General features: G+C 39.0%; 3 protein-coding genes across 4 annotated transcripts; 1 reads left to right on the forward strand and 2 right to left on the reverse strand.

Annotated features, from left to right (window-relative positions):
* Positions 1-3,064: 3,064 nt before the first annotated feature.
* LOC148658664 (olfactory receptor class A-like protein 1) lies at positions 3,065-4,027 on the reverse strand. Its single transcript, XM_088641848.1, has one exon. It carries the CDS (start codon positions 4,025-4,027, stop codon positions 3,065-3,067), a length of 963 nt encoding a protein of 320 aa, XP_088497974.1.
* Positions 4,028-15,231: 11,204 nt separating this feature from the next.
* Positions 15,232-16,371, forward strand: ora2 (olfactory receptor class A related 2). The gene has a single exon (XM_088641956.1). It carries the CDS (start codon positions 15,283-15,285, stop codon positions 16,240-16,242), a length of 960 nt encoding a protein of 319 aa, XP_088498082.1. The 5' UTR covers positions 15,232-15,282; the 3' UTR covers positions 16,243-16,371.
* A 2,673-nt stretch (positions 16,372-19,044) lies between these two features.
* LOC148658666 (transmembrane and death domain protein 1-like) lies at positions 19,045-34,729 on the reverse strand. Of its 2 annotated transcripts, XM_088640134.1 has the most exons (5): positions 28,843-34,729; positions 26,393-26,572; positions 25,352-25,471; positions 22,338-22,484; positions 19,045-19,553 (listed from the first exon to the last, which is right to left on the reverse strand). In XM_088640134.1, the coding sequence occupies exons 1-5, from the start codon at positions 28,919-28,921 to the stop codon at positions 19,129-19,131; spliced, it is 951 nt and encodes a 316-aa protein (XP_088496260.1). In that variant the 5' UTR covers positions 28,922-34,729; the 3' UTR covers positions 19,045-19,128. The 2 variants fall into 2 exon arrangements, with proteins under 2 accessions (XP_088496260.1, XP_088496261.1); XM_088640135.1 differs by lacking the exon at positions 22,338-22,484.
* Positions 34,730-72,089: the final 37,360 nt, after the last annotated feature.

Genomic DNA, 72,089 nt, shown 5'->3' on the forward strand with positions numbered 1-72,089 from the left:
GGTTGTGAGGTGGGGAGTAGGGCGATAAAAGTTCAGACAGGTATTGAGGTGCCAAGCCATGTAAAGCCTTGTAGGTGAGCATGAGGATTTTAAAGTCTACGCGGAATTTGACCGGAAGCCAGTGCAAGGACTCCAGGATAGGAGTAATGTGAACACTTGCACTAGACCTGGTCAGGATTCTGGCTGCTGAATTTTGGACATACTGCAGCTTGTTCAGAGTAGATTTAGATACCCCAGGGAGTAGAGCATTGCAGTAGTCAATTCGAGAGAATACAAATATGTTGATCAGCTTTTCAGCCACAGTTAATGGTAGCATAGGGCGTAGTCTTGCGATATTTCTAAGGTGAAAAAAAGATGTTTTGACAGTATGCTGTACATGTGGGTCGAATGTTAAACCAGAATCGAATATAACCCCAAGGCCTTTCAATTTTGATTGAAGCTCAAGTACAGAGCCATCTACAGACAGGGTTACAGGACTGGCTTTACGAAGTTGATGGGGGGTACAGTACCAATAAGCATGACTTCAGTCTTGTCACAGTTAAGACGTTGTACAAGACGTTGCCAGTTTGAGCACGATTTCTGACTTGGGGCAGTATATTCACACAATTTATTCAGATAAGAAACAGGTGAAGGTTAATTCCACGCTGACAGAAGAGAAAAAACTGCTATCTTTCAGCTGTTGAGCATTCTTCAGGTTATTCTTCTGGCTTGGCTATAGGGGCACATTAGTCAAAAGTCTAGCATGTTTTATTTTTTCTTTCTGTCATTCTGTGTGGAACTAACCTCACCTTTGTATGCTGCATGCTGTGTATCCTGTATCCTCCCTACTCAAACATTAAAAATCATTCCAGTTGTAGAACGTATGAGGGAGGGCAGTATGATTTTGGGAATATTACAAGATTTTCTCCTATTATGAAAGCAAAATGTGCTGCAACAGAAGACGCCTGTTTTAAAACATCCACAAGAAAATGGATGAAAGTGCTGTTAATTGCTTTAATATCTCTGATGACATGAGAGATCCAACGAATTGGCCATCCTGCTTTCAGTGAATATTTCCTCAAATGCCTCTGTGAAATGAGGATTGAAGATCAGTCAGCTTGGCACATCCCAAAGGAAATGTTTTTAATTGCTGCCGTATACAGTATTCATACAACAGTAACACTCACTAATTGTGATCTCTGGGAGTTTCATGTGACTCTGAAACAGTACCAGATGCAATCTATGATGTCAGAGGAAGTGGTCAGCCTGTACAATTGCCAAATGCTACCCATTGCTCACAGCTGAGCACCAATCCCAATAACAGAAAATGAAATCTAAATGAAAACACCAAAAACCTAAGGTGACTGTAGTTCTTTAATATGTTGGAAGAATTAGTTTTATCTTAGTAATGGAAAAACAAAGTAATATTTTCATCGTGATTATAATCCTATACCTGATTTTCTTCCCTGTTTGACTGAATGGATTTGAACAACATTGAGGCATATTGTTTTGGCAAATGAAATATTTTATTTCATTTTTTTTTTAGTTTTGAAGTGTTTCTTTTGAGTGGCGGGAGGTGTCAGTAATTCGTTTTTAGTACGGAGGGTGTAAAGCAGGAAGAACAATAGTACAGAATCACCTAGAATTTCCTAAAATTTCCCTTAAAATATCAATCTGAGTCATATCAAGTTATGCTGGTTGCAGGGTCCTTTATATAAATGAGTCCTTGGTGCTGGATATTTTCATGAATGGGCAGATGTATGATCAGCTTTAATGTTATATGTTGATACACAACAAAAAATATAAGTTATGACATTAACAGCTCTTTGGGAACAAACATTTTTTATGTTCATTTTAAATAATGAGCAGCTAGTTTTGCTGATTGAGCAGTATTATTCCTTGTAGAAAACTGAGTCCAAGGTGTGTGATTTAATAAAAATGCCAGGTTCTCGTGATTAATATTTTAGTTAATTTCAAATAATCTCAAACCAAGTTGAAGAATTATCTTTATTAACAGCTATTCAAAAAGACATGATCAAAATAAACACAAGAATGGTCGATGAAGACCATGTCTTGGCTGAGAAAGGAAGACTGCTTTCTTGATACTTACATGATTGCAGATAGCCAGTTGTGAGCAATGTTTCCGGTCACCTGCTCCGTGGCTCACTATGTCTGGAGAGCTGTGTAGGACAGGCTGGGGAGTTTAGAGTTTCCTCTGGTAACCAATAGGAGGTCTGTTAGATAAGGGATGGACTGAGGTGCTCTTAGGTGTGGTGGAGGAAATGTGCAGTGAGATTTAAAAAAAACATCTTATTTACAACCAACCTTACTCTTGCTTCACCTTCGCTATAATCCTCTGGAGTTGAAGAAGTGAGACACAGTGAGTGAGTTCCAATTTCCTATGGATCCAAAACACCAGCAGTCTGGCCTACTCTTTCAGGATTGGAATGGTGCAGTGAATTTTGATCATGGAAGATCAGAAGGCTTGGTCTCGGAGACTCATTCTTGAATAATAAGTGTTCCACTTGGTCTCTTTATTCATTACACGGGGGATGTGTTATCAGGTATTTTAAATTAATGTCAGGATTATTTGTAGTTTTGTCTTTTTTGTGTCTTAAAATCTTGCTATTTTAATGCCTAAGTGAAATTAAAATTTCATCCAGATGTCTCATAAAAGTGTCCATTCTTTGGCCCTCAATCAGCTGTCTGGGAATCTTATTCTAGACACTTACAGCTCTTTGTGTAAAGAAGTGTTTCCTATTATCCATTCTATATGAATCCCCTTCGATTGCCAATTAAGACCCCAAGAACTTGTTTTTCAACTGAGTGAAAGAGTTCCCTGTGTTAGTTAAATTAACGTGATCATGTTTCTGAAAACCTTCTTGCGTCTTGTTATTTGAAAATGTTATATTCTAATTGTAGTTCTGATTTTAATTCCGAAGTTACCACATGTGTAGTGCATTCATTTAGATAACAGGGCAGATTAAAATCACTTCAGCATCTTCAGCAGGCTCTACATCTCCTTTCTCACAAGTCACCCAGAAAGATATGTTCCCATTGAGGGTTTGAGCTGCGTGTGCAGGCATCACTGACCAGGCGACAAGTGTGAGACGGTGGACTCCGCAATGAGAAGTTTCTGGTCCTTCCCTTTGCAGCAGCTCAGACTGGCCACAATCTTTTTGTTGGTGGTGATAATGAAGATGGGGCTCAGGGCAGAGTAGCAGGAGGCAAAGAAGACGCGTGTGTCGGAGACGATGGGGTGGACACGGGACACGCAGAGGGTGTAAATCCACACGACATTGTCCAGGCCAAACAGGATGACGTATATGACGATGAGGGTGAGGACAGCCTTGGACGCTTCTACTGTCTTTCTTTGCATGTGGGCGGCACCCTGCAAGCCCCTCGTTTGCTTCCTGTGGCGGTACAGGATCACGACGATGTAGCTGCCTGCGCTGGCCATCATGCCCACGAAGACGAAGTCCCGCACAATGTGCATCACCCCGTTTCCCATGTATGCCTCGAAGCTGGGGAAGGCCACGACGCAGAACTCCAGGTTCAGAGTGTACTCGGAGAGGGAGGAGTTGGTCGGGGCCGAGGAATAGAGTAGCGAGGCTTGGCAGACCGCGACGTTCAGCCCTAAAAACAGCAGGAGCATGTGGGGGATGCGGCGCGGGAGCCAGCTCTTCAACCTGGTCCAGCTGCGTGAGCCAGGGGGGGCGACGACAACGCACTGGTAGCAGCTGAGCAGGGAGGTGACGCAGATGGACATGGCCCGGCCCATGCGGTAGGCGAAGATGACCACCTTGCAACCGGGGTCCCCGAGGAGGCTCCGCACGCCCAGCGCAGTCAGGGCCTGTGGGATGCCGCGGCACATCACCACCACCAGGTTAACGAAGACCAGGTTCCCAAGCACCAGGTCGCTGGGCGGAAGCCCACCTTGCGAGATGCGCAGGCGGCAGAAGAACAGCAGCAGGCCGAGATTCCCAGGGATCCCTACCGCATCCAGGCAAATGAAGCCCATCGCTTTCAGCATGAGCCGCACCTCCATCGTCTGGGGGAAGAGGTCCTGCAATTCCCAGTGGAAGTCAGAATAAATTTGTAGCATAAACAGCGTAAAAGCAGAAGGAAGCCATGTGGGCAAAATCCACCAGGCTCAATTGCTTTGTTTTTAAGACGTCCTGAGAATAGCAATCCATTTTTGAGCTTGTTTAAGTCTCATTTCTAATTCAAAATAAATCGGAATAATTGATAAGTGGAGAGTTTTGAAAGTAAAACAAGCCCCATTGTCGAAAGTCAGTTTGTGCCATTGGCAAATTTATTTTTTTTAAAGTAATTCAGATTTTTTTGTGGTGAATTGTATCAAATAATTGAATTGAACACTTGTATCACTGTTAAATGAGTTCACTTTTTTAATCCATACCAAATGCTTTAACACCTTTCCGCTACTAAAGGTGATGTTAGCAGCAAATAACTATACTGTAATATTAATTTACTTAAAGCATTAAGATTATTCTTGAAAGGTATACAGTTGTATGCATGTCCATATTTAGTTTCATTTGAAGAAAGTAATAGTTTTAAAAGCATAACTAAAAATGCAACATTACTGAATTAAAATTGAAATAAATTATACAAACAGATAAGGCATAATACATCAAGTTGACATATTCTGTTGCAGAAATGTGTCTTGTTCCAGTAGTAATCACAAGTTAATGTTTTTGAGTTCCAATAGTTTTGTAGAGCTATCTAAATTCAGTGTTGTTTGTGAAATAACAGATTGTATTGATTACATTTTAATTTTAAAGTTGTTTCTTACCTTGCACTGGTGTTTGAAAATGTCTCTTTTGATCTTCCAGAGGCCGGTCCTGTAAATTTATAATTTTTGAGCTCCTTTGTTATAACCCCAAAGGGATAGATCCAATTAGAATGGCTACAGTATCTCTTACAAGAACATGTAAACACATCATTCTTAGTAGAGAGTATACTGGGTTATTAAATTGAAATTTACTGTAGACTTCGGAAGCAATATTTCTTTCTGAATTGCATATTCAATTTCCAGTGAATGCAAGGCTGATATTTCTGATCATGTACACTGTCTTCATCCACGTTCCCATGTCTGACCAAACCAGAGGTCTTCTTTTTACATCTGAAGGTGTCTTATCCCACTATTATAATTACGGTCTGATTAATTTAATTGTTTGCTCCTTTTGCTATGCGTGTTGATGAGCCTGTACTGAAATTCAGTATATGATGAGGCAATTGTGCAATTCTTTAATGGGATTTTGTTTCTAGTTAGCACCTAATTCAGAAGATAAAAGATTTATTCAAGCTGAAGACCAAAATAGTGGTCACTACAGAGCTTTGCCATATTAAAATGGGAATCTACAAAGCTTGCAGAATGATTATTACCTCCTTCTCTGTGTATGAGAACTAAATCAATTCAAGATCAAGTGGAAAGTTGCTGCTGTGCTTTTTTGTGCTCCATTCTTTTCTTTATGAGTGTGTCATTTCTGTTAAATATATCAATTTTGTGTAATTTCTGTTAAATATACTGTATCCATTTTGTCATGATATTGGCCTCTGTGTAATTCTGTACCTAACTAAAAAAAGTAGCACAGGTCTTGTTATACAGTAAGTGCAGTTATATTTTGAAGTTCATCTGAAATTAAATGTAATTATGTATAGTTAATGGGTGGCAAGGTGCTGCAGTGATTGGTTTTGCTGCTTCCCAGCACTGAAACCCTGGGTTCAATTCCAGCCTTGAAGTGCTATCTGTATGGAGTCTGTATGTTCTCCATGAGTTTGTGTGGAATTCTTCTGGGTGTTCTAGTTTCCTGTCACAGTCCAGAAATATTCTGGTAGGTTAACTGGGGTCTGGGAATATTTTCACTAGGAGTGAGTGTGTCTGTGCCCTACGATGGCCTGGTCTTCCATATAGGGTGTACCCTGCCTTGTACCTGTTTCTTGCTGTGATAGGATTCGGCTCCCCTGCGACCCTGAATTGGGGTTAGAGAATTGATGGATGGAGTTTTACCTTTTCTAAAAATGTACTTCAGAAATGCCTTACATTATCCAATAACCTTATTTTGATTGTGACTTCACTCTGAGGAGTGTAATGAAGGGATGGGTTGGTTCCAGCTGGAATGTCCCAACAAGCTGTTACAAAACTCTTCAGATGTTATGGAAACACCATTTGTGCACTACTGAGGATACAGGAATGCAAGTCTCACATAAGACTCCTGTTACAAAACAGTCACATTCAGGATATCCTTATGCAACACGATGGCCAACAACAGATGGGTCAGTGTCACACAGCTCTATAATTGCTCCGCAGCCTATGAGGCTCAGTTGCTTTGCACTCTTCAGTACTCCACGGTGAACTACATTTGACTAATTCTGAGATTTCTTTCTCACATGCACTGATTATTAAAGTTTACACAACGTGTCAGTCGTCAGTGCACTAGCCGTCTTTGATTTATTAATTTTGCTGTAAATTAAATACCTTAACAGTACAAAACATTGCCAATTTGAGCACGATTCCCGTCTTGGGGCAGTATATTCACACAATTTATTCAGATAAGAAACAGGTGAAGGTTAATTCCACTCTGACAGAAAGGAAAAATGCTATCTTTCAGCTATGGAGCATTCTTCAGGTTATTCTTCTGGTTTGGGTATCGGGGCACATCAGTCAAAAGTCTTGTCACGATCATAATCCCTCCCCCTTAAGGGCGCTCCGGCTCTTTCACATTTTAGTTGATTTTGTGCACCTGCTCCCTGTTCCATCCCTTCCCTACAAAAGCTAGACACTCACTCTATTCCGGGCTCTGCATTGGAAGACTGACGCCTGGAGGCTCGCCTACTACCAAGTTGCCCTATGTCTGTGGCTTGAGGGCATAGGCCTCCTATCGGCGTCCTGACTCAGCCGAGTCCGGGACTTGGAGTGCCTGGTCCCGTTATTTATCCCCCTGACCCTTCACCAGATCCCGCTCTGCTTTTTAAGTCGTCGTGTTCTAATTTGGATTTCCTGGTCTTTTGGATTATTGGACTCCGCCCCGGTTTTCTCTATGGACTCCCTCTGGATTGTGGCATGGACCACGATGGAGTCTTCTTTCCCCGTGTTTGTTTCACTCCCTTCTGGATTCTGCTGTCTGTACAGGGTCCTGCAAGACGCATCATAACAAGTCTAGAATGTTTTATTTTTTCTTTCTGTCTTTCTGTGTGGAATTAACCTCACCTTTGTATGCTGCCTGCTGTGTATCCTGTATCCTCCCTACTCAAACAATAAAAATCATAACAGTTGTAGAGCATATGAGGAAGGGCAGCAAGGTTTTGGGAATATTACAAGATTTTCTCCTATTATGAAAGCAAAATGTGCAGCAACAGAAGACGAATCCACAAGAAAATGATGAAAGTGCTTTTAATTGCTTTAATATCTCTGATGACATGAGAGATCCAACGAATTGGCCATCCTCCTTTCAGTGAATACTTCCTCAAATGCCTCTGTGAAATGAAGATTGAAGATCAGTCGGCTTGGCACATCCCAATGGAATTGTTTTTAATTGCTATCGTATACAGTATTCATACAACAATAACACTCACTAATTGTGATCTCTGGGAGTTTCAACTAACTCTGAAACAGTACCAGATGCAATTTATGATGTCAGAGGAAGTGGTCAGCCTGTACAATTGCCAAATGCTACCCATTGCTCACAGCTGAGCACCAATCCCAATAACAGAAAATGAAATCTAAAAGAAAACTCCAAAAACCTAAGGTGACTGTAGTTCTTTAATATGTTGGAAGTATTGATTTTGACAGAGAAATGGAAAAACAAAGTGATATTTTCATCATGATTATAATCCTATACCTGATTTTCTTCCCTGTTTGTATGAATGGATGTGAACAACATTGAGGCATATTGATTTGGCAAGTGAAGTATCTATTTCAGTTTTATTTTAGTTTTGAAGTGTTTCTTTTAATTGGAGGGAGGTGTCAGTAATTCGTTTTTAGTACAGAGAGTGTAAAGTGGAAAGAACAATAGCACAGAATCACCTAGAATTTCTTTAAAATAGTCATCTGAGCCATATCAGGTTATGCTGGCTGCAGGGTCCTTTATATAAATGAGTCCTTGGTGCTGGATATTTTCATGAATGGGCAGATGTATGATCAGCTTTAATGTTATATGTTGATACACAACAAAAAATATAAGTTATGACATTAACAGCTCTTTGAGAAGAAACATTTTGTTATGTCCATTTTAATGAGCAGCTAGTTTTGCTGATTGAGCAGTATTATTCCTTGTAGACAACTGAGTCCAAGCTGTGTGATTTAATAAAAATGCCAGGTTCTAGTGATTAATATTTTAGTTAATTTTAAATATTCTCAAACCAAGTTGAAGAATTATCTTTATTAACAGCTATTCAAAAAGACATGATCAAAATAAACACAAGAATGGTCGAAGAAGACCATGTCTTGGCTGAGAAAGGAAGACTGCTTTCTTGATACTAACATGATTGCAGATAGCCAGTTGTGAGCAATGTTTCCGGTCACCTGCTCCGTGGCTCACTATGTCTGGAGAGCTGTGTAGGACAGGCTGGGGAGTTTAGAGTTTCCTCTGGTAATCAATAGGAGGTCTGTTAGATAAGGGATGGACTGAGGTGCTCTTAGGTGTGGTGGAGGAAATGTGCAGTGACTTTAAAAAAAACATCTTATTTACAGCCAGCCTTACTCCTGCTACACCTTCGCTATCATCCTCCGCAGTGGAAGAAGTGAGACACAGTGAGTGAGTTCCAATTTCCTATGGATCCAAAACACCAGCAGTCTGGCCTACTCTTTCAGGATTGGAATGCTGCAGTGATTTCTGAGGATGGAAGATCAGAAGGCTTGGTCTCAGAGACTTAGTCTAGAATAATAAAATCATGAATAATATGGCATTTGTGTAAAGTTTTCCAAATCTCCATTTGTTTTTTAGGTATGCCCCTTCATTGCTCTGCTGTACCAGAGTGCCACAGAAACAAATAAACCACTCTTTTCATTGATGATACGGGATTATCAGCATTATTTGTAGTTTTGCCTTTTTTGCTTCTTAAGATCTTGCTATTTTAGTGCCTAAGTGAAATTAAAATTTCATCCAGATGTCTCATAAAAGTGTCCAGACTTTGGCCCTTAATCAGATGTCTGGGGAGCTTATTCCAGAAACCTACTGCTCTTTGTAAAGAAGTGTTTCCTTTTCTCTATTTTAAATGAATCCCCTTTGATTGCCAATTAAGACCCCAAGTACTTGTTTTTCTACTGAGTGTGAAATAGTTCCCTGTGTTGACCCTATATATTGTATACTGAAGATCTTATACATGAAGAATATATCCTTTTTTTAGACTGAAGAGGTTTGCTATATTAACTTGGATTTGCTCCATTAACTGCATATGAAATTCCCACGAGACCAAGAATCATTCTTGGTCCTCTTTTTTGAACTCTTTCAAAGGATGCAATATCCTTTTCTTACAATCCTGCAATCTCTGGGTGCAGTTCTCAATGAAAGTGACAGTTGTAACATTCTAACTATGAACAACATCCTATATTTCTTTCAGTTGTTCTAGGGCAATACTGACAAATATATTTCACCTGAGTGCCGTGTTTCATTTCAGTATACTGTATATATTAAATAAATATATAGTGTATATTTTTGCTCTTCTTTTTTATCTTGGCTATATGAAAGGCAATTTTGGCTTCAGCTGGATGCACATAAGATCTGAACTGGATCAGGCTGCTATGCAATATCCGTTCTGTCCCTGTAATGCCTAATGTAACATAGCAAGAGCTCAGCAAACTGCGGAGTTTATGACATTTTATACATTAGCATAATTACTTTTTTCAGTTCTAAAACATTCCTTGATTCGATTAATCAAACGTTCGTCACAGTGAAGTCGACAAATTTTTATTAGACGCTCAGTACCTCCTGTTTCTTTACCTCTGGTCTTATAAAGGAGAGTAGTAGCTGAGATTTGAGAGCTCTTTTTAAATATTAAACTTTAAGTACCCTTTTAATAAGAGGCTGCTATATCTGTTATGCCTTTATATAATTTAATTACAACTGATAGCAGCTAATTAGACCGTGGAAAGGCTTCTCTCTAATTAGTCAGTTAATATCTAAAGCCTAATGCTGATTTCTCTGGCGTTTAATTAGAAATTTCTCCAAAGAAGCCATCACAATTAACTGGCAAGCCCATACTTGTTTTGTTTCCTAGTTCATTGTGGAAAACTAACTACGGAAAGGGATGCTCAGCTCATCAGTAGTTCAATCAGAATCTTGCAAATGAAGATCAAACTGTAACAAGAGACATTCAAAGCTCTGAGCTAGAAGAGAATGGCCTACTGATGCAAACCAATGAAATAATATTCCTTCATTATAACAACATAATAAACGCACTATTTTTCATCAAAGGAGATGCTAACCCCTTATCTGATTGATTATCTGGGTGGTGAAGGCACTTTTGCTCTCAGGTATTGTTTTGTACTGAGGTTTTGTTTTTCAGCAGGTGGAATTATATTTATGAACCTATTAATGTTATATGTTGTGTATTGTTCATCAAGTTTTAAATTATATAAGAAAATTGAAATGCTGGGAGCAATAAAAAACAGCTTGTGGAATTGATGATGGTAAAGTGGGGAGGGGTGTATTCTTTACTAAAGCCCCTTTTGAACTTTGTTTTAGACAAGTGCAAACGGTCTTTCATTTTTTTCTTTCCTCTAGTTTACCCATGTGGGCATTATTATGGTGTTTGCCTTTCTTTCTGTACAAACACACAGAATAGATTCTTTAATTTACACAGATACAGAATGAGACCTCCTCCCCAGCCCTCTCCCTTCAGTTCTGCAAGAATATTGACCTAGGAGCTGTGAATACGTGACAAGTATGAAGAACATTTTGCCAACTCTTTTGTTTTAATACAATGGATCAGTACTGGCATCTTTCTAGACACTTAAGTGATAATAGAATTTCAGCGAGATGTCTCAAAGTGTCCAGACTGAGCCTCAGTCAGCTGGTTGGAGACCTTGTTCCAGACACCCACGTTCTTTTTACTATTTGAATTGACATGTAATACTCCTCAAACACTCTTCAAAAACTTCTGGCGTTGTATGCTGAACTTAACTCAACTATGGGTACCACCTTTCTTCTGTCGTGTTAGTGACGCCCAGCACAGAATACTGTTTGTTCCCTTTGGTGTTCATTAATAATTGCTAATCCACTGAGAGGGGCTTATCACCTGTTTAGGATTAATTGAAGTGCAAAGACAACAAGAAAACAAGTGCAGACTCCATAGTGTGTTTCTTTTTAATGGAGCCCCAAGGAGTTCCTTTCTCAGTAGGTGTCCTGGGGAGGCAGAGGGCATTAGTGAACTCGGAGCCGTGACTAGAGGAGGAAAAAGTGGTAAACATGAAGCAGCGCAGTCTGTTCTGCTATGTTTAATCCAGCAGCCTCAAAAACATCAGAGGTTAGAAAATAGAGGAGACCTTTTGACCCATCCATATAATTTGGTTTGCTAGTAGGTGCTTGATCCCAGAATCTCTAGCAGCCATTTTTTGAAGGAAGCCTTGTGATTTTAGTCTTCAGTGCCCACCCCCCTTAGCTCTGCAGAATTCAACTGGACATCATTCCTTACTGTTTCTAAATCAAACCATCTTTTGTGTGATTCTGTGATAGTACTGTGTCTTTATTTAGGCTGGCCAAGGCCCCTAAGGGGTGTTTGAGATTCAGTTTGTGGAATTTGTTATTTTGGTGTCCTAAATAACCATTTTTTTTGTCATGACATTCCCTATCCTGTCCTATAAGGTTACAAATGATGTACAGCTTTTACAGTTATTGCATAAAAGGGCATTAAGTACTTCAGAATTAAAATGGAAGTTTTGTCACTGCTTGATTCTCCAGAGACCTTTGTTATTTTAAAACCGTGCTGAACGGTGCTGTGACTTCTTACCTACAATTTTACTTGTGTACTTTGGTTTGAATTTTACTGTTAAACTTGGAAAAGCCCATTGGGTTGACTTTGTCTGTGCCTTTGAGAATTTGTAGTGTAGTGTAGGTCCTCTTTTAATCTTCTCTGCTCAGTACTTAAAGGATTCACTTGTTTTAACTAGTCAGCATAGAATGATTCACTCAGCCAGGAATGTACGTGGTTAGTCTTATTTGGCTGTAATTCAGACAGTCAACGTCTGTTTTTCGCTAGGGTGACAAAAATCTGTACACCTTATTCTAAACAAAGACTCACATTCATTCTCATTGCACAATTTTAGCTACAGTATGTAACCTAACATTCTATCTGCCTTTTTATTGTTTTCCCACAGTATATAGGGGAGGAAAGAAAAAGCTTCTGTATCAGGCCATACACAAAGCCAAAGCACCTGTGTATGTGAATGTGCCTCTTTATGCTTTGTGTTTTGCCACAGTAGTATTATCTACTACTAGGTCAAGATTGCTTATCTCAATACACCCTGAATATGGAGAAGCAAGTACCATAGATTTGAGACTGAATGATATAAACCTCTTCTTGTACTTCACCTCCCCTGCAACACACAGCGCCTGTGGTTAGGCAGGACTGGCAAGGTAAATCCTCTGAAGTGCTCTTGCTGTCTCCCTTCCTGGTTCTTCCACATTGAACATGCCCCCTATTAACTCCGTACCTGCTTGTCTTGGTTCTCTTGCTGATGGGACTTCTCCATGGTTACCAGGTCTGCGCGAGGCAGTGTATCGGAGGCGTGAGTTCTAGTTCAGTTTTCTACAGTAATGTGCTGGGCGTTAGCCAAAACAACATAGCTGCCTCCGCTCTGCCGATCAGCGGCCTTTGGAAATTTGTCAAACTCAACAGTACTTAAAGTGATTAAAGTGACATTTGAACTTTAAACTTCAGTACTAAGGTGTAAAACGTACCTTTTGGGTGAGAAAAATAGCAGACCATGTCGATCCCCTAATGAAACCACAGGGTTTTTGCTAGGAATGTACTGTACATGATCATTTTTTCACTGCCCCTAAAATACTGATGTTCTTGTCTAACCTTAATGGATACAAACTTTCTCTTTAAGTAGTTATGTTGGCTCAACTACTTCTAAAATAGGAGAAAAAAGTCAGGAACAGAGACAAAGATCCAGAATTTGTTCAAAGTAAAAAGCAAGTGTACTTTAGTCTTGGAAAGAGTGTACTGTAGCTGAAAGGAGTTTTCACTTCGTGTTGTGCCAAGGTTGTATGTGTACCTACAGGATTTTTTTTTGTGTTCTATCAGTTTACAGAAGTAATTTGTATCCATATCTAGTCTTGTCCTAGATGTACTGTATCTACACCTTCATTATTGCAGTTCTTTCTTTTCAACTCCTTAGCACTGCATATTGTACACACATATCGCCACAAGAGTGCAGTGTCTCTATTTAATACAATCTCTTTTCTATTTATAGAAGCATACAACTAAAATCTTTGACAAAACGGCTCATTTATCCCAAAGGGAAACAGGCAGCATGCAACAAAGCCTGGAATTTTACGTGCTTAAAAAACTAGCACATCTTTATCAAGAAGAAATGTGAACTTTATTTCCAGATCCATACGTATTGATTGGAATAAGACTTGACAAAGGCTAGAACGCCAATATAAGCTGAAGTGCACTCTGCTCAATTGCTACCACAGTAATGAGTGATGTTAGAAATAAAAAGGAAGCAATTAAAAGCATCAAATGATACTAAACACACACTTGAGACCAAACGCACTTATCATTTTTTGGAAACTATCATTTTTAGTATATTCACAGAACAGAATTACTTTACTATTATTGAAACTGACTCATGCAGATGAGCAAAACATCTTTCTGTTGTTAAATGCTGATAGCCAACTCCCTTGTGTCTTGAACTGAATTTATAAGGAATTTCAGAAACTACATTGTCTAGGAATTGTTTAATGCCTGTGTCCACTGAAATGATTAGCAGGCAAGTAGAGGGTCTGTTTGTCACTCCGTAATAGGTTTGTTTTAGAAATTCTTCTGTAATTCCTGAAGCAGGTAAAGAATTCGGTCAGGAATCAAGGCACATCCCTGCAGTGCTACAGAAAATGCATTTGGGTTCTGTGAGCAAAACAGAAGATTGTAATGCATCATCTAGCATTGCCTCACAGTCTGTAGATCAGTGCCACCCACCATTTTCCCATTGGCCATGTGATCCCAAGTCTTATTACCATTTTTCTGTCCTGCACCTCTGGGGATTCTTACTCTCTTAGGAATTTCTGCTTGTACACCCAATGCAGATTTCATGACTGCCCTCAGGTGGGAGGTACGGATCTTAGCTCACTGGACTGTATCTCTTCTACCTCTCATTCTAGGGGTATAGTGGTATAAATACTGTAAATAGTGATTAACCTGGGATGAGAGCAAGACTGCATCCCTCTTACTCTACCTGGGCAGGTGAGGCTTTCAGATCATCTAAATTATTTCTTCTGCTAGGATAAATATCTGGAAGCTGTATACATAGGTGTAACGGCGAATGATGAGAGATAAGCATCTCATGTTTGCTTAGCTGAAATAGTAAATGTTGCATTCATTTACTGTACTAATGGGGCTTAATACCATTTTGCATGAATATGTAGTAATGACTAGAAACCAAAGAAATTCCCTCTGATATCATGGCAGTCTCCTACTTGTTTCAAGCATAAGATTAAATCCAGTTATGATCGCCAGGTTATGGAGCTAATTCTTAGGCACAATAGGTATAATATTGTGAAAGCTACAAGGTCTTCTCCAACAAAAGCAACAGCAAAAATATCTTGCTGCTATAGTATTGCATTCATTTTGTGCATGGAAGTTTGCATAATGTGTGTGTTCTAGGAAAGTGCCTCATGGAAGTATTAATAAAGACAGGATGAAACTGCTGAATATGACCGTTAGCTTTTTTTACAACTGACTTACACTGTTTTATTTCTCATATGTAGCAACTGCAGTTTTGTTCAGTTTAAGGTCAATATTCTCCAACTGTTTAAGAAAGCTATAGTGTAAAACAATGGAAATTGTTACTGTAAAGATACAGTACTCATTACAAACTTTGCAGTTGAAATGGCTTATTTGTAGGAAAATGCTATTGTAAGATATCGAAGTTGTAAATGTTATTTTTCTAAACATTACTCATGGGTCAATTGCAAAACATGTTTCATAAAAACATCAAAATAGTTATCCATGTAAAGATTATGGCAATTATAGAAGGAAGACCTCTTTTATTACATCTCTTTTCTACAGATTCCTCTCCTCGGTTATATTGGTTATATTGCTTTTCTGACCTTATCCATGGATCCCCAGGTGGTCATCAGGGGGATGCTATACCTGTTTTTAGTGGTGGTGGGGGTCCCCGGGAACCTGGCGGTGATCTGGGCCTTCTGCCACATCATGCGCAGTGAACGCAAGCTCATGCCGGCCGACGCCATCGTTCTGCACCTCGCCGCCGTCAACCTGCTGGTGGCTGCGGTTCGCTGCTCCTTTGAGGCGCTGGCAGCTTTCGGCGTCTTGTATGTCTTCAACAACACCGGCTGCAAGACCATCATCTTCATCTACAGGACGTCCCGGTCCCTCTCCATCTGGCTCACTTTCGTGCTGAGCACCTTTCAGTGCATCAGCATTGTCCCCCCCGGATCCCGGGGGTACAGCATCAAGTCGCACGCTCCTCGGTACCTGGGGGGCGTCTTCGTCTTCCTGTGGATACTGAACTCTTGGCTGAGCTCCGCTGCCCTGGCCTTCGCCGTGAGCTCTGGCGACAACTCGACCCGCACGCAGTACGGTATCAACATAGAGTTCTGCATTGTGAATTTCCCCTCCAGCACGTGGAAGAATGCCGTCGGGGCAGTGCAGGTGGCAAGAGACGCGGTGCCCATATTCCTCATGGTGGCGGCCAGCCTCTTCATCCTGCTCTTCCTGTACCGTCACAGCCAGCAGGTGAAGGGCCTCCGCAGTGCCAAACGGACACAGAAGGAGTCGGCAGAGTCCCGGGCGGCCAAGACAGTGGTGACCCTGGTGACATTGTACGTGCTCTTCTATGGCATCGACAATGGCCTGTGGGTATATACACTGACCGTCACTCAGACCTTGAGCACCTCCCTCATCTCTGACCTGCGGATCTTCTTCGCCTCTCTGTATGCGGCCGTCAGCCCCCTCGTCATCATCGCCTCCAACAAGAAGGTCAAGAGCCAGCTGGGGTGCGTGAAGACAGAGAAAGGCCCCGTCAGTATAGACACTGTTCTCTCCACTGTTTGAAAGGCAGCGCCTGACACTTTTCATTAGAACTACCCAGCGATCTCCTTCTCTGCTCTCCTTCCATTTCAGTTGCCCTAGAATGTCTGCTACCTGCACTGACTTAGAATTGATATCATTTACAATTAAGACAGTGAGGTCACAGAAAATGAATTTGCTTTGAATCCCTTCATATTAGATTGTGCTGATTAACAGAAACATCTAATTTGATAGGGTTTGTGTTATACGGTACTTTCTCTGGTTGGTTTTCTCCCCAGTATACAGTAGGTGAGTATTAGAATGGATTGAAAAAGCCTGGATTAATTTGACTGTGAAATGCATTTGTTTAGTAGTTCAATTAGCATCTCTGTCTGTGGTCAGGTGTCGATTAGTCACCTCCACGAGAGTCCGTCAGTTCAAATACAACTCTGCACCTCAGACGCGGTTATTCTGAGACACTCTTTTATTAAAACAGCATCTCAGGGCTGTGTTGAAGCCCCTAACCCCCTGGCCCCCTGCTGTCGCCAGCACAACGCTTGGCTTGCAATGCAATATGATTTGTTTAGTTGTTGATTTATGAACTAATTGTCTCTAATTGCTGCTTAGCACACTATAAATCCAAGCTGTCTGATTTCAGAAGCACATTAGGTAGGATTGGTATAATGAAGCAATTAGTTCAATTAAAGGAGGAATTGAAAGCAAGAATTAAAAATAAAAAATAACTTGTGTGGAGAGAACCCCCAGAGTAGCGATACAGCCAGCTCAAGGATTTGACATCCTTCAGTTCCAGGTCTGTTACTGCGAGAGATATCAAACATGCTGCTAATATTCTTCAATTCCATGCGCTTGGTGGGGAGGGGGTAGGGGGGATCTCATTAAACCAGTTTATCCTAAAGTGTATTCGCAAATTCTTTTAAAGGTGAAAACCACCCCATTTACAACAGCTTAAGAATAACGGGCATCTTGGTACTTGAAAACAATCAGATCATAGCTTTGCTGACAGAACAAACAAAAATCTAGAGGATCAAATTAGATCTCGGCAGAACCTAAGAATGGTTACGAATGAGGGTGGCCTGTTTGGTCGTTTGTAGTTAATTGATCGTAGGATCTCATCCATCCGTTTCTTGAAAGACGCCAGGGTATCAGCTTCAGCAGCATGGCTGGGCAACTTGTTCCAGACTCGCACAGCCCCTTGGGTAAAGAAGCGCCTCCTGTTCGTAGTTTTAAACAGTGTAATTTCTGGCTGTGTCCACTGGTTCCTGAACTAGGGAGCTTGTCATCTTTTTTCATCTTCCATATGGAAAATAAGCATGTTTGACCTTTCTGAAATCGTTGTAACGATACACAGAAGCCTGAAGAAAATCCAAAACCTCAAAATCAGGGCACATCCCTTTGCCTTGGCTTCTTTCTTGGCTTAATGGAGGGATTCCACGTCACAGGCTGTTGTAGCCAGACTTCTCCCGTCATCTTTGCACATTGTCATGGTTATTAGCTCTTTGAATTGCCTGGTGACTGTGGACCAAATGATCACTCTGCAGTCTCCCCCTGCACAGGGAGGACTAGGCCTGCTAATGAGCTGTGGAGGAGAAGCGGGCAGGCGAAGTGCATCTCCTGGCTGCTGCTGGTGGAAATTGAAAGTGGCAACAATTTAGCAGCAGTGCTAACAGGACTCCAGGTGTTTGTGCTTGGCCCTGATGCGTCCCCCGTCACCCTGGATCAGGCTAATGGTCCATAACCACACAGGTTATTCTTCTATTATAATGATTTACTGTACTTTGCTTAATTATTATTATTACCTTTCCATATCCGGAACGACATCGCGCATCATAAAAAGTACAGGTTTAGAAAACTTCTACTTGTACCATACAGTCTACATGGGTTACACTTGGCCGAAAGAGCTGTTGTTAAGATACACAATAAAAAAGGAGATGAAAGGCTTGTGTGGTATCTGAGTGAAAATATTTTTTTGTAAACTCCAATGTTTGTTTCCAATTTGCAGAAGATTTGTGTCAAGTTGTGAACAGTGGGATATGACTGTTTTTTAGTACATTTGAAAGGCTTCAGTTATGATATTAAAATAATATAGAAGTGATTAAGTATATATACTCTATGAAATATACAACGTTTGTCTGCTTCATTATCTACTTTTATGTTAGTGGTCTGTAAATTATAGAATGTGAGAGTAAATGCTTCACTACTTTTTAGTACATAAACATATAAGAAAAATGATGTTGGATAAAGTTCTGACTTTCAAATAAGTCTTATTATCTTCTCTGACAGCCTCCCATTTTAATTATAATTAACACTTTGCAAGCGATCTGCTAAATGTCTCGTTGCAAATGAAGTTTCCTAATGACGTTCCTTAATTTGCTCTTCTGAGAATAAAGCAATAGCTGAAACTCCTGTGGGGAAATGGTGTTCTGTACACAATGGAAATTAAAATAAACATTTGAATATTCTTCATGTCAGTCATATCCTACAGAATTATTTTCTGCTTTCACATGACGTGCTTGACACCGATTGTGTGTCTTAAAGTTGTTGGGATCTTTCTAATGGATCGTGAATAGTGTTTTTGGAAAATTCGCAAAACACTTCTTAATAGCTGTTGTAATGTATAATATCACAAATAACATTAACTGCTCGACTGGACAATGGCACTTACAGTACAGAACAGTGGTACCTTACAGTAGATACAAATTAGACAGATTAGCTATCTTGGAAAAATAGCTCTCCACGAGCCTTGAGGTAAAAGAAGTATTTTAAATGATCTCCCTTGGAATAATAAAATCAGTACAAGACATGACCTTAGACAAGCAGAAAACTGTTAATCAATGTCTTTTATTTCACTGATGTGCCCTATGAAATGGTATTCAGCACATGAGTTTGTTGTTTGATGTTCTGATTTCTTTGTTAACGCTTGAGACGCTGGTTGCCAAGCTTACTGTAACCTGCCTGGCCTGATATCTTTCTTGTGAGAGGTTTGAACCTCTTGAATAACCTGAAAGCTGGGAAGAAGCTGTTGAACCTCCCGGTTGGGTTTCTGCTTTTGAGAGAGAGATCGTCTCGAGGCACGTGTCTGTCAACTGAACAAGACGGACTGCTGCGGTGATGGCATCGCCTGTGGTGCGTGGACCGCTTGAGGAGCTCCTCAAAGTCTCGCTTAGAGATGTGAATGCTGAAGAGGAGGGTCACGCCCCCAATGAGGAAGGCCCCAGTGAAGCCAAGAAACACCCCAGCGATGAGGGGCCACACCCCCTCCAGGAACCGCCTGCTGTAAGGTGGCAGTTGTTCCCTCTGGATGACGAGATCCAGGTCACTCCAGCTCAACTCGGTTACTGCAAACAGGAAGGATCACCTCTGTTACAGGATGGCCTGCAGCTCACCTCCGTTAAAGTGCTTAATATGCACAGAACTACAGCACACATGTTGGAAACAGATGTTTCAGTGTCTTCAGCCTCTGGTGTTTAAAGCAGTTACTAGGGTAATTTTTACACTTACCAAGCTAATTGAGTCCTACATTAATCCCAGAGGACTGTGGTTACTGGTGTTTTATACATAACATTTTATAATTGTAAACCTGTAAACAGATGGTGACAGAGCTTCTTTGTCCATACCAAGAGCTTTCAAAACAGATAGATGTTGTACCTTCAGTTTTAAAGTGTAATAACACAATCTGCAGTCAAGCTGGGGGAGGGGAAGGACAATATTGTTCAATTTTTTTACATACTGTGACTATCAAAGTATTCACCCCTTTTTTGGACTTTTTTACATTTTGCTGTGTTTCAGTATGAAATCATAATGTATTTAACTGGGAGGTTTTGCCATTGATTGACAGAAAACACTTCAAAAAGTGTCACTCCAGAACACTGATGTTTTTCTATTTAAACCACTGTGGCTTTGGCTGTATGTTTTGGGTCATTGTACTATTGGAAGATGAATCTTCTCCCAAGTCCCATGTCTCTTGCAGACTGCAGCAGGTTTTAATCCAGGATCTCTCTGTATATTGCTGCATTCATTTTTCCTTCTATCTTTATGTGTCTTCCAGGTCCTGATGCAGCAAAGCTTCCCCATAGCATGATGCTGCCACCACCATGCTTCACCGTAGGGATGGTGTCCTCAGGATGATGTTCACTGTTACTTTATAATAAACATAGTGCTTATTATTGAGGCCAAAAAGGTCATTTTTGGTCCTATCAGAACATAGAATCTTCTTCAGCTTGGTCTCAAAAGTCTGTCACCTGCCTTCTGCCTTTTGGCAAAGTATAATTGAGATTTGATGTGAGTTTTTGTTACTCTTCCATGAAACCCAAATTTGTGAAGCACCAAGGCAATTGTCATATGCACAGTTTCTCCCATCTCAGCGATGGAAGACTGTTATGCCTTTAGAGTTGTCACAGGCCTCTTCCAGCACTTGTCAGGTGGCCTCCCTGACTTGTGCTCTTCTCACCTGGATACTCAGTTTTTGAGGATGCCCAGTTCTTCGGTTTCACAGTTGTACCATATTTTCTAAATTTTTTAACAATGGACTTTACTGTGTTTTGAGGGATATGTAATGTTTTGGAAATGCTCTTATTCCCTTTCCTTATACAGTAGGTGCTTTGCAATAACCCTATCCCAGATTTACTTTGAAAGTTCCTTCATCTTCATGATATAGTTTTTGTTGGGAACTGTACTAATCAACTATGGGACCTCCCAGAGATAAGTATATGTGAAACACCCTATTTGCACACAGGGGGACTTTATTCAACAAATTACAGTATGTGACTTCTAAATGCATTTTTTAGCACCAGAGCCTGTTTAAGTGTTTCATTGTAAAAGGAGGTAAATCCTTATACAATCACTTAGTTTCTGTTTCATATTTATAATTAATTTAGGGGGATCCTAAGAATGGTATTGTTTTGTGTTGATCAATTGCAAAAAAAAAAACGAATTAAAAATACATAGTGATTCTATATTTTAACAGTAAAACGTTAAAATATCCAAAGGGGGTGTGAAAAGTCACTTTACCTGAACAGGCTTCTTTTTTTGTAGTAGCTCAATCAATATGTAGATTGAGCATTGAACGAAAACCAATTATAAATGTTCCAACACATTCACAAAATTATTGGAAACATTACAGTCTTTTTTGTAGCAGGTGCCCTGATAATTACATTTATTTTTCTGATGAATAATTTGTCATAAACAGGGATGATCAGTAAGGGGTTACAGCTAGGAGCTTGCTTCACATTGTGTTGGAGATTTATGGGATTCTGTCCAATTCTTAATGTAGAGCCTGGACACTAATATGCCTGTTCACTGGTCTCTAAGCTCTCGATGCCACAAATTGTCCCAGCTCAACCCACAATCATTCATTGGTGCTCAAGTCTAGGCTTCCATGACATACTGATCACATTTTTGTACATTGTCCTACTGACATGTTTCAGTAGGTGGCTGCGTCAGCATGCATAGGCTGCAAAGGAACAAGTAAAGGTTTATTCCATGCTGAATAATGTATTTTAGTATGGAACAAACCCTTACTTGTTCCATTGCATCCTACTGACATGTTGTCACATCAGAATGAGCTCACATGAAGGATTTGATCAATCTACCGTTGTGCAGTCAGATTACCATCAATCATTACACATGACCTTCTGTAGTGTCTAGACTCCTGCCCAAAACATTACACTCGGACATCCCCATCCATCTCAACCATGTGTGGTAGATTCAACATTGACAGTCCATGTTTGCCTGTAATGTCTTTCCAGGGTAGAAATTCCTGGCTATTAAGACTCAACAGTGTGCTGATTCAGTCCACCATTTGAGTTTCATTAGAGCCAACATTACACAGTTTAAATCACTTTTTCATTTGTGCTCAATCTGCTCTCAGTAAGGAGGTGATTTTTTGCGTATGCCATAGAGAACGCAACTGACTGGCAAAAAGATTGAATCAATAGTCAAAATCCATATAAACATTTTTTCTAACGGAATGATACACTTCATTTGATGCTCACTATACTGTACCACAGAAATGATGTCTATGGTTTTGTGTGTTACCTGAATTATCAAACTAGAGTACAAGCATATTCGATATGCAGGCTTCTCTAAAGAAGTTCACAGATCCAGTAAATAACCTCTCTTACAGTCCCTGGCTGCACGGTGGCTGTCTGTGGTGTGGTCAGTCGCTGGCTCGATCAGGGATGAGTGCATAGCCTCCACATGCTTATGATAGTCTTCCACATACTTCTTTAAGCTCAGGCTCTTGTCCTGATTAATGTTTTTCCCCATTTCTAGAAACATACAGAGGTTTTCATTTTTGGCATGTCATGCTTACAAAGTATTGCAAATATAGTAAGTATCATTACTAGCATGGGTTTCAGATACCTTTTCTAAAATAATGAAGATTTAATAAATATACACCTAAACTAAATGCTTTGCTCCAATACAGCTTTTTACAGTTTCTAAAATATTTATTCAATACCAATGGAAAATAGTGTTTGTGAAAAGCTATCAAGAGTATAACTACATCTCTTAATATTGCTAATCTTAAATACTACACAAAGAATAGCTATAGGACTCCAATCAGTCTGACCCCAAGACTCAGAAGAATGAACATGATCTTATCTGGGCAGCTGGCAGTTATAATGGCCAGGTAGTTTTAAAAAAATGACTGTACAATTCCTGGAAAGTGTTAGAGTGTTCATCTTTGGGCAGGCCAGATTACAGGTAAGATGAGGACAGAAGAGACCAATTTTAGGATTTAGGAAAGGACCTATTGTCTCAAAGATGTGGAAGAAAATGTTTTTTGTGTCCCACACACACAAACAAAAATTCTCACTTGTATTTTGACAATTTTAACAAAACTCTAGTTTGTTAAAATATCTCACTAAACTGAAATATTCAGAGGGGTTTAGGTATAGAGTAAAAAAGTATTTCTGTAGATATGAATGATGAGGTCAAACAAAGAAAAAAGGTTTTGCATTTCACACCTACAAGTACGATATTGAAAGTTAAATTTTTAAAGGACATCACTATAACACAGTCCAGTCCCCGGTTAGTTATCTGCACTATTAATTACATGGATATAGATGCTTATTTGTGTAGCTTCAGATGAAATAGGAGCACTCTGTTTGCCTGCCATGTGTTGAACTGATTGGAAAATGTGTGCGTGCTGTGGCGCTTGTCTCTTCACTTCTCTGCCTCTCTGTTTAAATTGTGCTGAGCACAGAACAGATGGTTTGTGCAGAATTTGGTGTCAACTGTTCCGAATCCACTGGCAGCTAATTTACACCTCTTGCTGTCTGTGAAGAAAAGCAACCAGGGGGATTCGTCAGTACTGCAGCAGAACCAGATTGTGCTCAGAATAGTGCTGCAGTAACTGAAGGTGGAATCAGCCTAAAATCTGGGATTAAAATTGCTGCTGTTAGCCTGTGCCCCAAAAAATCTCACCAACCAACTACTGGCATGTATCAATTCAGTCTTTTTTAGCTAAATTCTACCAACAGAAGTGTGTTATGAAAAAAATGGATGTCTTTCTAATACATAAAATCATTTCTTTGTAGTTCCATAATAGGGTCTTCACTATTTAGACTAAATGTATTATTAGGACAAACAATCAGGAGGCATGATTATATTTCCATCTTTAAGTTAATGATACGCATATGTATGTGCACACTAATCGTTATAGTGAAGCGGCTGTTTCGTGCTTGCTAAATTATGAAATTGTGGATGCATCTGATGTGTTTTAATTCAGTTGTAATAAGGTAATGCTTATTTTTCCATTCAAAATAGAATACTATCATGAACAGAATGGGAACTTAGTGGTATACAGTTCATACAGGACCATATGTCTTTTCCAGAACGAAAAAATAAATTGAACCAGCACTGAAACATTAAAATACCTTCCAATTGGAAATCATTTACCATATGTCATAGCTTTGATTTAAATTACTTTGGCAGGTTTAGACAATTGATAACATACTTTGTGATTCCCAAATTAAGTCTAAGCTTAGAGGCAAATTATATAAAGTTTCCAAAAATCTTATTATAAATAAAGGTATTCTCTTCTGAAAAGCATAGGGATTCAATGGAATGAAGATCTGGGTAGAAGTAATATAAATCAGCAGAATCATGGAATAAGTGTGTAGATATAACATGATATTGCTACTGTTAATTCAATATAAAAGTAACATGAGTATTACACTAGGATAAAAGTAATACATTGATGTTAAAACTTTGGATATATGTATTAAAGTAAAAGGAAAAGTGATTCATGGATTTATTCCTTTTGGGAGTCCTGAAAAGTTAATACAAATTAGAGAGCTGGCTCTGCACTGCTCTGATATGTAATATTTAACCCCACCACTCTGCCTATTACAAGCTACATTGCATGATCATTCTTTGAGATACCCATTAGGTATGATTGTGGTATACTCCATTACAATTTTAAAGTAACTCCTGTTGAAATATTGGGAATCAACTTTAGTACCTAGTTTGCAAGATTTGAAATATTTTTTATCGTATTAGTTAAGAATTGAGAAAAGCTGGGCAGTGGAAAGATTTAGAACTCTACAGTTTCAAAGAATATGGGAAAGATGGCAAACCTAAGATTAAATTTGATGGGTATAGATTAGAGTAGGATGTAGACTAAGTCAATAACTACACTGTAAGTGTTGTGACTTATTGTACTATGTAAGAAGTCGTCATTTGTATTCTGTTTTTTGTTTATTTAGTGATGTCTTGCTATATTTACATGAATATGTGAATGTTATTTGTTGAATTATTTGAAAATAATAAGGTTCTAAATTGACCCCTGAGAGTCTGGCCATTGATGGTATTTAACCTTAAAACATGGGGCAATGATTTTCCATAACTTAACTTCTGAGTTTCAAGTGTACAATGATATTACTACATAATTTTGTAATCTTAGAAACACTGGTCACTGCAAAACAGTTGCTCCTGTGTACCATACTGTGCTTTTTAACCTCCTTCATTACAGCATCAAGAACAGATTGGTATGCACTGCGCTTATTCTCATACAAAAGGTATTGTGAATACAAATGGCAGAGGAGATGCTTTGACAGTGCAACCTGGATTTCCCTGGCTATCCACTTTGTCAAAATGATGTATTCAAAACAGAACATGGAACAAGTCTGACCTAAAGATATGTCAGTCCTGCCGCTCCGCTGCAGAGCTCTAGATAAGTGGTCATAGTACATCTGGTCTCCATGAGTCACCAGCCATTCTGTCAAGATGGTCTTACACTCCTCCTCTGTCCCTGCACACAGAGTAGTGTCAGACAGCAATCTGAAACACTTGGTGGCTATACAAGGCAATAAAAAAACAAGATTTCTCTTGCATTCCTTGTGATTTGTGTTTTTGTGCATCTTCAAAGACTATGCCCTTAAATATGTGAGGTAATTAAAGAAACAAGACTGTAAAGAATATTGATATGTTGACCTGGTATTTTAGGAAACAACAGAAGATTTAAAAACAATATCAGTGTGTTATAACCAATATTTTTAATTAGTAAGGAGTTTCTAATTACTTTGACTTAAAGAGTTGTTCTAATTATGCTCTATAGAAGTGACTCCTGGGCTTCTGTGATGCACTTATTTGTAGAGATGCTTTGAAAGAGGGACCTGAAGAACCCAAAGGGATTATTTTGAGTTTATCAGTAGTAACTGTAGTTTCTCACAGCTGGGCACTGGCTTGGGGACTTACACCATATAATGTGAGGTGTGATACTTCAACATTTGCAAGCCCAAATTAATTTTTATTAATTTCCGCACATAGATGTATCAGTTAAAAAGAATGTCTCATTGTTCTGAAAGATATAATCACTGTTAACTCTTTCAGGTATCATACAGTATGGTTCTGTAGGTTTGACTACTGATCATGTGCTGAGACTTGTAAAAAGATTATAAGGCTTGTCAGTTTGTCTTTAAACATCTGATAAACTGAATAAGTGCCTCAGGGTTCACTAAAGTGCACCTATACTGAACCTCCAAAGTCCCATGTTTTACTGTATATATGAACCAGATGAAATAGCACAGTGAATGTGTAATATTGTTCTAGCTATAATTTATTACCTGAAAAAATTAACAAATTGATAAACATTAACAGAGAGAACTAGACTTGGAAAATCTCCAACAATAACGAGAATTTGTACTATAAAAAAAACAAGACTGATCCATACTGATGTCTCTCCGGACTCGATCTGGGACACCCAGGTCATTCTTCTCCAGGGAAAGCCTGTCTATTTCCTGGAGGATATTCTCCTCAGGGGTGGTTAGCATAGAGTGGAGGTCCTGGCATTCACGGGGGGTCAGCAGCTCAGCAATCCGCTCCATCTGGTGTACCCCAATATCGTCCGCCACTGAGGGAAGAAGGTTGAAGGTGTTACTACTCCTAGCAGAAAGAAGGTCTTCAATTGTTCAATCAGTCATTAAAAACCTACTGGGGTGATTCTAGAGCTTTCTTTTCCAGATTAAACAATGTTCAGATTTCATAAAGGTAAAAACAATTATAGACCATTTCAAGCTGAATATTAGAAGAATTCAAGACTTTATAAAGCATGCATCAAAGAGGGACACAGATGATTTTCATGATGTTGAAAAAAGGGATTGGAAATTGGAACCACACACAGCAGTAGTTGTCGAGGATGGTGGAGCAGTGTAAAATAAATTGTGCCCATTGTGGAAAGTTTATCATGGGCAAAGGAACTATACTATGATGATGCAAAGAATCTGTAATAAAGATTTTCAAGTTTGTAAGGGATTGACTGGAGCCCTGACTAGCTCTGCTGGTAGAGTATGAGACTCATAATCTCAGGGTAGTGGGTTCATGTCCCATGTTGGGCACCAGGTTCTCTAATAACCCAGACTGGGCAGCAGCTGTATGGGGTGGTTTTGGCGGTGGAGGATCGCATTTCTGTGACAATTGGAACAACACTCACATTGTCCTTGCGGAAGAAAGGCCTGGCAATCTACTTCTGTATCTTGCCATGAAAACTCTATGGTGATGGTGGAACTATCCATAGAGATGCCATGAGTTGACACTGACTCGACGGCACTCATCCCATCCCCCATCGAATGGATTGACTAAAATCATGCTTCATTTTTAGTGATGTTAGTGTTCTTTTGGACTAACTCTCCAACGTTTTCTCCACCAAACACTCTCAGCCAATTGTTCCCCAATATTTCACATGAGTGCACATTTAAACATAATGCAATGCTCCTCCCACTAATTCATGTCCATCCAGTTGGAGCACATTTAAACACAATGCTCCTCCCACTAGTTCATGTCCATCCAGTTACAGCACATTTAAACACAATGCTCCTCCCACTAGCTCACATCCATCCAGTTACAGCACATTTAAGCATACTGCTCCTCCCAGTAGTTCACATCCATCCAGTTACAGCACATTTAAGAACAAAACTCCTCCCACTTATTCATGTCCAGCCAATTACACACTCACACTGTTCATATTTAACATGAAGCATGAGGTCTGTAACTCCAACGCAAAAGACTCTCATTCACTCCTCATAAGGATATTACAGTTAAAACAAAATGTATTAATTAGAATGTTTACATCAGACAGGGACTTATTTTTTATGTAAACACATATGTGTGTCAGTTTTGATAGTCTTATGCTTTTCCATTATCCACACACCTTAAACTGCCAGCAATGAAGTGTGTTATATACAGTACCATTATATTACCATACTGTAACACAATACTGTGCAAAGATTAATATAAACATCACTCTGTACAAGTCTAACTAGAGAAATGTCCACATGAAAGCATTCTTGTTTAGTTTGGGGGAAATATTAGTTGGATTTTATTTGAACACCAAGGAAGTGGAGTAAAAAGGGGATTTGAAGTCATCCTGCCAGTGAAAAAAGGATATGCTTAAAAGATTTAAAATCTGAAATAAGGAAACCATAGTTGATATGAGAACAATGTATCTGTTCCTGCTGTGCCGTGCATTTGTGGTCGGGCTTACATGCAGAGATGTGAGTCTTTACTAACGCCATGCTCAGCATATCAGGACTATTACCTCTCATTTTTGCACAACAGACTTGGAAAGATTAACTACTGCAACAAAAATGTGAGAAAGGAGGTTTCAGGATTGACAATTCTTCCTGTATAACAATATCCTTTTGTGAATGTCTGCTGATACTGTAGAAGGTTGCTAACTAGATATAATTAAGGTACTGTACAGTAATGTTACGCTGAGATGAAAGAATAACCAGACTAAAAACATTTAGAATTTGCTGAGATACCATGTCTCCTTTTTTGGTGTTAATGTTTGGTATAGCATGTTTTTTCAAGTTGCCTTTTGTGTATGTGTGGTGTTCTAATTTTGTACATAGAACCACACTCATATTTTAAAACTTCAGTACTGTAAAACATGTCAGACGTTCACAGATCAAAGGGGATGGAAAATTAGCTAATTACAACAAATAAGAGAAAACAATCTGTTTCCAAGATTCTTCATTTCCTTAAGTGCTAGTTACTGTAGCTATGTCGTTTCAGACACTCATATGACGGATAACTACCCAAGGAGTACACTTAGCTTCAGACTGAACACAGTGAATACACTACTGTCCTCTGTGCCAGTGGCAATTGGATTTAGTTTCTCACCCTTGTCTTCTCCAAGGCAGAGGCTGAACACAAGGACAAGCACGGACAGTTGCTCTACTTTCATACTGCCTGGAAGCATATCAAAAGGTTGTTGAGGAGCATGCTGGCAAATTGTTTAATTTTAAAAATATAAAAAGAGAAATCTAGAACTTTCAGCCATACAACTCCATGCTGACATCACCAAAGTACACAGGTGTATGTGGAGGGGTGTATTAGGAGAGGTGTATTTAATCTAATGGCTGTTATATTCAAATGGTGAGTTACAGTAGGTCACAAAGTTACAATGTCTTGAATGAATGATTTTGCAGTGTATCCTTTTCCTCTTTCATTTTCAGATTCTTTTTCTTTGTACCATTATTTTTTTACACTTTACCCTCAAATTCTGTTAAAATATTTTAGAGTTAAATGTGTTTTGTTTTGTTCTGTTTAAAAATTAACCCACCTATTATAGCTCTGGGATCTTAATTAAGCTGACCAAAGCCCTTGAAAAATGTATGACAGTTGTGAGAAACTTATCAGTGTACAGAGTTTGCATTTTACAGAGTGAATTTAAACTTAAAGACTTAAAGACTAAAAACTTAAAGATACCTTACCACTTTTCACATTTTCACCTAATAAATACCCCCATTATACCAAAACACAATACTTAAAACATACCTCCATCATCACAAAAATGTTTGTTTCATATATTTTCCTTAAATATATAGTTATATGTATAGGAACAAGTAATAGGTTTATTCAGCCGTGGAGCCTTCTTCAGGTGTAAGAAAGACAGGGCAGTATGTTATATGTACAGTATACAGTAGTTACCTTTAAAACACTAGTCATACAAAGGGATGAGGAGACCTGCTTCCCTCCAGTCCAGAAGAGGGCACTGTGAAAATAGACCAGAGGCCATGCGGTAGCTGTTTCCCAGAGTTTAAAATCGGCCCTGACTTTGAATGAGGTTTTGACCATTAAGCAGGTATGTGACCTAACAAAGAGTGACTGCAGTCACCAAACATTTCAAACTTTTAAAATTTACCGATTGTGTTTCTCCTTTTTTCGCCTCCTACCATAATATATCCCTCAAACAAAAAGGTAAGTACTAAATGAGTTTATTTCCTTTGGTTTAGAGGCCTGCAACAGCCTGCAGGCCGTGAGATGGGCCCCATCGAAGATGAGAATGTATTGCTACAGCATCTCTCTACTTAGCTCTCCAAAAGCCTTTGCAAACTTATTTCTGGGCATTGCTGAAAAGTGCATCCCTGCCCAAACAAAATACTGTAGTGCTGGACAGCCTAACCTCAGTAGCATTAGGTGTTCTGTTGAGTCTTGGGATGCCTCATGAGAATGAACTGTGGCGTGGCATACCATGGAGAGAGAGCTTAAAAGTCTAACGGTAAAACCATGAGCAATCTGAACATGTACAATTCTAACCTTTCATAAGGGGTATTGCCAAACTCTGAAGCTGTACTTGAGTTATCAGAGAGAGAGAGAGCCCTGCCACTTTTGTCAGGCATTTTTGTTTTCCTCGCATTGGAACATTTTTTGAAGAGAAAAAATGCCTGCACGCACTTTGGAAGCTTTGGGATGCAGAGCTCCAATATGTAAGTTCTAGGAATTATTATTATTTGTATTAATTAAATTCTTTGTTAGAAGCTGTACTGCAGAATGAGCAGGGACCTAAGGACCTATCATAGGCATGTAAGAGCGATGAACCTACTGTAGATTATACAGTGAGAGTATTAAGGACAGGACACTCTTAGAGGTCAACAGCCTCTCTCTTTTCTAGTGTGTTTCTATCCACTTTGTCTATCAGTCTGTTGATATTTGCTTTATCTATTTTATCTGTCTCACCATCCTTCTATCCACCTGTCTGACAAATTGTTTGTAGACATTTAAAGATTGTCATGTTCTTCTGTATTTTTTACTTTCAGGATTTAGTTTGCTGTGCAGCTGAAAAATGATCACGTGTCATCTGGTCCCTTCATAGCAGCTTGTGTTTCAGGGCCTTAGGGATGTTTGGTGATGGTGTCATGACTTTTTGATTGGATATCAGTCATGTGGTTTTAGTAGGTGTTGAAAAGTGAAGAAAAGCTCCCTGAAGATGATATTACATTCATTTATTAGTGCATTCATTAATATATGAATTGAATAGTGTTTATGGTAAAAGGGGTTTCTTTGTAATTTGATCTTAAAGCATTTTGGAAAACCTAATTAAATATTGTGGTCGGTTGGATACTTATCTTTAACTTATAGTATATAACACCAATCATTGAATGTAGAAAAAAATCAAGCTTGTGTGCTTTACTTATTGAAATGTCCTTGAAACTTTTTAGAGGTCTTTTTCTTTGCATGCAATAGTCTGGGCCTTGATATATAGTAAGCCAAATTAAATAAATAAATCTGTAGTGGTGTTTATTTTATTTTTGCATTGTTATTACATTGGTGTTAATATAGTGTACCACGCATCTCTGCACCTCAGTAAGCAGATTCAGCAGGTGACTAAGATTTCATTGCCTGGGGTAGCAGAAGGATTGATGAGTGTGGCATGCCTCTTTTGATTGAGCGCTGGTGATGTAATGCAAAAGGTGAGACTGCAGAGACTGGAGAAGAAACTGTGGGATGTTGTTTGAATGCCTTAAACAGTCTGGATATCTGCCAGACCTTAAGAATGACTGGTGCCCTGTAACTGTGCTTATGTTCCACTTTGGTTCTGTTTCAAAAGGAGGGGAACCTGGGGGAGAGATCACTGCATGGATCATAGGATTAACTGAACCTAGTTCATTCAGTGGGCAATGGGCACTGGCATAATGAGTTTGAATGAGACATTGGGCTACAGTGAAATTCTTCTGGTGATCTCAACCCAGCTGTTGGTGGAGAAATAATGCATTACACTCCCTCTTTAATCTGAGTTCAGTTCATGTAATTGGAGCAGAAAAGAAATTGAAGAATTGTAGTATTGACTTTTTTCTCTAGCCGCCTCACTGACATCACTCTAATTAATACAAGAAAGGAAAATAGAAAATCTCGACATAAATGGCCTTTTGTAGCTTAATTTAGCTTTTCAAAAAGGAACTGGAATCATAATGGAATTCTTGTCTTTTTGAATAGACCCTCCTCCTCCTATAACATTTACGATACTGTAAATATAAATTACACTTTACAACTTTTCATTTGATTGATATGGAGATTTAAAGCATAGTCAGCTGTGCAGTTAGAATGACAAACAATAAGCATGTTCTCTTTCCTGCTATGATTAAAACTCAGTGTCCATTTTGCATTTTAATCGGCTCCCTACGAGTGAGAAGGCTTGCAACTGTGCTTTTATTAGAAATATCCACTGGCGGAGCAGTTCCAAATAGAATGAGGATCATATCCATCATCTTTGTGTTAATTGCACTAAAAGACTATACACCATATCATTACCCCACGAGTTTATTAACAAAATGTATGGCATCTGGCAGCACAGAATTAGTGCCCTTGTATAACATTACATTGCATATGAAGGGCTGTCATTCCATTGTCATTTAAATGCCTTCTGAAGCCCCCTTTTCATTTTATGCAAATTGAAGCAGGAGTGTGTGATTATGGTGTCAGGGGAAAGTTACCCAACTACAGGCATAACCTGAGGCCAAAATCTGGCGTTTTGCTTTATGCTTTGTGGTTTTTAATTTGTATCCACAAATTTCTGCAGGAGAAACTTGATGGAAACAAAAGACAAAAGATCCAAAGCTGGGCTTTATTGTACAGGTGGTTGCAGAACTTTTTAAACAGATTAACATGTCCATGTAGAAACCTATAGCTTTTGATCTGGCTGTCATACATGTACTGTATGTCTATTCATTTTGGACTCTGGACGTGACTGACAAAGCACGGGCATTTTCTTGACAATTTTCGTTTGTAATATACAGTATGAAGAGAATATATATTTTTTTGTTTAAAAACAACAAAGCAAGTACTGTCTTCAAGGCTGCTGTTTTTTGGTCTGCGTTTCGTAGGTAGTTTCGTTTGCTTCAATACATTAAGAGCGTCTTGATACATTTGAAAGAAATGTGCTTTTTGTGTCAGGAATGATGCTTGAGTTTGTTTCGAATTTTAATAGTCAAAATACTTATGAAATAATGAAATTATTAAAAGTCATTACTTTTAGAGGAGGATTTTGTGGGCTGCATGTTACTGAGCTTTGTCCGGGGGTGTCGGTGTGAAGAGACTGTTGGGAGTTGGCAGGCGTTTCTTCTCTGCTGTGGGTCCCCAGCATTGCTTTTCTGTAGTATCTTCCTGACGAGTGAGCTCCATGTCTCTTACACTTCACACCACTGAAATCTGATTGGTTAAAGACACAGACTCCGGTGGAATGAAGGATAGAATTCATGGACATTTCTGAAGAGAAAGTTCTCTGGCTGTCTTGCTCTGGTTACAGAATCGGAATCAAAAACACACAATCGGAGTTAAAAGTAAAAAAAAAACCAGCACTGACACAAACTCAGGATCATCAATGAAAAGCGGATGTCTTTTTTTTTATTGAGAAGAGCCAGGTTTCCCTCCGTAGAAACTTTTTTTTAAAACATCTCAATAATACACCCTTGCTTGTTCTAGGTTCTACTAAGGAAAAAAAGGCCTATTTTAAGAAGCTACAGATGTCTGTATCAGGAATCTAAAGGAGGAGGGAGCGCCCGGCTGCCTCTCAATGAGCAAGAGCCGACACGCTGCGGCTCATCCCTCGCGGCACCTGTGGGCACGTCCGGAATACCTCCACTTCCAGACAAGTCTGAACGAGCTTCCCTCCTCCATCAACATCTGAGGTTTCCTTGGAAAAATAATCCCCATCCCCCTAACCCTCCTCACACACCTACACATTGCATCGCAAGTTTGCAGACTTGTGCAACCAAGACAAAATGTTGCATAATTTTATTTCAGATTTGACTACATATCTTAGGACGAGATTTCTTTTAAAGATTTGGGATTTTTGTGAGGAAAAGAACTTTAAAACAGCTCCTTTTATTCAATATATGTACTATACTTTATTTCAAAGAGTGTTTCTGGTATATTTACTTTGATGTTACTTTTAAAGTTTTTTTCCCTTAAGATTTGTTTTCTTTTGATTTTTTCCCCTGATGTAATACCTCTATTGTGATGTTTTTAATGAGTTTTCTGCGCACATAACAGTCTGTCAGTGCTAAGCTGCTCTATATTTCAGATTGTGATCTTACATTTTATATAAAAAAACGCCTATAGACTTCTCTGCAGCTTTTTGGATTTGTAATGTTCAAAGAAAGTAAATTAGCTTTAATTAAGTTTGTGAACTTTGGCAAGAAAATTCATGCCTCTGTCTCAGTAATTGCAAGCATTTCTGCATCTGGACTTTTTTTACACAAAAAGCTCAACTAAGGCACCTGAAAATAGAACTGAGAAAAATCTATATAGTTGATTCCCTGTGGTCTTTCTAGTATGGCTACATTGTGCTGTAAATATATGCCTTCTAACACATGTAACAAAAATACCACTGTATGGTTTCACTTAATTCTCTCTCCCATTTTCAAATCTTTACTCACCTTTTAATCTTTTTTCTACTCACCTCGTTTGATCCATGCTCCAAATTGTTGCAGAAACTTCTGACATCATCACAGGGTTTAAAAAAATAGTACAGACACACGTAAAGAAACACTATGGTAAAAATCCTAAACTGCCTCAATATTTATTTTAAAAACGAAAAAAAAAATACTTTTGTCCAGGTGGATACCGATTTCACTCAGCTAAGAGGCAAAGGGCAATGAAATCATGTTTTCCTTTCTAAAAAAGAGGAAAGAAATCGAAATTGTTCATCACGAGAAAGAAGGGCACAAATAAGACCAAAGAAGGAAGGGACAGCAGAGGAGCTGAAGAAACAAAGAGCTATTCTTTAACTTCTCTCTGTCTAGTCTTTATCTACTTACCTTCCCCAGGTAATGTCAGTTTAGCTGCCTGCATGGACCAATGGCATACAGGTCTCAGAATAAGCCCCTCCCCCCTGTGTCAAAAGCAGGGTCCACACCCTTTGGGGCGTGTTATCTAGAGCCGAAATCTCAGCAAGGACACACAATCCCAGGCAGCTCCATCCATGATTATTTTATATTTACTTTATATCCAGACAGCTTTGTGTGTGCTGTTAAACTCGCACCAGTTTCCCTTTTATTTCTGCCCCATACCTTCCCTTTAATTTGTATCTCATCGGTCTTTCTTTTTTACCCTCTGTCTTGGTTCAGTCTTCTTTTTGATTTAGTGAGGACCGATCACTGGCCATTTTCCCAATGGGCCGTAGAAATCGGCAGCCCTCACTGTACGGACGAAGGTAAATCTCTATTAAGGTCCACAAATAATGGAGACAAGAACCTTCCCATGTGCATCTCATTATGGCCAGTTGTACCAAGCTGTGCAGTACAAGTCACTAAGCCCTGTATCAGAAGGAGTAAGAAAGCTTCATGTAATATAAGAAGTTAGTATATATGTCTAGTATTTGAGGCTTCTGTTTATGATGTAGCTGGGAGTGAAAGCTGAACAAATGTCACACTGCAGCAAAAGCTTTGTATCCCTTGGTTTCCTGTTGCAGACAGAAAGACACCACAAACAAAAAAGGAGGCATTAGACAAGAGAGGTGCCCCCAGTCTCTAGTCCACTAAGAGGGAGATATATTTCTGAAAAGAATTCTGTCTGAAGACAAAAGGGGCAGGGAATGGCTGATGAGATGAAGGAATTCCAGGGCTCCTTACATGTTCACTCTCAGGAATGCCTTTTAAAGGACAGATTCGTAGATAAAAGACTCTTAGGTGCTTGGGATACTTTTACACAGGCTGAAACCGATTTGGTAAATGCCTGTGCCCCTCCCCCAAATCCCTAAAATTAAAAGGAATTGGGAATAGGATTGTAAAGGGACTTGAATTTTCCTAATAATGAAATGGCTCAAAGAGAGAGAGTACCTTAACATGGCAGCTAGTTAAGGATCTATATTTCTAAGCTGCACCACAGAGTGCAACAATTAACGGGAAAGCAAAGAAGGAAACAAAACTACAAACAATTAAAAAACACAAGAAGATAAATGGATCTTTGATATTTAAACAAATGGCCTACTACCCTTGAATCTAAATTGTAGCTTTTGTTTGATCAAAATAGATGTATTTAAGATCTTCTGAAAAGCAGGCATTAAAAATGAAGGAAAACCAAATGTGTTGCAATGAAATGCAATAGAACTGTATGAAGCAAAGAGAAAGCTAGCAGAGCTGTATAAGAAGGTAAAGACTTCTTAAAGATCCAGGATTTGACCAAGACGTGAATCAGTACAGGGGTGGTTACACTTCACATTAGAGCCTCACAACCTCATCAGGATTGTATCATGTTCAATTTTCCCCTGTATATTGCTTGATTACATAGTAATTCTGTTCTCAGTTTAAATATGTTTCATGTTATGTATTTTGGAGAAACCGCTTTACATTTTTAGAGCTGGTTCAGGGGGGGTTCTGTTGTCTTTCTCTGTCTTTGTATTGCGAGTTGTTAATTCCAATTCTAAAATTATTCTCTTATTGAGCACATTTCAATAAGGGTAATGTGTAACCAACCAATGATGTACTGATCATACTGAAATGTTTCCATTCTATTAAGATGTGCCAAACACTAAGATAAATAGAGTAGGGTAGTACAGTACATACTGTATATTGAACTCATGATTATGCACAGTGGATTTGTTTCTTAAGGGTGAAACAATTATCACAATACAGACCTTGAGTTAAAGCCTTAAACATCTATGGATTGATCTCTACATAGATTTAGAGGACATGTATGAGCCTTAGCATCTATTTTGCTGTGCTTTTACTCTGCAAACAAGCATTTAACTTCAGTCCACTGTACACATGGCCACTCAGCCATAGGCTTCACTGGCTATTAACAACCAAGCTGCTGATGGCTTAGTCTAAGTGTTCTGATTAAACTATCAAACCCTCTGTCACTAATCCCCAGGCTGACAGTTCTGGACTTGTGTGGAGTTCTAGCATTTCCCATTCATAGACTGAGAAGGTATAAAACAACAGGTAGCTGGAAACAAGACCTTTGTCAGCATAATAAGTAAAAACATCACCTGCTTTCAGAACGTGATCTGTCACTTAAGGTGGAACAGATTAGAATGAGGACTTTGAAAATGCTAAAATACTTTAGACAAATTTCATAAACATTATTTCATGTAGCAGCTAATCACAAATTCTTAAAATGCTGTTATTTTAGTCCCTTTTTTGCACACTATGGAGTGCAGTGTTATAGCCTACCCTACATATTACTTAATGTATTTGGCTGACACTAATTTTTCTTATCCAGACTAACTTACATTTGCTGCACTGTGCAATTTACATGAATTACTTTGCATTGGGATACAGATGCAGTGTGTCGACTGGGATTTGGAACTAGAGCCATACCGTTAGTATTGCTCCACACAGCTACTTTGCTTTGCTGTTAATAATTCATAGGGGGTTCTCAAAAACATATAACAGCTCGGATCTGTCTCTGAAGAAGGAGGTTTTGTATTCTGTTCAAAGAAGGAAGTGCTAATTAACTACGTCCTCCTGTGAAAGTGATCAAGTAGATCAGATTCTGGCAGAGACGTGATAAAAAGTAGAGATCTAATCAGTTTCACACTTAAGTAAGTGCTGAATTATTGTGAGAAAGTACTGAAAAGCTCCCTGAAAGAAATTACTCATTGGCTGGTTTAGTGTAATGTACTGACTCATGGCTGGAGAAGTGGATTTCGACACCACCATCCTCCCAGAAGCAGTACTGGGAGAACAGTCCCTGTCTTGACATGTTGCTTCAGGAATGCATTCAGTACATGGTTTGAATTGCGGAACAACACTGCCTTTTAAAGTTTTTGCTTTTATGTAAGTTTAACACGAAGCCTAAGGTTGTTCATTCTACTGTCCTACTTCTGGGGATTTTAGCAAGTTACTCTGTTAATGCAAGTAGCTATGTCTCGAGCAAAATGTTCCTTCCGTCTTGGTGAAACATTTTTTCTTTATTAAGAACGTTGTACTCCTTGAATGGTTGACAACAACCAAATTTGTTTATACAATTTAGCACGAATCACAGTAGTTCAAAGCAATGTACTCATTGCTTTCTTTGTAATCACTTGCAACGTAGATAAAAAAACATCTCAATTGTAGGAAAAGTCGTACCGTGAAATATTTTTAAACAAACATTTATTGATTTTGATTTTTCAAAGCAAAACATCAAATACAAAACAGAACACACACAAGAAACAAAACCTCATACTTTAAAGAGAAAAGATTGAGATATCTTTGAGTGTTTCTTTACTTTACAGTTGTTTAAGATGATGCAGTTTTGATTCATTTTCAGTTTGGATTATCAATGTCCCCTCTCAGCTTTTCCCACAAAACTGTACCTTGTCCATTGACCAGAATTTAGGATGTCCATTTGCTTCTAAAAAAAGAACAATCCACATTAATAAAAATATGTTCTCCATTTCAGTTCAAATTATATTTAGTTTTATTGTCCACTAAAAGTGGAAATTTGTCTTACGTTTTTAAAAAACAAAACGTACAGTACAGTTCATCAACAAACAAAAGAAGAGCAAGACACTGGACAAGAAAAAGCATACATTCATGGATGAAATCAAACTGATCATAATGCAGATATCTTCTATAAGTGCTAAAAGATAAGAGTAATTAATTTGCACCGATATCACTGCATCCTTGTGGCCTTTTACTTGTATTTTTTCTATAAAAAATGCCTTTGCTAAAGAAGCAGTACCACTTTTAACAGAACCTATTTAATGACATCAGTTGAAAAAATCTCCCTTTGTTTTTGTGATGTCATCTGCCACACCTGGGTTCAACCAGGGAAAGGAGAGGAGGAAAGTACACAAACTTTAAGCATACTTTGTCTCCTGCTACTGTACATCCTAAAATCAATCGTCCCAAAGATTGTACTCCAGACCCCCCAACTGTGGTGTATACTGCATGGTTGGACTGGGTATGAGGGGAGGGTGCTGGGTATTATGAGCTGGGCTGCTGTTGTCAGGTGGTCTCCCCCTCCTTTGCCTCTGCGCTGATGGGAATCCGACGGCCTCATTGCTCGTGTCTGTTCAGACTCGTCTGCCCTGGAATGTACCAAATTGCTAATGCAGTTTTATGTTCAAGTAAATTGACATTGAAGAGTGCCATCATTTTACACAATAAATATTTCATTCCCATTTGAATGCAGACTTGTGATGCCTGCTTTAGCATATAAATTGCCCTTTCCCTCACTTTGAGAATGAGAAGGACATGTCGTGAATATGAGATTTGTGTTTGGATTATATGCCTATTCTTAACTAGCTCTGTGAAGAACACACCCTAGGATTACAAATGTGTCAAAGCTCACCTCACCACATTGAGCAATCTATAAACTTGTTTTCTTGCTGCAAAACTGTAAATAACTACTCTTCAACAATTTGTCTGTGGAAATTGAAGTAACTTTAATTCTTGGGTATACTGCATATTATTATTATACAGTACAAGTATGAATAAAAGTATAGCCAGTCCTGTTTCAGTTATTTTATAGTGCACTACAGCTGTGAATTTGGCTTGAATTATTAAAAGGTATACCCTGCCAGCACTTTAATTTTTAGTGTGCTGTATTTCGTGGCGTGCACTGTTCTCAAAACACTTTACAATTGAGGCTGCCAAAGCAGATGACAGAAGAACACTAGTACGGTTAGACAGTCTTAAATTAAACAGGTGTTTAGTTCAAAATTCATTGAGTTAATGAACATAGATCTGGGATCCAAATCAAAAGGCAGTGTGGTGTGGTGTGATGGGAGAGTCAGTTTTGATTTTGGTGTGCAAAAGGCATATCTCTGAATGTATAAAAGTGTGGTAAAAAAATCCTTAAAACAACAGAACAAGCATGTTCTGCTGAGATAGGGTGATGGGATGGTTAGGTATTGCGTGTTGGAGAAAAGCGGATACTGACCCATAGCATTTTTCTCAGGATTTGATTGAAAAAAAACAACAACTGAATACTATTCATTGTTCTAGCCAAGGACACACCCAGAAATTTGTGGAAACCTGTGTTTTTCCTCATTTTTCATGGAAGGAGCCCTGTAATTAAATTATGTATTACAGCAATGACAAGATGAATCCACCCTTTGCCATGCTAAAAAGTGCTTACATATGCACACTCAGCATCAAAAGAAACGTAGAAATGCAGGAACCTCTTGAAGTGATCAACAAAATGACCATCTTCAGCAGGTGCTGTAACATTTTATTGAATGGATATGATGAATGTAAATTAGCTCTGGCAAGCATTTGTGCTCAACAGTGGCTTTACTTTCAATGTTTACTGTCAATGGCAATACAAGATGTACTTCTGCGACATGCACTTTGCACTAGTTTTCAGAACCGGTCTACTAGTATTCTATCCAATGCTTCCTAAGGAATGCCTTGAAAATCCCGACGGAACATACAGTATGTGATGTGCATAGATCTCTAAGCCCTAGATGCCACACATCATCACAACAGTGTTCAGTGCAGCTCAAGTCTGGTGAGGAGTTTCATTCTCATCTTGTAAAGAAGCTGTTCTTACACGAGCAGCAGTGGATATTTCTGTGCATCATGCTTAGTCATCAATGATCAATCAATCAAAGTGATAGCCTAAACGAGGACATGTTGGCACAGTGGTTAGCATTGTAGCAGTGCTGCGCTGGGGTCCTGGGATCAATTCCTGGGGTGCTATCTGCATGGAGGTTGCATGTTCTCCCTGCGATTGAGTGGTTTTCCTCCAGGTGCTCTGGTTTCCTTTCACAGTCCAAAGATAGACTGATAGGTTAATGGGCTTCTGGGACAACGAACGCTAGTGTGAGTGCGTGCATGTTTGTGTGTGCCCTGCAATGGGCTGGCGTCCCATCCAGGGTGTATCCTGTCTCTCTTCCTGGGATGGGCCCTGGCTCCCCTGGGGCACTCTACTGGATAAAGCATACTGTATTACTCAAATATGCTTTTCAACATTTTTGTTGTTTGCATTTTCACCAGTCCTTCACTAGTAGAAGGTATTTGGAATGTCTGAATCAAGATTTGATTGCAAAAGTCTTTTGTGTGCTTAAGTGGAGCAATAACATAATTTTTCTAGAGTCCTGCCATTTTACAGCCATAACTGTGGAGAGTAAAAACAATTTTTTGAACAAGTTGCCCTTTCCGTGCAAGTCTGGTAGGAAAATACTGGAATATTGACTAGATGAAGATTGATTATTTAAAGAATATAGGTACCTTATGAAAGGTGTGCATACGTGTGAAAGAAGGCCTCAATATCCCCACCCCCAGAAAATGTCTTCCCTCCCTGAATTGGCCTGAGCTTGTTCTTTGCAGTTTCTTGTGTTTTATGGAGCTTTCGTCACAAGTGTCTACAGAAAGGCGTACTGAACCTCGAGCTGCCCAAGGCTTCTTGGAATTCACCCTGCATTTACCTGGACGTGACTGTGCATGTTTCCAGCTGAGCCATTCCTCTTTCTTCACTCATTCTTGCTGAACCTCTCGGTGCACTTTTTTTATTTTTGCTGCCCACTGGCAGTTTCTCCAATTTTATATTCATATTGGAATGTTTTTTTTGTTTTTATGATTCATTCTCTCATTATTGCTTGCCCTCCTTCTCCCCATAATTACTGTATACTGAGTCCAAAACCTGTTTGTATACAGAATGAGGGCTTTACCTCTAGATGTTCATAAAGGAATGGTATTGTTGTGTTGTCTTGATGCAAATAAATTAAATTCAATCAGTAAAAAGATTAGAACTTTCAGACCTTTGGCCTCACACACATACTGACATTAATTCTGAATAAGTAACTCAAGACTGACAGAGCAGAATAAGAGATTGGGTTGGGTGCCTACAGGCATGTTAAAATCTTGATTCCTAAGGTGGGGCCTTCTGTTTGAAGTTTGACACTGTGCTATAAAGACACTAGAATTTTTAAGTAGGATTTAATTTTAAAGAGGTCCTTGAAACTCCTATGCAAAATCAAACAAGCTGAGACAAGCTTGTATGAAATCTAACAGTACTTGGTGTTCCACCCTCACTTATTCTACCAGGTGCCTTTGCTTTGGAGACCAAGCACAACATACTCAATCGCTTTTTCTGTCTTGCAAATTACCGTATCCTAAAAACTGCTTCTTAGTGCTGGATGATTTGGGAATTCAAACTAAGAGCATTTCATGGATTTTTAAATGCACATATATTTTTATCACCCCATGTATATATATATTTTCAATAAACATAAAAAATATATTTTTTACTGCTTTAAGGAATGTGGAATCTAAACCACCAGAACCGAACGAAGGTTTGCCATTTGCTGATCTTCTATGGTTATCTATGGTAAATATATAGGAATGGCGGATGAATTTAAAGTTTACTTTAATTTGTAACATGGTGCTATAAGAAAAAAAAATGATCCTAACAAAGTTAGAACTCACTGTACAGCTTATGTTTGACATAAATAGATGAGTGTCCACTAATGAATAAGAAATCAGTTTTTTGTGACGAAGTTGTATCACTTTCTAATCAAAAACATCCGAATTCTTGCTTTTAAGCTTTCTCTTGTTTTTTAATTATGGTTTATTAAAGCCATGATCTGTTTAACACTCACATCTTCATGTTTAGCTCTGAAGAACTGTGTGCCATTTCAGTATGCTCTGGCTATAGACATTTCAATAAATAGGAAAGATAATGTTTTTCTAAGCAACATAGCTTTAAGAAAAGGATTCTCAGTTGTGGCTTGCACTGCGTCATAAATTAGCTTAAAGATAAACAGAATGAATATTAATTATAGTTAGTGCATTCAACAAAAATAAATTCATTTATATCCATTTCATACTGCACACCATTGAAAGAAAATAACACTAAACCCACCAAACAATATACATGTTTCACATATTCTAATAAAAGCATTTCATTTGACCTTCATTTAAGCTGAATTTAAATGACATTAATGTTATAGTGGTTTAGAAAAAAAATGTTAGTGCTGTTTTTCATGTGCTTGATGCTTGTAACTTTTATGTGTGGGTGTCAATTTATCTTTATAGTAACCATGCAATGACACAGTTAAGAGCATATTTTGAAACTTGTTTGATTACAAACCCAGAGTGATCTTGGATGAGTGCATCTTGATGACTTTTAAATCTATGTAAATGAATGCAAACAGATGTTTATTCTGAGTAATATACTGCAATTAGAGTGTGATGGCTCATGACGGGGGAAAAGGAGTATGCACGTTGCTCTAGTGATACTGTATAAGGAGTACTTTTCTTTTGCTGGTATACATGAATGCAAGTGGTCAAAAGTTACGAAAATAAGTGCAGAAAGAGTGGGTGAATAAAAGAGTCTGTTCTGATAAGAGTCAACACTACACCGGTTTGGTTTCTAAAGACTAAAGAAAAAACTTTCCATGTTGTCAGTGTAACACTTTTATTTAATCATTTTCACCGAGTTCGTTTTTTTATATTAAAAAAAAAACTTCTATCAGAGAAAACACTGTTTCCCCCTCATCTCTTAAAACCTCAGAAAAAAATTGAGAAATCATTCCTTCCTTTAACCAGCCGACATGAACACACACGCCCGTCAGACAGTGAGCGAGAGTAAGGCAGCCCAAAGTGAAATTCCACGGGGGCTGAGGTGCTGTGCCCGAGCATTGTGCTTTTGGCTCTGCGCTCGTTAAAGAACACACAGAAAAATGCCGCGATTTGTTCAGACTTGCACGGGACATCGTCTGCACAACCAACGCCTGAGCGCGGTGAGAACTGCAGAAAAAGTGCACTTCCTTACCCGAACTTTTGCACGAAAGGAGAGATGGAATCAAACTTGCTCGACTGAACCTAGAAGTTTCCATGGGTTGCAAATTGTTTTGGAGTGGAGCTGATTTTTATTTTCCAATGAGGGTTCTTATTAATAAATGTAAGCTGCTGAAACCTAAGCAGCAACCTATGCTATTACAGTAACACATGACAAGCTATTATGGGTACATGATGCTGTATTTATTTTAGAAGGCTTTGCTCTATTAAACGATTTTAAAAGAAATATCTTCTAATGCCAGGAGGAGTTAGTTTGCAGCCAGCTGATTGTGTTTTCCTTTCAGCCCCCCGTTCATGAGAGCTGTAAAAGCAATAAGCAGACTCTCGTATTGTGCCTTTCACAGAAAGGTTTCCCAAAACTTAGTGTCGAGACAGATGGAAGATTCCGTAAATCTGCCGAAACACATTATCAATGCAATGCTGTTTTAGCCCCTAATTATAACTTGTGCAATGCTGAGTGTTAGCATTAACGTGTTAGAACATATGATTCTCCGTTTCTTGTAAAGCTATAATAAATAACGTGTATTATTGCTTATGATGTGTTTTTGCTGTAAGAAATACAGTACGTGCTCATAGCTTTACAAGTGAAAAGGTAAAATGGACCTGCATACAAGACGTGCAGATTTGTATTTTTTAGTCAGGTTTGGCATGTCCTGCTTGCATTCAGGGTTTACTCACCAAACATCACTACATTTCTGCAGAATTACAGTACCAACTAACAAGGTGCTCCTGTGACCTAGACCCAGTGTATCTGTGTGCAGCAGCAGGGTTTTTACGATACTGGCATAGGGTGGTGCCTTCTGATGATGGGAGGTGCCATTGTTTTGGTGGCAGTGGTTAGCATTGCTCCCTCACAGTGTGGGTTCTCCACATTTTCACATGGGTCTCCTCTGGGGGCTGCAGTTTCCTCCACACAGTCCAAAGGCATACCTGTACAGTACTGGTAGGGCAACTGGTTGCAGGGTGTAAGACCTGTGAAAGACTGTTATGCCGTCTAGGGTGTACCCCACCTTTTCACCCTTTGCTTGCTGTTATACTGTAGGTTGCCGCTCCCTCTCAACCCTGAACTGGATTCCGTGTTTGGAAATGGATGGAAGTTAGAGAAACTGGTCCCCACCAGTCCTGAGCTGCTGTGCTTCCTCTGTGGGTGTGGACTGGACAGTCTCTCCGCAGGTGTGCTGGGGTCAGGCAGTTCAACAAGACAAGAGCCCTGAAGGGACTTGAGAAACTGAGTCTTGTCTATAATGCAGGCCGCTCACTGAAGGCCTGCGGGGATTTGTCCTGATGAGGGAGTGGGGCCAAAGGGGGTGAAAGGGAGACTTCATCTTGAGTAAAACCTCACAAAAATAAAAGGGAAAGTAATTCATTTTTCCACTTTTCTTCCTTCACGTTAATTTATCAATCCGAGGACAAAACGGGTAAAAGGTGACTTGCAGGTTACAAAGAAACATTGCCGCACTTTGCCAGTACTCCTTATCAGGGGATTCTGCCATTGTCATGGCTTTAAGGTGGATATTTAGTGAAGAGAGACAAAGCATTAGAGTCTTGTTCAGTTACAAAATAGGCTTGATTGAGTGCAGGATGTCTTCGGGAAGCCATTTTGTGCTTCATTATTAGTATTGTTGTTGAGATATTATTAGGTAATAAAATAAAACTCTGACTTTAACTTAATTCAATTGCTTTTGCCCTCCATTTCATAACAGACTGCCTATTGTGTAGAAAGCAGCTCAATAAATGTCTATCTGCATAATTTTTATCTATAAAAATGTGTAATTTTAAAGTTTCAGAAAATACAATTTGTACATGAGTAATGGATTTAAAATAAAAAAGCCATTACCCAGCTGACTGCACAGTATTGAAGATTGTTTAAAGATTTAGCTTCACTTGCTTTCCATAAATTATTTCTTGTTACAGCAGGAACATTACATACAATGTGATCAATGCAAATGATATTAAACTTCCATAGCAGTAATTGCAAAGAATTAGGAAAGCTGAACGTGACCTAATTTAAATCATATTTAAAAGATGAAATGAGACATTGCGTACACTCACTGGAAGCTAATAAATTAATTTGGTAAAACAACCTTAAATGCTGTTTCATTTACATTGTGATTAGTCACTAATTAGATGAAACTGGGGAGTTAAGAAGAGAACATATACGAGTTTGCAAATTTGCTAAGAATGTATTTCTTAATTAAAAACAAAGCAAAAATCATGTTGCCTCACTCAGGGGGGCAGGAGTGTGAGCATTGAACAAAAGCTTGGCAGAGTGTCTCGGTTTAATCACATGTTGAGAAAGACCAGCTTCTGCTTTAAAAAGCTGCTTCACAATATGTGCCAGTAACCAGCAGAAAGCTATAATTACTGCATTGACTCTGCAATAAATTCCTGCAATGTCTTGTTTGTAAGCTCTGTCAGGGAGTGAAGTCCTCATTCTCTGCCAGAGATTTCTCCTCCCGTATATCTTGTTGAAAGAAAAAAGGAAGACTTGGAGTAAAACTGGATTTCATTGTATGCGTGTGCTGTTTTCTGAAGCTTCGTGGAGCCGTCAGTCTGTGGAGCTCATTCCTGCTGTCTGACCCTGTTATATTCAACCAGCTGCTGTGAACACAGGAGCACATGGTGGAAAACTAGCAATGTGTCGACCAGTAACTATATACATTACTGGTCGCGTTCACTGCTTACATAGACTGCATCTGCAATGTTTGCAATGAATTGATCTTTCCTTTTCATTCTTGTTTCCTTGCTTTCTTTCCATCCTTATAATAATCCCTGCTCCAGACACACTGAATGTCAAAGTTCATTTTCAAAACTGTTGCATCTGCTTCTTTGAACCCTTTGATTTTTAAAAATCTGTAAGGTTGCCCAAACAAATCAAACTGCTGGAAGTCTGTAGCATAAACTTTGGATATCAAAAACTGAAGCAAAGATGCATGTCTTTATAGTGGTGTGTATCAGGATTCTGCAGGAAGTGTTGTTTTTCTTTGATTTATTTATTTGACTTTTTTGGTGAGGGTGGGGCTGTTGATATCTTCATTTCCAAATAAGCAGAAGCATCTAACCAAAATTGGTTTGGATATTAAAAAAAAAAAGAAAAGAGAAAACTAATAATAAAACTTTGATAATGTGAAAGCCCCAGGCAAGAGAAAAGCATTTTCTTTCATATCATTTCTCTTCCACACGTTGCAGAAAATCAGATTGAATTTCGAGAAGACAAAGACATCAGCCACGTCATATCAGCTCTTTTTTCCATCAACTCCTTGCTCGTGATCACTGAAATGCCGTGTGGGGTTGGGCTGAGTCTGAAGGGAACTAAGAGCTGTTCTGTTTTTTTAGTTTGTTCATTTCACAGGGTGAAAAAACAGTCCATCTCTCACACAAACAGGGTTGTGAAAGAACACAACTAAAGAGATGCACAGGCTTATAGAATCACCCTGTAACCCAAACCCATACTGACAAGCATACACCTGTATTCACGGAGAAGTATTAAGAGCACACCAAGAAAGTACTGGAACAAGTAACATTTGTTTTTAATTCCTCTCTGTGCACTTCATTTTCAAAGAGCTACTGACCAAGTTGCCTAAGAACAAACTTTGCCCATCAAACTTCTTTAAAATACTTAATGAGAAGAGATATACAGTATGGGACATGAATCAAAGCAAACAAAGAAAAATCAGTACTGAAACACGAAGGCAGATGTAATATAAGAAAAAAAAAAAGACAGCCATCACTCACGTACTAAACACAGAGGGCAAAAAGTGATTTGAAATTAGTCATTGTTTTCACACAATGTCATTGTTTTTCACCTAAACCTTCTCACCCCCACCACCTGCCTAAAACCTGTTTTTCTTAATTTGTGTATATAACAAGTAAAATGAAAGTGAGGGAAGTTGGATAGAATGCTATAATAAACAGTCTATCTTGAATAGCAAAGACTCCTAGTAAAAGGCTACAATACTGTATATGATTATAAGATCCTCGAGCTAAAAAAAAAAGGCCCCAGTGGAGACAAAATGTTGATGCGGATCTCTGTCAGTTCTTTTACAGTGGAAATGATCCCAGAAGAATGCATGAGGGGCATTTCTTTTCTCAGGGATGGAGAGGTCTGACATGTTGGACCTTAGGTTTTCATTCCTTTCATCTTTAAATCCCTGAGTGACTCGCACAGTTCTCCAAATAAGAGTTCACCAGAAGCCTGCCATGTACTCTTTTCCATTTGCTTAATAACTCTTTTTATGAAGGAAAGATAATGCTTTATAGGGGTTTAGCCTAGAATTGAAGTTACACCACTGTATTGTTCAAGTTTCATTATAAAGTGTTTTAAGTACATTAATGTAGCTACAAGCCCCTGGCATATCAAAATAAGCATCCTGGTTTGTAGTGCAATGATTTAATTTCTACTTGGTTCTCTATTTATGTCAAGACAAAGATTATATGCAAATCCAAATTAATGGCCCTAGGAGAGACCTGTTGTGTTTGTACCTACAGTTTCAACTGTCCTGGAGTATCAATGTACCCAATATAAAGTGACCGTATATATAGTACAGTATGATCTGTGAATTCTTGATCTAACCTTGACTAAGGTTAATGATGTTATCAGGAAGTGTTTGACGAAGTATGGGTTACAAAAAATACTGCTACTAGTATAAATAGCACTATTAATTTTGACAAAACATAATACTTCAGTATGATAAACAAAAACATGGCCCACCTATTTCAGTTTATGCAAAAAGTTATTACAGTGTGATAAACCAGTTTTTTTTAATTTTATTTTTTCATGATTCATTTCCATGTCTGTCACAAAACACCACCAGCTGAAGGAACCAAATAGGGGTTAAACCAAGGAGGCTTTGAGTTGAAGGTTTTTAAACACTTTTTAAAAATGTATTGACTGAGTCAACGTAGGCGTCTACTATATATCAACAGCAAAACAGGGATTTGAACACACGTACATTAAAAGGATTTGCATTTTAGGATGAAAGCGAGACACTTTTTTTTTACACAAAAGGCTGTGGGCGACTACAAAAATCTAGCCTGGGGTGTTTTCTAGCAAATTATCTGGGATCCTTTTAGGATCATGTGAACAAGATCCTTGAATCTTTAAGATTCCAGCAGCCAAACAAACAAACAATAAGGCTCAAACGGCCTTGTCTCATTTGTGCTTGGTGTCATGCCAGTGGATTTTCAAATGGGTTTGGGGGGTGCACAAACCCCTGGTCCCATCAATCCTCAGCTGTCTAGAGTATAAATACAGGTCACCCACGTTTATCACTCCTCTGCCATCCCCAAGCCCATCACCAGTACAGCAGCCTCATTCACCCAGCCAGTCCTTCCTTAAATCAAGTATATCAATAAGTGCTTTTTCTTTGTTGTAATTACAGTACATTACTGGGGTTTGTCCGTGCCTTCTGAGCTCTGTGTTAAAGGTGTTCATTTCGTTATGACAGTGCTCTGAATCTAGGTTTGTATTTCTAACTTTGAAAAGGGTTGTTCTCTAAGCAGAGTTGGTCCTGTTGCCATGGCGCTGATACAGTTCTTTCCATCAGCCTTCCACTCCTTTCTCCTCCACTTCTCCTCAAGCTTTTTTTTCCAGTCTAGCTTTTGGTAACTTTTTTTCTGGCTCCCACGCATCAGAGTAAAGAAAGACCTGGATAACAATGCGCCCAGACATGTAGTTGCTACCTGATTTGTGATTTAAAGTACAGTGACGCTGTAACTAACTTTGCAATCCGTCTGTATCAATTTTGAAATGCATTAATGAATGCCAGGGACATTTTGCTTCAATTTGTGTACTACTGTAGCACTCCAAGGTTGACTATCCAAAAGATTTATAATCATATAATGGAAAAGCATTAGAAAAAAATAGGAGGGAGAAAATCGTTACTTTCTTCTAGGAAAGTCAATGAACAGCTATGATAGATTAATATTCTGGTGTAGGCTAGCCTCACTGGCTGCCTTGTACACAATAAATAATCCACTGATAAATATCCAGTGACAGGCAGAAGCCATTTTCCAAAAAGAAAGTGACAGCAAGATTGCTGCTGAATTAAATTTTAAATTGTAAGCATAATGTGCACTTCCAGGTCTTTTGCAAAACCCTGATACTAATTCTACTGACAAAATTCAACTCAGGTCTGCAATATGAGCAACTGGATGAGACCCATTTAGAAGCACAACAACGTATATTTCACAGTGATCTCTCTTTTGCAAAAGCTAGGAGTTAGAAGTCTTATTTACTAAGCCTTGAACCACAAAATTGACTTTGCCCTATTTTATGAGAGAATCAAATATCTGAATTGTTAGAAATTGTTCCTGGGTACAAATAAATAAGTTGTAACCGTTAGTTGGTTTAAAGCAAATCGGAAGACAAAAACCATCTCTAACAGACCTTCACTTGTGCACACGAAGCACCATGCTGTGGTAAGGTGAGCAAAAAAGAATGTCGATTTCAGTTGCTGCACTCTCAAGATGAGGTGAACTGTGTCCCCCAACAGCATTTTTATCAGTCACAGCCTCTCACACACACCCTGAAATAGCAGGTTGTTCAGAGAGTTCTCTTTCTTTTCTTTTATTTTATTTTGTTTTGGCTTTCAATTTCTTTTATAGTCCATTCTTTTCTCTCCAAACACCCCCATACATGGAATTTTCCATAGACGTAGCCCTACTTCAGTCTGCGGAATGCCAACAGGACACAACATGTCCTCATTCCTCCTACTGATCTAGAATGCTTGCAGTGTAGTCCTGCACTGTCTTACATACTGTAGCACACCATGGGCCCCCTGTTTCTAACGGTTCACAGCCTGTGGAGTGAAGAGAAAGCTTATTGCACTCTCCCTGTTAGCAGGTGGTTCTTACTTATGTAGAAATATGTCATGGATCAGGTTTGATAAACGGCAGGGACATCAAAATTGAAGAGGGCAAAGTTCGTTCTGTTCTTGGCTGCTCTCCTGCACTAAATTATTTCCTCTGGTTCTGCTCTGCTCGACTTGGCATTACCATATTTAATTTGTGGACACAACTCTTATATGCTTGTCTCCTGCTCTTTCTTTTCTATGTCTGTGTGAAGACAAAGACTAATATATTTTCATATTGCTTCTAGATGGATAAAAATCTGCCTTAATCAAAAATTAAAGCATATTCACTAAATTAAAAATAACAAACAATACAATGATGTGCTATGCTTGTTTTATGTTTACACTTTCTATTTTTATGAATGATCTACACTGTCACCACTGACAGTGGTTGTCTCAATCAGCAATTTTAAAGACTGAACAAGAAGCTTTTGAATCTTTGTAGTGTCACTAAAGACACATGACTGAAGAGACTGTTCATACATGCCAGACTTTTTAATCTGGTAGGTCTAATGATGTGATCAATAATATGTTTGTCAAAGAATAGGTTAATGGAAGTGCTATTAGTAATATAGATACAGCTATATTAAGTTTAAGAAATGAAATATATCACAAAAAATGGTTACAAATCTGTTGGACAGCTGATTTTGTTCACACAAAAATAGTTGAAATAAAGAGAATGTGCTTTTGGAGTTGAACACATGAGGCACAGTTTTACACAGAGGGTTGTAGATGTTGGGAACAAGCTACCCTGGGATGCTAGAAGAAATTACCTAGGATCTCACAAGAAATAGCTTAATAAGTTCCTTGGATAAAAAAGTTTTAGCAACCAAAGCAGCGTGATGAGTTTTTAGTCTCTCTTGAAGTCTTGCATACATGTACAACCTGTACTTGTACCCCCATACGACTGTGTGAAATCTTAATGAATTCCATAAGTCATCTTGTTTCCTGCATTAGATAAATGAGCTTGTAATGCACTGTTTCATGTTGACTTTACCAGCTGTAAGGCAAATGAAATGGACGAGACATGAATTAGAGGCGTTCAAGAGATTGCTGTTGATCATGTTTAGTTACTCACTTATTAATTCATGTGCTTGATGTCATTTTTACCACATGTCAGGCAGGATTAAGTGTCCTGACAGATATTCTGTATTCAGCCTGTATCCACAAATCAGGTTTGGTCTATTCTTGTGATACCGCAGATTGCAAACACCACCCTTTTTAGCCTGCTGTCAGCTCAGCTGTAGTCTCAATAGCCAGAGTTCCATACTGCCATCAGTTACAATCACAAAACAGGCTGAATCGCAAGGAACTTTAGCTCACAAATAGTTACTGTACATTGTAAATAAGCATGTGCAATTACATGTTCAATTACTAGTGTTAATGTTGTCAATTTTGTAACAAGCTATTTTTCTTGGTTTTAATAACTCACTGCAATGCTTGATTTTTAGTTCCTTCACATCTCAAACTCATGAATTATGAATTATAGTTTTCCTGGAGTTTCCTCTGCAGAGCTTAAAGTTCATATTTGTACACAGTTTCTGTAAGACACCGGGTTGTTGATGTTTTTTTTTCTTCACTGTCTTGCTCCAGGGCAAACAAAATATTACAGCAGGAATGGTTTGGACTTGTGTCAATGTATAGTAGCTGATGTTTCAAAATCTGCTCTCTGCCACGCAGGTCAGCCAGGCCTCACACTGCTCACCTGAGAAGTACCTCCATCTGGAAGTGTCTGAAATGCAGGGGCTTGTTGGGTTTGGCAAGGGAGTCTCTGCTCCAAGCTCCTGCTGTTTCTTGGAAAAGAAAAAACAGCATGTCAGCACACTTACTCAAAAAACCTATCAAACAAAAAAGCTGCGTATGCATCCCGTACTCCTGCATGTTGATATTTTGTGTATGTACAGTACCCTACATTCAGAATTGCAAAAAAAAAAATGCATTACATGCGTATAAGAATGTACTTTCCTGTGCTCCCTGTGTAGCCACACCTATTACCATGCTACATTGGGGCCCTCGTCAAAATACAGACCTCAGTGCAAACAGCATTCAAATGGGAAAGTGTGCATGCTAGCTGGACTGGAATTCAGAAACCAGCGCACACAGATTCCAGTCCCAGCATGAGATGTGAAAGAGTGAATCTGCATGCAAGTCGGCCCTGCCTAAGTGTTCTATGGGGGTTTTAATGGTATGGTGACCTCTCAGAAAAATGTTTGTGTTTTTGGCCACACGCAGCTTTAATGAATATATATAATTGGTGTCTGTCAGAGCTCCTTAGTCACTCAAACCCCATTTTACAGACTATAATTAAAACAAGTCACTGAAGAGCTGATGCACTGTAACTGTTAATAGCACACAGTAATGAATTAGGAGATGCATCTAAATTGATAGGAAGCTCACAGGATAAGTTGTTTTTCTCAGCGTTTTAAATTGCAATAATGGAGTAATTCCTGCGGGCCTCATATTAGAGCCTAATTAGCTTGTTTCAGAATGCAGCATTGTTTGACAAAAGTTAGAAATTAAAGGTGCACAGCTGCAAAAAAACAAGTGCACTTAAGCAATAGTAATAAAAGGTTATGTGCCCTCTGTATATATGTGGAAATTTAAGGATATTTCGGGGAGTGCTTTGGGGTAAGTTAATAGTCAATTTTAAATTTCACATAAAAGTTTCATAGTTTGCATGCAGATATTCCCACTTACTCAGAAAAGTTAATTTCACCAATGATCACAACTTCTTTTGGGTTTTGTGCAGAGCAGTTTGACCCAGGCTTGTCTGTAAGTTTCTCCACTGTTCTCCTTTGCTTGTCCGCAGTCACTTTGATGAATCTTCTGTCTCTGTAAACAGCTGTAATGGCTGTCTTCCTGCTGGCTCCATCTAAATGAAGTACCCTGAAGGTCTGTCAGTCTGATTACTCAGATCATCCTTTACATCCCTTGCCTGGCAGTGGGCACCAGATTTTCCAGACTCACTGATGAGAGCACTCCGGCAGCTCACGGTACCTGGCCCACACCTGCTGCAGTTTTTGTCCTGTCCTCTCTTCTCCCACAGCGCCATGCTATTCTTGACCACATCAGGATGCAAAACAACTCAGACGTACACTGTGGGCCACAATCACGAAACGGCCCAGTGTGGTAGGACATAGCCCCAAAATACGAGGTGCACAACAAAACAGTTTATTCGCAGACCTCAATAAGAGGCAACTGAAAGCGTAAGACAAATGCGTGGACGCACGCAAAAAATTAAACAATCTGCTCATTTGCATCCGCTGAATATGCAAAATGTGTGCTAAGGCATTCAAATGATGTGGAAGGGTAGCACTAATGAGGGTAATGACATGCACATGGCATTCTCTAAACCTTCCTAAGCATAAGGCACACCTTTTTCGCATGCAAGTTTGCACTGATGGAAAGTGGGTGTACTGAGCTGAGATGCCGTGCAGCAGGACAGGTTTATTTTATAGACGATCCTTGCCAGCCAGAAAGACGCACTTTCCAAAGGAAAAAAAACAACAAATTATGGCGCAAACCTTACTCTGCTTGTCACAGAAAGATGTCTTCAAAAGATGCAGTTTGAGCACAAATACTGTACTCGCTCTGGTTTCTGAATCTTTCATTTTTCACCTTCTCTGCCTGCTTTTAGCTTGAAGACTGTGACATTGGAGGACATGGAACGGGATGTTTTTTGCAGCAAAAATGTTTGTGGTTCTACTTTTAATGCATAACATAGATATTCATAAATGTATTTAATAAATCTTGACGGCCCATTTATATTTGAAATAGAATATCATCTTTTTCAAACACAACAATTTGGAAGATTTTTAATAGACTATTAATATCCCATGATTTAGTATTTAAAAGTCCTTACATCTTCTCGTTTTGCAGTATTTGTTGTTCTTCACAATCATTTTCTTCCATTCTGTTGCAAACGCTGGCAGGCATACTTTTGCCTACACTTCCTAAACCTCTTCTTCCAGCGCAAAGCAACTTATTGTCTGATGTAGCTGGTGTTGAGTCTCTCTATGTCACATGATCTGTGCCAATTATTAACACACAACCTTCAGAGAAGGTTTGTCTTGTTATGCTAATGGTATGTTAATGATTTCCAGAGTCATTATCTTTGTGGACAGATCCTTACTTATGCTTATTAGGGTAGTTATTACAGTATGCTTATTAGATGTTATGCTTACAGGGTAGTGTTAACACATGTTACATCAACTTTTGAAAAACCTTTGTGATCAAGTGCATCTTTAACTTGAAAGCAAACAATAATTAAAAGAATAAGTGTTTCAATATGGGCCTACGCTCTGATGATTACCTGATCTTGTTCTCTAACCACATCACAACCTGGAGGAAATTGTTTTAGCACCATCTCCTGTCTGCACTGCAGAATTGCGTGGATCACTGCTACTCACCGGGAACATGTGAGGTCCCTTGACTGAGCCACAACCCACTAGAGGCCAGTCTGTAATGAAAGAGGATTCAGGGTGGTAAGGAGGGGGGGGTGTTAGAAGTAGTCTTATGTTCTCCTTCACAGAAATGAAGAATGACAGAAGTAACACGGAAAAGACATTGAAGTCAAATCCTCCAACAACGTACAAACACATTCTGTAACCAATTCCTCAAAATATTTCATTTTCAAAGAATGTAGCTCTTGTTGAGTTTAACACAGCGGTCAGCATTGGTGCCTCATCGTACTGGGGTCCTGGGTTCAATTACTGAACTGGTGTGCTGCCAGCGTAGTTTGTATGTTCTCTGGGTGTCCACCACAATCCGAAGACATATTGGTACAGTACTGTATGTCAATTAGATACTGAAAGAAAATTGGCCCTGGAATGCGTGTGTGCGTGTCTGCATCTGCCCAAGGATGGACTGGCGTCATGTCCAGGGCGTATCCTACCTTGCTCCCTTTGTTTTTCGGGATAGGCGCCGATTCCCCCGCGACCCTATTTGAGAAAGTGCTTAGATAATGGATGAATGAATAACTCTTCTTAAGGAATACCTTGGTGCTATTCAGTGCTGTTAACAGTTACAAAATAACCTGTATCGGCTAGTTATGCAGAGAAATCAACTCTGTTATACAATCAGCATAACAAATGCTTTCTGTAGGCCTGGCTAGATTCAGCACAGCAGGATTTTTATATTCTGCTCTTGTTTCAGCTCTTTTTTGTTTGCTTTATTTTGTTGCTTCTTTTTGCATAAAGACAATTCTCTTATTCTACAACAGCTGAATTGATGGCAATAGCTTTCTTGCCTGCATTTCACTTGGAATGAATTATTCCTGTCCCTGCTGTTCCCATGACAGAAGTCACCCTGCGTCAGTAGAAAACATCTCAAGATTGGCTTACATTGGGGTTTATTTCCATGACCCAACGCACAGGTAGTGTAAGTGTGTATGCTCCTGGTGGACATCTGTCTCTAATCTGACTATTATCCAGTTAACAGGTATACAACAGTAGTGCAATGGAGCACAAACTGTTGTGTTGTACTGTAGCACGTCAAAGGTCATGTTAAATCAGCAGATTGTTGATTACAGTACAATATATGAGCCACATCATACCTCAAAATATTTTAGAAAGCAAGTTGTCTCATTGATTTAAAATCTCCACTGCCCTGAGTTCATTACTTTTGATGATTTTAATTCCCTGAGGTTTAACATGAAAACATGATAAAAACCAAGTAAAATTGATGTATTTTAATAACTCCTGTCATTATTCTATATACCAAAAATAAATGTTAGCCCTTATCTCTTACATTCTATATCCTTCTACTTACACAGTATAATAGTTGTACTGTATACTGTATTTTAGAGTTACATCCTGTCTCTGTCCCTTTTGAGCAATCTACAGTAGCTCAGGCAGGTTTGTATTTATAAAAATTGGTTCATTTTGTTTTGGAGTAAATTTACGGAGAGGCATTAAACAGTGACACGTGAGTATTGGAGCCAATAGCATTAGTTGTACTTTTAATGTCTTTCAATTAATAAAAATGCTATGCTTACAGATGAATTAGGTAAGGTCCAATAATTGTTACCTTACCTAACTTACCTTAACAGTTAAATGTGCATATTCTTCCAAGTCAGACATTTACTTGATTTACAGACTACTACTTGACAGAACTTATTCTCAATCCCAAATTTGTCACTCTCTTCATGCCTTACATCTACTCTTGACTTATAAAAGGTTAAACTAACCAAGACAGTGTCTTTGGTCTTTAAAAAATGCATAAAAGGTATTGTGGATGGCCAAAACGCTTTCTTGTAGTCATTGAATTCTGCTTATTAGTGGCATCTCACAATATTACATGTCTTACTACTTGAAGATGGCTCACCTACTTTGGAGTCCTTCCTGTCCAGCTGTCTGGACAAAGTTAGGTTTTCCTTGTAACTTGTTTATGAGAACACTGAGGAAAGGAGCAATGAATAGCTACAGGCTAATTGGTCTAAAGGTCTTTAGGTCTTCTTTTGAACAAAGAAAAAAAGAAGGAAAATCTCACACTTTCCAGTTGCTATAGCTGCGGAACAGATGAATTTGCTTTAATACTGTATAAAAAGGCCAAAAAAAAAGTTTTTTTCTGGTGTGTTTAAAAGGAAGCAGATAATTACAATAACACTAATTGTAGTCCCTGGTAATTAGCGCAGGAGTTACTTTGAGAAACAGTGTCTGAGTGATTCAAAGATTTATTAAAACACGAGGCCCATTAGCAAATTCCAAATGAGGGTTTCTAATTAACAAGTTCTGGATTACCAATTTGAGGGCTGCCCATGGTATCTGACAAATATGTTTTCAATTTCCCCAGATCAGGCCTTGAGCATTTAGTTTTAATTAGTTTGAGAGAATGGACCTCACTAATGGAACTGTCGCTGTCTGTTGCGGCAGCGAAGCACAGCTGCACTCATACATTCCTCTTCCCTGTCTCCCATAAAGGAGAGCCTTCTTAAAGAAAAAAAGAAGAAACACTACATCCTGGATACCAGCAGCCACTAGCCCCAGGACCTGCAGTCTGTTATTTGACCTGTGCTTTGTTAGAGCCTCTATTAAAAAAAACATCTCCTCAATGCAAACATCACAAGGAGATGGCTTAGATTTGAAGAATTAATTCTTTGAAAAATGTGGCAGGATTCTAACTTTTTTTCCCCATTTTTCTGCCAAACAGGTGAGCCTGATTTATCACAGAGGACTCATTTTACAGCAAAAATATGAATAAGTAATTACAATTTGAATTATAATTGAATTAAACTGTGTAGATTCTCAGTGCGTAGCAGTGGTAATGCAAAACAAAGAATAATTATTTTTTTTAGGACAAAGGTGACTCCTTTTCCTAAAGAAACCTGATTAAAAAAATAAGGAAAAGTGCAGATAACTCTTTGCAGCTAAAACACAGTGCATTTAAGGATTCAACTACCACAGAAAGCTAATGTGGATTCCAATAACCAAAAACCAGAACAGTCTCTGTGAGTTCTTAAAAGCACAATTATAATGATGAAAAGCATCATTTCAGCTTTGTGTTTTATGTTAATTTATATATGTTTTGGTTCTATTATTGTACTCTTTAACCAAATCAGATGGCTTTGTAGGTAAAATATAAAGTACACGTCAAAGCTACAGAGGCTTATCAGACCCGAGGTCTTCCTGGTGTCTCTAGCATCCAGCAAACTAGAGAGCTTGTGTCTCCTCCCCAGGGTGGTTTACTGGTCCACTGTTGGAATTAAGTAGACTGGATCTGTATCTTACTCAATAAATATACTTTTTTCTCCTTTCATGCAGCTGCAACTCGACCTGCAGCTGGTCAGTTGTAAGTCCAAAGGTTTGCCCACTATGCTACTGTACATCACATTCTGGCTCATTTATTAGAAGTATTTTTTTTCTCAAGGATATGGACAACCTTAGGTGGCTGCTGAACTGTTCCCAGGCAGACTACAAGAGAAGTGTAACTATTTTCTCTTCAATCAGCTCGCAATTTTCTGTGCCACTGACATATAATTTGATTTCTTCCACCGCACACTGATCTGTTCTTCCAAAATTCACTCTCCAATTAACAACCTGTAGCATGGGACACAGCTAGTGAACTCAATTTAGAGCACTGTAGTGATTTCATGCTGTGTCCGACCCTTCAGAGGATTTCTTTATTATTGCTATCAAAGATGATAAGGTACTGGAAGTTTGCTTTTGACAGGAAGGTAATCACAATGATACAAGATAATGAGTATCATTTCACTGTACAGGTAAGAAGAGCTGGGAAATTCAGTGGCGCAGAGATGGAATTATTAACGCAGGATCAAAAGAATCAATCCCCAGGGAAATTACCTGGCAGTTCTATATGTAATTAGGTATCAATTGTGTTTCCCCAATTAGTTCAATAATGTTAGTAAGGTGTTCAATAAAGGGCTGAGCATTGTGCTTCGTGGTAAGTATTAATTAAATAGCAGAGAGCTACTCTGGTGCCACAGGAAATAACAATGAATAATTTTTCTTTGTGTTGAACTTGCTACTGGCACATGTATCTCTGTTTTTTATTATACATCAATGTTTCTTCAAACTTTGAAACATTAAACTTACCCTGTTAATGTTTTCAGTGTTATCCCGAAGCTTACCCAGGGCTGTGACTTTCAAATAGGATGATTTGTCAAGATGCAATGCTTTTGTCACGTTAAAAGTCTTGTGTCAATATTTCATGTGGATGTAAAATGCAGCCTTCCTCAGGCACGTTTTTTAAAGAGAAAACGCTGTTTGGGGATTATTTGCTCCTATATGAAATTTTATCCCATTAAAATGTAGCTTTAAGCTTGAACTGCATGACTGAAGCCATTTGAATAACATTGAATGTCCTCATGAAAATGTTGCAAGCAGTTAACCTTCTAAAAGCAAAAAACACTTAATCTAATGGTGTTTGTGAGTGTACGTTGCAGAAATATACTGAAACTCACAAATTTGAGGTACACTTTAGACAGGATGAAGTTAGATTTGTTCCAGATATTGTGTCTGTGACTTTGCTTCAACATTTCTAAATGTGCTTCTGATGAGACGAGATTAAAACTCGTACATGGTATGGGTCATATAGTGAATTAATAACATGTCCCCTGTGCAAGTGATCAGCACCCAGCATGTTTTTCTGTGCTCTCAACTCAAAGCTCTTTATAATTAATGGGGACTCCCCTCCACCACCAATGTGTGGCCTGACCTGGATGATCCGAAAGCAGCCGAAGTGCACCGGCTCATCACACACCGGCTATCAGTGGGGAGGAGAGAGCAGTCATGAAGCCAGTTCATAGATGGGGATTATTAAGAGGCCATGAGTGGTAAAGATCAGAAGGAAATTTGTCCAGGACACCAGGGTAACACCCCTGCAATATCTGAGAAATGCCGTAGGATTTATAATGACCACAGAGAGTCAGGACCTCAGTTTTACTTCTCATCCAAAAGGATGGCGCCTTTTTTTCAGGACATCACCATACGTGGCCATTAGGATCCACACAGACAGCAGGGGGAGCAGACTGTACTGATCTCACTATAATCTCTTCCAGCAGCAGCCTTAGCTTTCCCAGGAGGTCTCCCATCCAGGTACTGACTAGGCTCACATCTGTTAAGCTTCAGCGAGTTGCTGGCTGATCAGACAAGGACTGTTACATTGAAAGAAGAAGGGATTATGTTGATGATCCCCTCATGATGAGTGAACCACAGAAACTAAAACGTGGTGAACATAATGCTGTGCATCAGTGCTCTCCACCACACACACTAACACACACTCACGCTGCTATGCAACTGCTATCATGTGTTTTTCCTTAGCTACACGCCTTTCATGCTTTCTTCCATATGACCATTTTCTTTCATTGAAAGATGAGACACGGAGCTGGATTACATGTGAAACTGCCACCCTTTGCCAGCATCCTTGCAGTTGTTGCCCATCTTGGCGAGCATGCTCCAGTGGTGCAGATGAAAAAGGTACCGTTGTTGCTGCCATCGTGGGGATGTCCGATCACTGTAAATGAGTTTGTGTTATCCAATATGCTCTCTTGTGCTAGTAGTCGAAAATGAGACTGTACAGAGCTGCTGCCTCATATGGCTCATCACAAGCTTGTTGGAGGAGCTGTTACCATCGATGCAAGGGTTAATTTGGGGTGTTTTCTGTCTGGTGATATGTATAGTGAGGATGGAATGAGGGACCTTGCCAGCAACATTACCTGAAGGAATTTGTTCTTTGTAACTGAGCTTTGGCATGCTTGCAGTGTAATTAAAGTAGGTGAGCCAGAGTGAATTTTAGGTGGGAACACATCTCCTTTTGGATGTGGGAGCACAATGCACACCTTTATATCCATGCCTGTATCAGCAGTCTTTCCCCTTATTACATATTCAGGAGATACTGCCCTTTCCTACTCCTGTATGACCAATGACATTCTCCACGATGAGCATGGCATATCATGTACATACTGTACCTGTTGCATTACTGTAGTGTTTTACTTCAGGATCAGCAAAATAGTTCTTGAAGTTCTTCTAGTGCGATTTAATATTTTTGTATGTTTCTGTATTTTCAGAGATGTGGTAAATTCCGTGGTATTGAATTCTCCATCTTTTCATTGGCAAATGGTAGCCCATATTGCATGTTGTGTTCAGAATCATGAATCAGAGAGTGAAATAACCACTGCAGAAAATCAAATTTGCTAAGAATTGCAAACAGAACAAATAGTATTAGTAAGTGTTTGTGATGCAGACGGCATGCTGTAAATGCAGTGCCCTTTATCAAACTTCACATTGAGTGTTTCATAACCTGATTTTGTAGAAGGAAAGCAAATAAAAACAGATGATAGTAATATTAGCACTGTAATTGGGCTGAAGTTATTGCTCTGTTACGTGCCAAGGGAAATTAATCCGCTGTAGCTGCAGAAAATGATTATTGAAAGCTAATCGCATGGCATATTTAAGAAAATAAAAGAAAACCGAAAAAATAAGTTATGGTGCAGTGGGGAATAAATTAAGAAGGAAAGCTGAAGGTGTGTGTCAGTGTGCTGTTACAGCACAAAAATTGTTTATTATTGCTGAGGGAGTTTTGTCTTGCATCATGAAAGAAGTAGCTTTAAAATAACGAAAACTATATTACAAACTGCCAGCTGTTAGCAAAGATCCTTCTTGCTTTCCGTTTCCATCTTTTTTCTGTCAGGGCTTAAAAGCCAGCTCTGTTTATTTAAGACCTGTTAAAGCTCATCATCTGGTGTGGAGTTTGAAGCCTGCCTGACTGTTTTGAGTAATACTGCTGTAGTGGACACCTTTAGTGTCAATGAGCCTTCCATGCTGTGATCAGAATGACAGCATGGTGAGTGCATCTCCTGCTGGGCAAGGGCCAGTGTGCATTGACGAAACACAGGGGGACTAAACAAGCACATGAACTTTGCAAAGGAAAGCTGACCTTTTCTTGATAGTCAGAACAAACATGCTTTCAGCTATAGTTCGAGTCCCAGTGCTATCTGTCTTACTATTATCTGGAAACTTTCAGAATCTGTGTATAGTAATTATTCTAAAATATTTTCTTTCAAAATTTTGAAATATGTTTAAAATAGGGGGGGGGGGGAGGGGCACATTGGTTATCATTCCAGTCTTGCAACCCTGGGGCCCCTGGGTTCAGTTCCTGGGGTGCTATCAGTGTGGAGTCTGAATGTTCTCCCTGTGTTTGCATGGGTTTCGTCCCACAGTCAAAAGACTACTCGCAGGTTAATTGGCTCATGCGAAAATGAACCCTGCTGTGAGTGTGTGCATGTCTGTCTGTGTCCTGCCATTGGCTGTTGTCCTGTCCGAGCTGCACCCCACATTGCTCCCATCACGTACTGGAATAGGCCCTAGGTCCTGCAACTATGAATTGGACGAAGTGACTAGAAGATGGATGGATGTTTAAGGCACTTGATTGTTCTTTGCCTTGACAGTGCTTTACTGCAGTTTGTGCAAGGCTTGCTATATACCGTAGATATTCGAAAGTTGCTGATAAGATATTTTTTTAATTAAAAAAAAACCTTAAGATTTGCTTTTGCAGACAAGATGCCTAAATATCAGCCTGTACATTCTGCATATTGGTCTGTTTCTCTTTCTGCTTAGCCTGTGCAAATTAATGGTTCGTTAAAAGATGAAGTGTGTGGAAGAAGCAGATGAGCATCGCTCAGGTTGCAAAGACACCATGTCTGATCAATTTCATGCACCCAAGCCCTTAAATGTGTCTCAACCTCCCTGACCTCTAAACATGTGCATTAGCCTTCTAAATTGTGTTCACCTGAACATGCACCACAGCAGAGATGCATATCTACGTGTATCACATGCTGATCATTTCCTTTTCTGATTTTACAGGCTTCAGACCTACAGTATAAAAATCAGATCCAGTTGTTTGATATGCCAAGCTTCATATCTGATCTCGCTCTAATCCTCATCTTTTGTGTATGTCCATCCATCCATTTGCTAACTGTTTCTTCCAATTCAGAGTTGGGGGCTAAAGCCTATTCTAGCAAGCAACATGTGTAAGGCAGGGTACAACCTGGATGTGTCTGTGTTTGTGTCGGTGTACCTGTACCTATACATATACAAAGACACAAACATATTGTACATATGACAATCAAATCTTGTCATAGTGAACCTTGTTCAAAGCCCTGTAACTCATAAATGCTAAAAAAGGATCAAGCAGTTGTTTTTTCTCCTCAGTATATGCTGTTATGTAGGGAATTGTTCATATAATGTAAAAGCAACAGTTGAAAAGGCATGTGTAGGAGGCTGACAAATATCTCCTGGGCTTCCTTCTGTCTCTGGACTTGATTTTTGAGTATGGATTTATAGTTCTAGTTTTTGTAAATAGATTTAACTTCTTTCCTGAGTCTATTTAGAATTAACAGTACATAAATTAAATGAGGCAGCTTTGGTGACTCAAATTAAATGTGACCATACTGGTTTTGCTTCGGATAAATTCTTGACCAGCTTCTAAAGCCTTACTCGGTGGAACTCACTTGCATTTCAGTGTTTTTCCCTTGAAATGGAAATTGGGCATCCCAGGTGGTTCAGCCAGTGAACATGCTCTCTGTGAGCACAGCTGGAGTTCTTTTGGTCCAGACTGTGACGGATTCATGTGCTGGGCAGAGAGGTGTTGGGATCTATACCCATGTTTATTATTTTTTCAAAAAATACAAAAAGTTCTAGATAATGCATCAGGGACATGTAGTTTATTAATACATTCATGAATGTCCATATGTTTCATAGGAAAGTAGGAAAAATTTAAATCTGCAATTCAGCAAAAGTGGCTTATTAATGTGACATAGGAAATTCTGTTTCTCTATCTAAAGCAGACCCCGCAGTTACCTTCAGTCTCTGTCCAATTAAATATGTGCTGGCACTGGTTTTACAAACCAGCAGTTTTAAGATGTGACTTCAATAAATCCTTGACAAATTCTTGATTCTGCACACCTTTAAATTGTGTCTCCATTGGGGACCATATTAACTGGGAAGAGCAACTTTATAAACACCAAGCTCCTTGCTCACACTGTGAAGGAGTGCTGAAGTTGTTTTTTGTGTATTCTTCTGGTCCATCATTCCTGTCAATTGATGGCACTGTACATTCTTTTTTAATCTTGCAGTACTGCAGAATGTACAGGTTTTAATAAAGTTTGAAGAGTGTAAAATGCAAGGACATGCAACTGATGTACCTTGATTGTACTATGGTACCATCCATCCATAGTATTAATCTGATTATATTGAACTGATCTACCTGTCCATCATATTTCTATTTCTCATTTATCTACATTTCTAGCACTTCACTGCATTTGTCTTCCTATGTGTAGAAGAAAAAGTTTTTATCTTGTACAGAAGGTTGAAATGATTAATAAATTGTTTCAGAACATTTTGTACAAAAATGTCTTCTGCGATTTGGAAAGAAATGTCACTACTCTGCAGTAAACTTGTTTTTCAAAACTTCTATACAGCTCCTTTCCTGTACAGTCGCCTCTCACTCTACTTTGATTTTCTCCCGCTTCAACAAGCCCAGAAAAATGGAAAGCATTAAGCTCCTCTATTCACTCTCCCCCCAACACACACACACACACACACACACACACACACACACACACACACACACACACACACACACACCTGGGGTTTCTCCTCGAGCCCATGTGAGGAGGCAGACCGTGTGAGTTTTGATTAAGTTGTAAGGTCAGCTGGAATTGATTCCTTCCAAGCGGCTTGTAGTGACCAAGCTGGCTAGGGCAAAGGGCGGATTTATTTTCAATTGGATTTTGATTTCTACAGTATCAGTCCTTAATCTTCTCCGGGTATCTGCTGCACCGTCAGGAATCGGCTCATTTTCCCTGGCAGCTGGGCCCCAGCCTTACTCACTGGGCCCCAGTGAGAATGCCTCCAGAGAAATCGAAATTGGAGGGACTTTGAACACCAGCAGTGCTCAGTAATTTGGACTGCTTTGTCTATTTGGGTCACCACATGGACAAAAACAAAAGCAAACTCCAACCTGTTCAACTGTGTACTGTTATTTATGTCCCCTTTTAATTGTGGCTGAAGATCAGAAGCACTCAAAATGAATGTGCAATCCATAGGTTAAGTGGACTAGTTGATCCCACTGTGAAGTCAACAGTGACAATGAAAGATTTCTTAATTGAGATCTAAAGTTAATACACTTAATAAGTTAATAAAGATTCCAGCCCCTGCTCAGATTTGGCCTGTATGGTCTTGTGGCAAGGAAGAAGTGATTGGTGAAACAGATTCATCTGGAATGTTGTGTTGGATTTACTACAGTACTGTAGACATGCGAGAGAGGGTTTTTTTGGTTTGACAAGACAAAAATTGAACTTTGTGATCTAAACGCCAAGCATTATGTTTGTCACACATTTAACTTGGCACGATCCCAATTGTCAAATATGGTGGTGGCAGTGTCATGTTATGGGGATACGTTTCATCAACAGTGACAGAGTAATGACAACAAGAGAGTTAATGTCCTTCCGTGGCCGAGACAAAGTCCTGACTGGAATCCAGAACAAAATATTGGATTAGTATGGTTTTGGATAAAAATAGTTCATTGGGAAATTCATACTTCCAATGTGTTTTCAAGTGGACAGATGGCCAACTTGCTGTGCTGAAACACCTCTGGGGAGGAATATAATAGCAGCCTCTCTTTGTTAGCGTGTCAGACAATAAGAGCAGGATCTCAGGACAAGTCTTGACAAAGCTGTGGGCTAAGACGCATGTCAATATAGACAGAGGGAAAATGTGTATGCGTCTTGTGCAAACACAGGATTACTGGCTCCTGGAGGCTGTTGGAAAGAAAGACTGGTAAATCTAGGCTGTTCTCCAGATTTGACTCTAAGGCCTGGATTACACAAGAATGCCCTGTTCAACATTTGCACATTCTGAATCCAATAGTTGATGGTTGTCTTCTGTTACAAGGGATATGCGGTATGCACACAAGAGGGAAAGCTTGGTTCTGTAAAGTGCCTGTTTATGGGTGAGTTTAGAGATCTGTTCCATGCATTGGTTAACTATGTTGTGATTTACAGTCTTGCATGTAGTGATACTCTCTATGTTGTTTCATTTCTACTGTTTTTGGATGTGATACTTGCATCAACTGGCTACTAAATACCCAGCTGGCCGGATCATTAGAATGTCCTATTTTCCTTTGTGACCATTCTTATGTTCCTATGTGTAGTGTGACTTGCGATAGCAATCCTTCAAGTATTATTTGAAAACCTCTAGACAGATGAACTCTATTAGGTACAAGGGTTGCCAGGAATGTAACATCACACAATTAAAAACAAACATTCCCACAGGACAACTTTTGCTTCTGTAACATTTAACAACCCTGCTTCTTCTGAAATATTCCTACAGAACCCTGCTGTGTTTAATCCAGTCTCATTTCAGATTCCTTGGCCTTTTGGTTGCAAGGCACAATAGCATGACAAGTTAAATTATGAATTAATTAAATTAAACAAATTTAAAATCTACAGCCATCCCAGAGGCTGAGCCAACCAAGGCGCTTGCCCAGGCTGAAGAGTGACTAATCTGTGAAGAGGACCTGATGGCACTGCTGATGAGTCCATTGCAGCCTCTGTCTGGCCCAAGCCAGTCGGATGTGACGTCTAGGAGGTGTGAGCAGGGGGCCTCTGACAGATCGCCTTGCTCTAAGGCCAGCAGCATGGAGCCTCACTGTCCTGTCACTGATGCGGGTATTGTGTCTGTCAGCAGTTTCAGCAGCAGTACGGGTGGCAGATCTGAAACGATCTCTCAGATGGACCAGTCTGATGTGTCAGTCCTGCTCTGGTGTGGTCACTCCAGGGCGACCGGATCTTGGATGGTCATCTGTCCTGCTGGTCTGCTGAAACGTTCTCTGCAGTCGGGACACAGTAGAGTGGCTTACTCCATAGTGTCTGGCAACACTGGGACATGACATGCCTGCCTGCAGCATGCCAATGACCCTCTCCCTTGCTTTTGGTGACATTTGAGGCATTATGGAACGCACAGAAAACTGACTAAGTGTGGCCTTTTTCTTGCAGTGACCTACAAAAAAGCTTTGAATTAAGGTCTTTTTAAAGCTGACCTGATCAGGCATTGTTTCACCTGGACCTTGTTGGGTGAAAGTGCACCTAACAAGCTCTCGTGTGATTGGCAAGTTGCAATGCCTCACTGCACAAGCTGTATTGCTGGTCAGAGGGCTTAAAACAAATTGACAACTTTTTGTGAAAGTACATAAGCTATGACTACAGTATTCTCATTCCAGAAAATGTTGTGTTTCTTTCAGTATATAAAGTCTTATATTACACCCTTTCATTCCTGTTCCTAACTCTGCTGTGTGTGGTTGAGGATCACAGCTGTGAGCCGAGAAGTAAAAAAAACATGTTTATTTAATCCAAATCATAACAGAACTTTTGTATATTACCAAAAATTGTTGATTTTAATTTTAAAAATGTAAAATTACAGAAGTGCATTGCTGCCAAAAAGACAAATATAGTTTATGTGATTTCTTGTAAGTACCAGATAATTTTCTCGTTATTATGTGCTAGGAAATTATCTCATTATCATGAAATACTACATTATCTCATAAATATGAGTTACTAATGATCTTTTCAGTGTATGTGCAACCTATTGCATTGTGCAATGACAGCACCTAGAAACTACTGATAATTCCGTTGGGACTGTGGGTTTAGTGTTTGAACTTGCTTTCGACTGAGGTTCAATGTGAACACAATCTTTATAACCACGAGGATCCTTAAACAAGAATTCCTCTGCTTAAAATTGAAAGTCATCTAATGATAATTTTGGTCTGACAATTGTGCTATTGCATTATTATCACACAAAGTACGGGAACATTTGCTATCTCGTAATCACGAAATAATAAATTCTCATAATAAGATAATGTACTATCTCGTAATAACAAGATAATTTTCTCGTAATTACTAGATAACGCATGATTGTTTTGTTTGATGGCAGTAATGCTCTCCTGTGTAAAATACCATATTCCTTTGTTTTTCTACAACTCCTTGGATTGTTATAGAAAAACACTAAAATAATTAAAAACGCAAGTCAGGCCTTTCAAATTAAATAGAAACAGCCACAAATAACACATTGAACATAAGAAACATGATCATACACATTTCCCCATAGGAATGTATGAATAATAGAAGAGGTGCAATATAAAAATAAGGGTCTTTTTTAAAAAGAAAACCCGTTTGATTGATTTTGCCATTTTGAAAGAGACAAGCACACACTTTTTCCCTTTGCCTTGATGAATGATAGAGTTTTGAGAAACATACTGTTAGTGCCAACTGGCATCAAAGATGTCTTTCATAGGCTACTGGATAGCTCGCTGAAGCATGTGCTGGGTTCTGACAATATCTCAGGATGTGCATCTGAGTGCTTCATTAAAATGTGACATTACTCGATAATTAAGAGATCTGTTTTTTCCTCCACAATGTTGGCAGACATCACGTTAAAAATATAGAAAGAGAATGCAAAACTACTGTACATAAAATAGTTCATTCACGTTTCTCCTGAAAAATAATACTCCTGTGGTGAGCAACTCCTTTTGAAGTATTTTGAAATTTAAACAAAATAATAGCCAGAGATCCACATTTATGAAGGAAATACATTTAATTATATTAGGTACCATTTATCAAAAGCTTTTACTCTGGTGTGCAATTAGGTAAATCTGTTTTAAACCAACGTATCTATTTAAAAACATCAGCGATCAGGGCATAAGGTTAATTAAAGGAGTGTGAAGTTATTTTATGGCAGATTTAATCTTTTCTCCCACAAAAAAACACAATTCTGCAGAAAGAGCCCTAGAGTGTGAGATGTAGATCAATAACAAAGGCTTGTTCATTCTGCAGTCAGTGGAATATGACTCTCTCCTGTGATGCTTTCCTCTAGGGCTTTGTGAGAGCTTGTGCTCTATAGCTGGGAGTTTGCCTGCTGTTGCATTCCATATGGGTGGAAAAAGCTTTAGCTAAGATGAAGGGACACAATATGTACCATCAAAAATGTGTCATTTTAAGGGTCTCAGGGGGATGAGAAAACTGCTATTTATCACCTGCACAGACAGACTGAGCCCAAAATGAGATGTAAACCAATGCAGAACTAATGCAGAACAGTGATGATCCTTACACCAACTTGAAATGGTAATATTATTGTAATATAGTGTGGAAATGTCTTCATAAATACCTGCTCTGGGGGCACTGCGAGGTGAGCTTCATTTTGTGTGGTCCCCATGAATAAATGCATGCCCAGCTTTCTCCTAAAACAGTGTTTGGCTATTATAAATGCATCTCATTTGCAGCCCTTATGAAGCCGATTCTCGAGAGATGAAAGTTTGTAAACATGAATAATAATTACTTCAAAGTCTTTGGGCAGGTAATCTGCATGGGGGTTCTGGAGGCATGCTTACCTACTCAATATGCATCATTACGGGCACATCATTTGCATTTTGTGTGCACAGCTATGTTCCTGGTGTTTGATCTTTCATCAGAGTAAACAGGGTAAATCTCTTTTCTAATAGGCTTTAAAACAGATTAAATGCAGGGACAGACACGGTCATTCAGACAATAGGTTTGCACAGCAAGATGTTGGCTTGCACTGTGCAAGGGCTCTGTTTATTAACTGATTTGTATAATGGAGTGTTTCATTTCAATTCCTGTTCAAAATCAGGCTTGGGGTTCAGGTCATTCTTTATCCCACGTTACTTACAATCAAAAATGTAGAGTTGAAGGAATTGTCAGTACTGTACAACCATTAGGCAATGGCAGTTTTGAAAAAGGAGATCTATAATATGAAATTTAGCATTTGCTTTTTAAAATTTGTTAAATGAAAAAGTAAGAATTTTCCTATACCTTTTCAGGTGGAAGTTTAATTTACAGTAATCTTAAGGTTTTTTCTTACCTCTTAGATCACATTGTTTGCTAATGTGAAATGCATGACTTTTCCATTTAGTTATAAATCTGGGCTCAGGTATGCATTTTTTTTCTGCATCTGGTGGTGCTCTCTGCCTTTGAGATGACATTGAAACGTTTTATGTATCCGTTAAACTAGTAGTTGGAGGCTTTGGCTGTTAAAAAATATTTTACAAGTCTCCTTTCTTATGGATAGACTTAAGTCTATAATCCTCAGCTAGTGACAACATCATACCCACAGTCAATAGGGTAAAGGGACACTAAAGACGGGGATATGGGTCTCAAAGAATGGTGCAAACAGACGCCCTCCAGGCTGCATTAAAAACAGGTTTTTGCATTGAGGAAGGCATCCAACAAAGTGCTGAAGGGAAGCTCAAGTGCTGTCCATCTTGAAGGCACAGTCTATATCATTCTCTGCTTGATCCCTGAACGATTTCTGTTACCGTCATTATAGCTTTTCATGCAAAACACTGTCCTTCAGAATGTCATTGATAGACCTCGCAATGTTTTTTTTTTCTTAAATTCATTTGAATATCCATATGCCATTGGACACACTTTTGCTTGTATGTTTTTCTCCAGCTTTGAAGAGTTCAGTAATTGAAACCTTTGTTGTCAGCTGGTTTCTTTGAAATGGTTGTAGATACTGTTATAAAAGTGGAAGCAGACAGAATTTCAGAGACCTAGAAAACTGCAGGCTCACATGACTGGAGCTTTATATACAAACTGGAGTATTTTTTTGGCAATTGTGATTCCAACCAGCAAAATCACATTCTCTCAGTCCAGCATTTAACACTCAGAATGAGCTTGTTATCAGGTCAATGCATGGTAAAAATCTGTCTTTGTTACGTGTCTTGTGCAAGCTTTCCCAGGGCTTAGCAATGACTGATTACCCCAAAAGCCACTTTTCTGCAGAATTGCCAATATCGGAGCACATGTGCACTTTGTTATTGTCAGAGGTGCCACTCTCTCTCGGCTACTCCCTACTGTAGTTTCAACAGCACTTAATCTTCCTAGAGTGTTCCTGTTGTATACAGAGATGTCTGCTGTAGAATATTAAAGACCAAAATATATGAATACATACTTAAATGTGCACAGGGGTATTAGTATCGGACAAGTAATGGTTTCCCTCACGTGTGTGAAATAATTAATAGGCTGCTAACTAATGCTTAAAATAATCCTGAATTGATTATAAATCTAATTAGGTGCAAAATAATTGCATTTAATTACCTGGTATTCAGCATGTCTACTTATGTCATAAATAAAAACCTCCTCTGCTGGTCATTTGTAAATGACTCGTCCAAAAACTAATCATCTTCCCAGCTGATTCATTAAAATGCATGTGGACAGAAGACGGGAGGTACTTGCTATTGTAAATTACACTAGTTAATGTAGCTGTGTCATTGGGTGACACCATGAAAAGGTACTGTCCATGGAAGGCTGACCCTAGGAGTCAAGACGGTTCACTGGCATAGGCCACACTGTGCTTTAGCATCTCATTATTTGCATAATCAATATTTTTGGGAAAGTAAAAATGTGAAGTGTAAAGATTACTTGCAAAATACTCCTGTAGCGATTTTATTTTTTTGTCGTTCAGAGGTTGATTTTGTGTTATTTACAATGATTACAAAAAGAGTGACATCAGCGGGTGTCACGGATTTTGTATTTCAGCACGAGAGTTTTTACGTTGCATTTGACAGTCACGTTCTTTCAAATCATCAGTTATTGCTTAGTCTGGTAAATATAGTGGGGAACAAGAGTGAGGCACAGCAAATGTGTGTATAGTATTAGAAGATACAATGTTGCCAATTGTATTTGATGTGGTTCTGAGGAAAGAGTGTTGAAATAATCCTTCACATCATTAGCCCTCTTGGAAGAATGGTAGAGCTATATACAATAAATCTGTGGTATGAGGTGTCCTGTAAATATTTTACCTTTCCAGTGGATTGCAGCTGTCACTGAGTGCTTATGTGCACCACAGAGACAGAAATGACAGGACTAAGTTGATAGCAGCCGCAGAGTTAAATGCTTGGTTAACCAACACAATGGCCTAAGCACTGACATGAACACTTTGTTATTTTTAGAAGAGGAAAGAACATTATTGCAAGCATGTACAGTGTTTGCAAGCCAGAAGTTACCTATTTTCCAGGATTTTCCAGCAGT

This window comes from Lepisosteus platostomus, chromosome 7 (genome assembly GCF_059453375.1).
Source record: "Lepisosteus platostomus isolate fLepPlt1 chromosome 7, fLepPlt1.hap1, whole genome shotgun sequence".
Lineage (NCBI taxonomy): Eukaryota > Metazoa > Chordata > Actinopteri > Semionotiformes > Lepisosteidae > Lepisosteus > Lepisosteus platostomus.

What these genes read in the sequence shown, in the direction of transcription:
- LOC148658664 (XM_088641848.1), bottom strand. Translation starts at nt 4,027, where the DNA reads ATGGAGGTGCGGCTCATGCTGAAAGCGATGGGCTTCATTTGCCTGGAT.
- ora2 (XM_088641956.1), top strand. Translation starts at nt 15,283, where the DNA reads ATGGATCCCCAGGTGGTCATCAGGGGGATGCTATACCTGTTTTTAGTG.
- LOC148658666 (XM_088640134.1), bottom strand. Translation starts at nt 28,921, where the DNA reads ATGCTTCCAGGCAGTATGAAAGTAGAGCAACTGTCCGTGCTTGTCCTT. An exon ending in TCGAGTCCGGAGAGACATCA is followed by an intron (nt 25,472 to 26,392) that starts GTATGGATCAGT and finishes CTCTGTGTGCAG; the next exon opens with GGACAGAGGAGGAGTGTAAG. An exon ending in CAGGACTGACATATCTTTAG is followed by an intron (nt 22,485 to 25,351) that starts GTCAGACTTGTT and finishes GTATGTTTCTAG; the next exon opens with AAATGGGGAAAAACATTAAT.